Source organism: Urocitellus parryii, unplaced genomic scaffold (genome assembly GCF_045843805.1).
Source record: "Urocitellus parryii isolate mUroPar1 unplaced genomic scaffold, mUroPar1.hap1 Scaffold_287, whole genome shotgun sequence".
NCBI lineage: Eukaryota > Metazoa > Chordata > Mammalia > Rodentia > Sciuridae > Urocitellus > Urocitellus parryii.
This window is the reverse complement of record NW_027552697.1, coordinates 111,384-183,472: the sequence shown is the minus strand read 5'-3', so window position 1 is coordinate 183,472 and position 72,089 is coordinate 111,384. Positions and strand designations below refer to the sequence as shown.

The 72,089-nt window shown below is 41.1% G+C and overlaps 1 pseudogene; it reads left to right on the top strand.

Annotated features, from left to right (window-relative positions):
• Positions 1–25,178: 25,178 nt before the first annotated feature.
• On the top strand, positions 25,179–25,808 carry LOC144251913 (Golgi apparatus membrane protein TVP23 homolog B-like; annotated as a pseudogene).
• The last annotated feature ends 46,281 nt before the right edge of the window (positions 25,809–72,089 follow it).

Here is a 72,089-nt window from a genome sequence, read left to right as displayed (position 1 = left end):
TATATATATATATATATATATTAGCTTTAGATAAAATATTATGGATATTATATTAGTGCTGAAAGCCATAGGGAAGCTATTACTTTAGGATGCTAAAGCATGAATATTTCCATAGTATTAAAGGACATATACCAGATATTATATTAGTGATAGATGTTATAGTGTGGACATCATTTGGTTTTAGAGACCACAAGGCAGCAGTTATAATAATGTTAGTGTCTATAGCTTCTATATGATATCAGTTTTTAAGGCCAGAGGGAAGATATTTTATCAATTTTAGGTATTACATTAATGTAAAAGGGCAAAAGGCAACTATTGTTTTAGTTTGAGATTCTATAGGATGGATATTATGTAAGTAATAAAAGATATAGGGAAGCTAAATAATGAGTTTTAGAGGACTTAGTAGGGGCATCATATTAATATTAAAGGCCACAGAGAAACTATTACATCAGTTTTAGATGCTAAAATATGGATCTCATATTAGTATTAAAGACCTCAGGATAGCTATATCATTTTTGATGCTATAATGTGAAAAATCATGTTAATATTAAAAGATACACTATAGCTATTATATCAATTTTAGATGCTGGTATGGATATTATATGAATATAAAAGGCTACAATGCAGGTGTCCTTTTAGCTTTAGATGCTACAGGGTTGATATTATATTAGTTACAAAAGACATACGGAAGCTATTAACCAAGTTTTAGAGGACTCAGTAAGGGATATCCTATTGATATTAAATACCACAGGGCAGCTATTATAATAGTTTTAGATACTGTAATATGGACTTACATTAATATAATAATCAAGGCCAAAGGAGAGATATTTTATGATTTTAAGATGGCATAGTATAGGGCTGGGGTTGTGGCTCAGAGGTAGAACAATTGCCTATCATGCATGAGGCACTGGGTTTTATCCTCAACACCACGTAAAAATAAAATAAAATATATGTATATGTATATATATGTATATATACATATACATATGTATATGTATATATATATGCCAAAGCCAATGTACATATGTATATTATATACATATGTATATTATATATATAATAGCCAAAGCACACAGCTATTATTTTTATTTCAAATAGTGTATTATGAATATTAGTATCAAAGTCTACATGGAAACTACATGTTTTAGATGCTATAGTATAGATATTACATTGTTATTAAAGACCACAGGAGAGTCATATATAAATAAAATATATATATATAAATATATATATTTATATGGATGTCTTTAGATAAGGGGAATTAGTCATATTTTATTAATTTTATTTAGATGCTATAGTACAAATATCATTTTACTATTCAATGTCACAGGGCAGCTATTACAATAATTTTAGAATGTATAATATGGAGATCATATTAGCATTAAAGGTCATAGGGCAGAAATTTTATTAGTTTTAGAAGCTATAATATGAAAGATAGTAAGGATATTATATTATTATTAAAGGCCACAGGGTAGCTATTATATTAGTGGTGGACTGTATAGAATAGAGATCATGTTAGTATTAAAGGCCATAGGACAGCACTTATATTAGTTTTATAATCTATAATAGGATAATATATTAATTATAATCACCACAGGTGTTATGATTTGGATGTGAGGTGTCACCCAAAGTTCATGTGTGAGACAATGCAAGAAGGTTCAGAGAAGAAATTATGGGGCTTTAAGAGCCTTAACTCAATCAGTAAATTAATCTCCTGATTGGATTAATTGAGTGGTGACTGGAGGCAAGTGGGGTGTGACTGGAGGAGAGGGGGCATTTGGGGTAAGCCTTTGACATATATATTTGTATCCAGCAAGTGGAGATCTATCGAGCTAGTGAGCTAGCTAGATATCTCCTTCCTGATCATCATGAGAGCTGCTTCCCTCTACAGCACACTTTTACCATGATGTCCTGTTTTACCTTGACCTCCAAGGAATGGAACCAGCAATAGATTGAGATCTGAAACCATAAGCCCTCAAATCACCTTCCTTCCTCTATAACTTTGCTGGTTGGGTCTTTTAGTCAGAGCAGTGAAGAATCTGAAGAAAATAAATTAGTACCAAGAAGAGGAGTCACTGCTGTGACTAACCTCACCATATGGTTCAAAAACTTTTGGAGCTCTTTTGAAATTGGTGCAAGAAATTTTGAGACGCTCAACAGTGCAAGCTGAAAATGGTTTAAACTGTTGTAAGCAGAACTTAGTGGCCAATTCTTGTGGGAGCTCAGAAGACCAGAATGCCAATGGGACCAAGAACAGTGAAGACAGGGCTTGAGAGGGCTCAGAGGAGGATACTATTGGTAAGTGGACTAGATGCCATTGATGTTATGTTCTGGCTGAGAAGTTGTCTGCCTTTTGCTTATGTCCTGAGACTTTCTGTGAGGCTGATTTTAAAAGTGATACCCATCTTAACCTGGCAGAAGAAATGTCTAGGCAGCACAGAATTCAGGAAGTGGCATGGGTATTGTTGGTGGCTTTTAGCCAAGTTTATTTTGACATTCAGAAGCAGAAAGCAGAACAAATTTGAAAAACATGAACTTGAAAGATGGGAATAAAACTGGGACCAAGGAAGTTGCAGTTTTTAAAGACTTTACCATTACTAATGTAATGCTAAAGACTGCCCAGAGACAATAAAAAAGATGGCTTGAGGGCATCTGAAGAGCTAGCAAGACCACACCCAACTCAGGCCCAAGTGAGTAAAAGTGAAAATTCTCTTGGAGATTAATGGGGAATCTTTCTTCTTTTTTTTTAAAGAGAGAGAGAGAATTGCAATGTTTTTTAAAAATTTTTCGGCAGACACAACATCTTTGTTTGTATGTGGTGCTGAGGATCGAACAGGGGCCACAGGCCAGGTGAGCGCGCTACTGCTTGAGCCACATCCTCAGCCCTGGGGCATCCTTCTTGCACAAGGGGGCCTAGAAAGTTTTTTCAACATGCTTCCACCAGCACTCTGAGGCTGTTGCATCCAAGGTTCCTGAAGGCTTTACCACTTATTGCTTGAATGGCAATAGACATTGGCACCAACCACGTGGTGCTGGTTCTGCAGGAATGCAGGATGCTTGAATTAGGGGATCATAGAAATTTCCACCAAGATTTCAAAGGAAGGCCTGGGAGACAAGGCAAAGTGCAGCAGGGTTGGAGTCCATGCAGGCAGCCCCTGAGAGGGCAAAGTGTGGAGGGGTGAGACCCCCAAGATTAAGAAATGCCAGTAATGTGGGATACCATCCTAAAAAAGCTGCAGGAATCATGCAGAGACAAGCCAACAGAAAGCCACTTGGCTACAAACCACAAGGCCACAGGGGCAGATCTACACAAGCCCTTTGGAGAGAACATCATGATGCTATGAGCTCCAGATGCCAGTCACAGAACTACAGAACTTGTTTTCCCAGCTGGATTTCAGTCTTTGTTCTTATCCCTTTTTTCTATGCCCCTATTTTTCTGAATGAAAAATAGGGGCATAGAAAAAAGGGAAGATATAAAATTAGCTTTAGATGTAATACTATGGATATTCCTGTAACATAAAAAGTGACAGAAAAGCTATTGTATAAATTGTAGAAAGTATAGTATAGACATTATAATAATATTAAAGGCTAGAGGACATCAAATCTATTAGTAACAGATTTTACACTGTGGGCTTCAGATTAGTCTTTAGCACCACTGCATAGCTATTTTATTAGTTTTATGTGCTACATGTGGAAAATATGTTAGTATTAAGGCAATAAGACAACTATTATATTGGTATTACATGCTTCACTATGGATATCAAATTAATAATAAGGCCACAAATCAGCTACTACATTCATTTTAGATGCTATGTATGGATATTATATTAGAGTTAAAAGCCACAGTGCAGCTATGATATCTGGTTTTGATACTGTGCTAAGAATATAGTAACAAGACACAAGGCAGTATTACATTAGTTGTATATGCTCTAGTATGGATATTATATTACTATTAAAGGCCATTGGACAAATATTATGTCAGGTTTAGATGATACAGTATGCATATAATTTTTTGATGCTATAATACCTATCTATGATACTAATATCCTATTAGCTTTAAAAGCCACAGTAGAGATATTATATTAATTTTAGACACTAAATAAAAATGTTACATGAATATTAATATATTAGTATCAGATGCTACACTACGAATAGTACAAATAAAAAATGTGCAGCTATCATTTAGTTTTAGATATTCTAGCAGGATATCAAAGTAATATTAAAGGACACAGGATTAACTATTATATTAGCTTTAGATACTATGTAATAAATATTATATTAGTATTACTTGCCACAGGTCAAGTATTATATTCATTTCAGATGCCATGGTATTAATATCAAATTCATGCCAAGGCCTCAGTGCAGCTATTGCATTAGTTGTATATTTTATTTTATGGGCAACATATTAGCATGAAAGCAACATTGAGGCAATTACATTGGTTCTGGAGGCCACACTGTGGATATCATATTAATGTTAAAGGCCATAGAAAATGTATTTGGATATTGTTAATAATAAAGGAAGGAGGTCTGTGATTTAATTAGTTTTAGTTGCTATAGTATCTACATCATATTAACATGAAAGTTCACAGAGCAGCTATAATGTCAGTATTAGACACTCTACTAAAGATGCTATATTAGTGTTAAAAGCCACAGGGCACTAGTATATCAATTTTAATGCTATTGTATAGATATCATGTTGATATTAAAGATCATAGGGCACCTATCATATTAGTATTAGATACTATAGTATATATATATATATTATATTAAAATTAAAGGTCACAGGACACTTGTTACATTAGCTTTAAAATCCATAAAAACTATGATCTTAGTTGTGGATACTATGGTATGAATATTATGTTAGTACTAAAGGCCATGAGACAGCCATTATATTAGATTATAGGCCAATTTGGAAAGCAGTATGGAGATTCCTGGGAAAGCTGGGAATGCAACCACCATTTGACCCTGCTATTGCCCTTCTCGGACTATTCCCTGAAAACCTTAAAAGAGCATGCTACAGGGATACTGCCACATCGATATTCATAGCAGCACAATTCACAATAGACTGTGGAACCAACCCAGATGCCCTTCAATAGATGAATGGATAAAAAAATGTGGCATGTATACACCATGGAATATTGCGCAGCACTTAAAAATGACAAAATCATGGAATTTGCAGGGAAATGGATGGCACTAGAGCACATTATAGTGAAGCTAGCCAATCCCTAAAAAACAAATACCAAATGTCTTCTTTGATATAATGAGAGCAATGATGAACAGAGCAGGGAAGAAGAGCAGGAAGAAAATATTAACATTAAACAGAGACATGAGATGGGAGGGAAAGGGAGAGAAAAGGGAAATTGCATGGAAATGAAGGGAGACCCTCATTGCTAAACAAAATTACATATAAGAGGTTGAGAGGGGAATGGGAAAATAAACAAGGAGAGAAATGAATTACAATAGATGGGGTAGAGAGAGAAGATGTGAGGGAAGGGGAGGGGGGATAGTAGGGGATAGGAAAAGTATCAGAATACAACAATTACTAATAGGGCATTATGTAAAATTGTGGATGTGTAACCGACATGATTCTGCAATCTGCATTTGGGGTAAAAATTGGGAGTTCATAACCCACTTCAATCTAATGTATGAAATATGATATGTCAAGAGCTTTGTAATGTTGTGAACAACCAATAAAAAATAAATAAATAAATAAATAAATTTGAAAAACAAATTAGATTCTAGGCTACAGTGTATGTATTATATTAATATTAAAGGCCACATGGCTGCTACTATGTTAGTTTTGTAGGCCAAATAATGCATATTATATTAATATTAAATGCTACAGAGCAGTTGTTATTTTAGTTTTATGGCAAAAGTATGGATATCATATTCATATTAGGGTTAGATGGCAACAGGCCATTTTTATATTGGTTTTAGAAGCTGTAATATGGATATCATATTAATATTAAAGACCAAAGAACACACAATATATTAGCTATAGAAGCCATAATATAGATAACATAATAGTCTTTAAGGCTACAGGGCAGATATTTTATTAGTTCCAGCTGCCACAGTATTGATACTGTATTAGTATTGAAGGCAACTGAACAGCCATTATATTCATGTTATTGCCACACTATCTATATTATATTAGTATAAAAGGTCATAGCACAGCACTTACATCAGTTTTATATGCTACAATATGAATATCATGTTAGTATTAAATGCCACAGGGCAGCTATTATATTAAATTTTGATGCTATAATTATAGATGTATTGGTAATGAAGGCCACAGAGCACCTATTATATCAGTTTTAGATGCTAAGTTTAGATACTGGATTAGTATTAAAAGGAGACAAGGCAGGTATTATTTCAGTTTTAGAGGCCACCATATGGATATCATGTTAATATTAAACCCACAGCAAATCTATCAGTTTTTGATGTTCTTATATGGATACCATATCAGCATTAAATGACACAGTCAGCTATCACATGAGTTTTATATGCTATAATATGAATATCATATGAGTACTAAAGGCCATAAGGCAACTGTTCTTTCAGTTTTAGATGCAATAGTATTAATATCTTATTATTATAGGACACAGGGCAGCTATTATAATAGTTTTTTTATGCTACATTAGTATTAAAGGTCACATAGCAGATATTACATAAGATTTAATTGCTATTTTATGGATGCCATATTAGTACTAAGAGCACAGGAAAGGGAGTATATTAGTTTTAAGATACTGTAGTAGGAATGCTACATTGATATTGAAGGCCAGAAGAGATCTATTATATTTGTGTATAGATATAATATTCATATAGAAGTCCACAGGCAAGTTATTCTATTGTTATAAGAAGTCACAATATGTATGTATGTATATTAATATATTAATAATATTAAAGGCTACAAGAAAGCTATCTTATTGGTTTAAGATATTATATTATAGAGGCTGGGTTTGCAGCTCAGTGGTAGAACACTTACCTAGCACATGTGCAGCACTGGGTTTGATCCTCAGCACCACATAAAAATAAATAAATAAAACAAAGGTCTTGTGTTCATCTACAACTAAGAAAAATATTTTAAAATTTAAAAGATGTTATAGTAGGGATTTGCGTTAATAATAAGGGCCACAGGGCAGATATTATATTAGTATCAATTGTAGTAGTATGGACATTACATAAATATAAATCGTCACAGGCAGGTATTATATTCATATTTGATGGTTTACTATGCATATTACATTAGTATGCAAAACCAATGGGCAATTATTTTATCAGTTTGAGACACTATAGTATGATCAGTTATACTAATATTAAAGGCCCCAGGGTAGATATTATATTAGGTACAGATACAGTTGTATGGAATATATATAGTATATATAATATATATATAGTATATATATTATATTTATAATATAATTGCATTAATATTAATGGCCACCAGGCAGGTTTTATATGAATTTTATATGCTATAGTATTTCTGGATAGTATAGTATTATTTTAGTTAGGTTTTTCACTATTGTATCTCAAAGTTCTGACAAGAACATTTTTAGAGAATGAAAATTTTATTTGGCACTCACAGTTTCCAAGGTTTCAGCCCATAAAAGGCCAACTCCATTGTTGTGGAGGAGGAAAGCCACTCAGAATTTGGCAAACAGGAAGCAGATACAGAACTCTGCTCATCAGGAACAAATACACCTCAAAAGAATGCCCCCAGTAAACCACCTCCCCTAGCCACACACTACCTTACTACAGTTTCCACCCACTTAAACCCTCAGTGGATTAATGGAATGATTGGGTTAAGGCTCTCATAACCCAAACATTTCATGTCTAAACTTTCTTGCATTTTCTTACACATGACATTTTGAATGACATCTCATATCTAAACCATAATATTCTGCTCTCAGCCCTCAAAAGTTCATGCTCATCTCACAATGCAAAATACATTGATTCCATTGCCAAGAGTCTAGATGTTCTTCAGTTTCAGAATTCCCCAAAACTCCAATTCCAAAGTCTCTTCTGAGATTCAAAACGAAATCACAGTGTGAAAACCCCTGTAAAAATCAACACACACACACACACACACACACACACACACATTCAATATATAATGGCACAGAGTAAACATTTCCATTCTACAAGGGAGAAATAGGGGCATAGAGAGAAGGGATGGGACAAAAGCAAGACCAAAATCCAGCTGGGCAAACAAAACCTGTATTTTCACATCTAGCATCTGAGGCATATGGCATTGTGATATTCAATCCTAAGTGCCTGGTTAGCTCCACTCCTATGGTTTTGTTAGTAGCAGTCTATGAAACTCAGCTTTTCCTTCTCTGTTTCTTTCATGACTTTCCATTCCTCTCAGCCTTCTTTTTCTCCTCAGCAGCCTGTGTTAAATCTGGCTAGGCTAGAATATGTGCTCATGTAATCCATAAGCCTCAGAGTCTGGAATCACTGGTACCACAGGCCTCCACGCCTGTTTATAATTTTGGAAGTTCTGGATTATCTTCTAATTTGTTTCTCCAGATTCCAAAAAGAATTTATCTTCATATATTTTATGTGTAGCCTCTTGTAGTTAACTTCTTAGCCAGAAGAAACATTTTTTATGTTACTCATTTCCTATAAGGGTTTCTCTTTTACTTGATATTGTTTCTTTGGTTGTCCTTCACTTACTTCTCCTTTATTTTCTCTTCTATTCTCTCTATTTCCTTAAGTTTATCCACACCAATTTGTGTCTTCATACATGTACTTTGGATAATAATGGGGTACCAACCATATTGAAACACTTTACTGTAAAATGTTTTTTACAAGTTAATAGTATCTCAAATCAATTGGTGTTTTATTCCTTCTCCCATCCATTCACTTTCCATATTTCTCTACCCTGATGCCTTTCTTCATGCAATAAAAATCAAACCTTAACTCTTAACACTAACCTTAAACCTCTATCCCATGCCATAAACCCTAACTTAACCCTATGCCTAACCATATTGCTAATCCTAACCCCAAGCCAACCATTAACCTTAATCTTCTAACTCTAACCCCTAAGTCTAACCCTAAACCTTAAGTCTAATTCTCACCATAAACCTCTAACCATTTTCCTAACCTAGCCCCAACCCTTTTCCCAACATCAAACCCCTAATCCAAGCCCTAACCCAACCCCTAATCCCAATCTTAATATAAACTCTAACACTACCTACCTGAATATGGCAGAGTTGTCACTTGAACTTATGGAAGCAGCAAGTGCCCAGGTGGCTTACAACATCTAACATGGACACAAATGAGACATTCCATGACCCTCTTCTTTGAATCATTTGCTGTAGTGGCTCACAGCTGCCAGAAAACTATTTAGTACTATCAATTCACCATAAAGCATATCTTTCAAACATATTTTAAATAATATATTTGAGCAAGCATATGACCACACACACAGGGAAAGGTAAGTGGTAAAGGGCATCCTGCCAGCACCTTCAACAACATAGAGTCCTAAAACTCTATCTTTTTCTTTTTTGGATGCTTCATTAAGTACCCATGATTCATTAAATCATTGATCATTTGTTACCAGTTTAGCCTTCAGTTCCTCTGTTCTCCTTGTATATGTGGGAAGGCTCAAGTTCAAACTCTGTAATGATGTTTGTTTTTTTTTTTCCCCACTGAACATGGTCATCCTGTGTTGCCCAGGAGCCCTAGACCATTAATCACCTAACTGGTATCAGACAGACACATTGCTTCATAGATTGAAGAATGAGGAGCTAAGAGACAGGAAACTGAAGCAGAGACCAAGAATATATTTCTTGGCACAACAAACCACAAAGTAGCTTCAAATTGACAAAGAACTTGAATATACACTTTTTACTAGTAAACATCAAAGATGATTAACAGGATATTGTATTAGTGTCATTATAGACATGCAAGTTAAAACTGCAGTGAAATTTCCTCACTTTTACTAATAAAGCCATAATAAAAATATTTAAAAATAACAAGTGATTTGGGGCAACCTTGTGAACATTTCATAAAAATATTCCAAGAAAAAAGGCAATCCAAAAGGTAAGCTCTACTATTCCTTCTCTGTTTCTTCCATGAATTTTCAATCCTCTATTTTTATCCATGGAGTTCTTGTTGTGTCCCCCAAGCTAGCCTCCTACACATATACTCCAGAGGTCCTCAGCAACAGCTCCTGCAACCACTGGGGCAACATGCCATTATACAATTTAATTTCTAATTGCGGAAGGTCTGATTTTCTTCTAAGATGAGCTCTACTTTTCCTACTGATTTTCTTCCAAGATAAGCTCTACTTTTGGGTAAGGATGAAGAGAAATCAGCACTCCTTTATATACCTGTAACAATAAATAATGTGAAGCTTGTGTGTGGAATAGTTTGCTATTTTCTCAAAAAGTAAAAATAGAATTATCATACTACTCAACAACTCCATTTCTATGTATTTAACCCCAAAGAACTGAAAGGAGGTATTAAAAGAAAAGCACATGTGTATACTTTCCATCTGTTAAAGTCATAAGAGTGAGGGACAGGCTCAAAAGGAGTTTTAGGAAAAGAATTTTATGTATGAGTAAAAAAAAAGAGTGCTTTTGTTCCCCAGTTGGGCAGGTAGTGAAAGTGAGGATTGATTGTCATGGAGGAGCTTGCTGACGTCCTGATTTGCAGGTTATGTGATGGTCACCTGAGAGTATCCATCCCTACATTGAGTAAAATACATTGCTGTGTTTTACATGGACATACAAACCTGGCATAGCAATGACTAGTGGGGAATGTGAGTGAAAGGATACAGAGCATTTTGCACCACCAATACAGGGTTCCTGTAAGTTTAGCACTATGAGAAAGTCAACTGCTTATTAAAAACCACCATGTCAATACTATGCCAGAAAAACAGACATCAGACTTTATTAGGGAAGTTGACCCTTATAAATCCAGCTCAGCCAAATCTCAGAAATACCATTGCAAGAAAATTTTTCATTAGAAGCCACTGTGTGTGTGTGTGTGTGTGTGTGTGTTACATTAATATTATAGGCTAAATTTTGGATGTTATATTAGTATAAGAAGGTCACTTAGCGATTATTATAGTGATATAAAACCAATGTGTTCATAGTAGATTAGCATTAAAGACCACAGTCTGGATATCGCTGTGAAGGCAGTAAGGGTCTATGGTAAGTAAATATATTACTATTAGAGGCCATCTATTTACACTGTAAGCATACTTTGGGAAACAATGTGAATATCACATAAGTATTAAAGAGCACAATGTGTATACTGTAATAATATCAATGACAAAAGGTCATGTATGCTTGTAATCCCAGAAGCTCATAAGGCTGAGGCAGGAGGATGGCAAGTTCAACGCCAGCCTCAGCAACTAAGTGAGGCCTTAAGCAACTTAGAGACACCCTGTCTCAAAAATTAATAAATAAATAAAAAGGGCTGGCATGTAGCTTAATGGTTAAGTGCCCCTGGATTCAATATCTAGTACAAAAAAAGAACAAAAGATCAACTATTATATTAGGACTACATGCCTCTGTGAGGACATTGTATGTGTCATGAGTGGCAGAGGATTCAATGAGGATATTATCTGCATTACAGGCCTTAGTGAGGATATTATATAGGCCAGAAGTTTCAGTTTAGATATTATATTAGTGGTAGAGTCCTGAATAAAATATTATATTAGTGTAGCAGGTCTCGTTGAAGATACTATATTAGTATCACAGGTCTCAGTAATAACACTATATGTGCTAGAGATTTTAGTGAGGATATTATATGTTTTGGAGGCTTCAGTGTGAATATTATGTGTTTCAAATACCTGACTAGGGACAATATTTGAGTATTTGAAGCCACTGTGAGAATTCTATATTTGTCAGAGACCCCAGTGAGATTATTATTGAGTATCAGAGGCCCCACTGTAGAATATGATAATTATTAAAGGCAAATTGAGGATATTTGTTAGAGTACTCATTGAGAATATTATATGAATGTCAGAGGTCTGAGTGAGTATATTATATATGTCATAAGCTGCAGTGAGAATGTATATACACCTTTATATAAATTATATATTTATATAATGCATGCAAATATATATTTATGCAAATATATTATATATGTGTGTATATGTGTGTGTGTGTGTGTGTGTGTGTGTTTGTGTGTGTGTGTATGTGTGTGTGTGTGTGTGTGTGTGTGTGTTCTGGGGATTGAACCAAGGAGTACTTTACCACTGAGATACATCCTCAGCTCTTTTTATATTTTTATTTTGAGACAGAGCTTCACCAAATTTTTGAGGCTGAATTCAAACTTGCAATCTTCCTTACTCATGCTCCCGATTCATTGGGATTACAAGTCTATACCAGTGTATTCAAGTTATTGAGAATATTATTGAGTGTCAAAGTCTTCAATAGGTCATTTTGAGTTAGATGACTCAATGAGTATATTATGTCACTCAGAGGACTCAATTAAGGTATTATTTTTGCCAGAGGCCTCAGTGAGATTGTTATATGAATATCCAGCAAACTCAATGAGGATAATATATGTTATGTCAAGATCATTGTATTGCCATGAGAAACTAATAAAAAATATATGTGTTATAGTCTTAACTGATGATATTATATGAGTATCAGAGATTTCAGGGAGAATATTATGTGTGTCAAGAGAACTTGGTGACGTGGATGTGTAACTGATGTGATTCTGCAATCTGTATACGGGGTAAAAATCAAATGTATGAAATATGATATGTCACAAGCTTTGTAATGTTTTGAACAACCAATAATAAAAAAAAGAAAAAAAAATAAAAAGAGAACTTGGTGAGGTTATTATATATTTCAGAGGCCTAAATGAGACTATTACATGAATGTCAAAGGATTTTGTGTGGATATATATGTATCATCCACCTTATTAAGAATATTACATTTGGGGCTGGGGTTGTGGTTCAGCAGTAGAGCACTTGCCTAGCACATGTGAGGCCCTGGGTTCAATCCTCAACACCACATAAAAATACACAAAAAATAAAGGTACAATACCTTTGTGTCCAACTACAACTAAAAAATAAAAAATTAAAGAATATTACATAAGTGTCAGATAACTCAGTGAGCATATTATATATATTAGAGTCATCACTGATCATATTACGTTTGTCAGAATCTCAGTGGTGATATTATATGAGTGTCAGAGGCCTCAATGAAGCCAATATGTATTTTAGTCCATTTAGTTAACATATTATATCTGTAAGAGGACTCACTGAGGATATTATATGTCCCCTTATATGTGTCAGAGGACTAAGTGATGATATAATTTTAAAGATATCAGCATGGATATCAAATGTGTCAGATAACTCAGTGTGAAAATTTCAGAGGCATCAGTAAGAATATTATGTGTAAAAAAGAATATTATATGTGTGCCACAGGTCTTTTCAGAGCCTCAGTGAGTATAGTGTATCTGGTAAAGGCTAAAATGAAGATACTATATTAGTGTCACAGGACTGGGTGTGGATGTTACATGAGATATAGAACTGAGAGAGGATGTTATATGTGTTAGAGAACTCAGTGAGCACATTTTATGTGTCAGAAACCTCAGTGAGAAGATTGTATTCTTTAGAGGTTTTAATGTGGATAGTGCATTAAACAGAGGCCTCAGTGAGATCATTATATGTGTTAGAGGCCTCATGTGAACATGATATTTGTTATAAACCTCAGTGAAGATATCATATTAGTGCCACAGGCATCAGAGAGGATATTATATAGGTAAGGGCCTTAAATTGCATATTGTATGTCAGAGCACTGAGTGAGGACATTATAGATGACAGAGGCCTCATTACATGAGTGTCAGAGGAATCAGTGAAAATATTATATGAGTGTTACAGACCTCAATGAGTATATTCTGTAAAATGCCTCAGTGAGGCATTACATCTTTTACATAGATGGAGCTTCACTGAGGACATTATATGAATATCAGAGAACTCAATTAGAATTTTATATAAATGTGAAAGCCCTGACTAAGAATATTATGTATATCAGAAGTTTCAGTCCTCACTGAAGCCCTTATTGTTTGTTAGAGACTTCAGTAAGCATAATAAATGTGTTAGAGTCTACAGGAGGATATCATGTGTCAGAATCCAGAGAAAAGCTATTACTTGAGTGTGAGTAGTATATGTATTAGAGCCATCAATCACACTGTTATATGACTATGAACATCCTTATATGAGAAAAATATCTGACTGCAAGAGGCCTTGTTGAAGGCATTGCATGTGTTTGAGATCTCAGTATGTTCAATCTATGGCTCAAAGGTCTCAGGAAAGAAATCCTATGTGTCAGAGGCCTCACAGAGGATAAAACAGGAATGCCAGGCTACTGAGCAAGAACATTAATTGTGTTAGAGTCCTCAGGGGAGAAGGTATACTAATGTCACATACTTCATTGAGGGTATTACTGTGTTGAAGGCCTTGGAATTTGTGCTGCTTGGGTGAAAGTCCCAAGTGGACCTACAGTCTGTGTCAGAGACCTCAAGGATACACTTAAAAGTGTCAGAGGACCTCAGGGATTTAGAGGCCTCAGGGAGTATATTATATATGTCAGAGTATTCAGAAAGATATAACATGAGCCCAAAATCTCATTGAGGCTATTAACTGAGTCAGAGGACTCAACACTGGTACTTCATTGTTGTTAGAGGTCTCAGCAGAGGATAGATTGCTTTTTAGAGGGGTAAGAGAAAAATATGTTTTCCTGAGGCCACTATGAGGATACCATGAGTCAGAGGCTTCAGTGTGGGTAGAACATATAAGAACCTGAGTGAAGATTTCATAAACCTCAGGGGGATTATGATGGAGTATCTCAGAACTCAGTGAATAAAATCTATTAGTATCAGCAGCCACATGAGGAAATTTTATGCATTGAAATCTTCTATGAGTCTATTATATGGGTTTCAGAACTCTCCGAGAAAATATCACAATTCTAAATGCTGTGAGTGAGGATATTTTAGAGCTTCTTTAGGAAGTTGCTTACAGGTGTCTGTATAATCAATGAAATAAAATATGAATATTAGAGGCCGCAGTGTGTATAGGATGCAAATGTCAGAGGAGGACCTATTATGAATATCCTATCAGGGATAAGACCACCAGGAGGGTTCTATTTGAGTAGTCACCATCAGAACAAGGATATTTCATGGGTCATAGTCATTAGTGTGCCAATGGTAAGAGTAAGAGGCCTTTGCAAATACAGTATATGCCTTCGATACTTGATGTTTAAAGTTAATTCCAGAGTGAGGCTATTAGTTGAGTTTCAGCAAGTTTCAGCAAGAATCACATATGTGACCCAGAAATCAATAATAAAATATTATCCAGCTACAGGCCTCATTGAGGATGTGTCAGGGGCTTCATTGAGATTAATCAATGATTGCCACAGGACTCAGCTAGGGTATTGTCTCTGAGTTCTCAGTGAGTTGAATACATATGTCCAAGAACTCAATGTATATAATATGTTTCAGATCCCTCAATCACACTATTACATGACTATGAATATCCTCAGTGAGGAAAATATCTTACTGCAAGAGGCTTAGCTGGAGGCTTTGAATGTGTTTGAGATCTTAGAATGTTTAATCTATGCCTCAAAGATCTCAGGGAGGAAATCTGTATAAGAAGTCTCACATAGGATGTGACAGGAGTGCCAGCCTACTCAGTGAGAACATTATGAGTGTTAGAGTTATCAAGGAAGAGGCTACATCAGTGTCACACCCCTCACTGGGGATATAATTGTGTCAAAGGCCTGAGCATTTGTACTGCTTGGGTGAGAGTCCTGCATGGAGAGTGTCTGTGTCATAGACCTCAAGGAGACACTTAAAATGTCAGAGGAGTCTGTGTTGACAGAAAGATACTGTCTGAGCCCTCCATGATTTTTAAATATGACTAGACAATTAGAATCTCTGCCAGTGATGCTCTTAGTTGTGCCTGAGCTCTCATGGAGATATTAACTGAGGGACAGACAGAAGGTTGAGGGAGAATATTATCTACATACAGCAAGCCTCTGTGAATATGTGATGTAAGTGTCAGAGGCAACTGGGAGGAGAGGACATGAGTGTCAGAACCCTGAGTGAGTTTATTATACATGTGACAGAAAAGTTTATGGACTCAGTGAGATGATCAAGGAATTTCAGAGCCCTCAATAATTACACAATATTGAGTGTCAGAGGAGGAATCATTGAGGATATTTCCTGAGTGTCAGGGACCTCCATGAGAATGTTCCATGAGTGCTGCAGGCCTGAGTGAGGACATATATGTGCTGTAATAGGAAGAGACCTGTGTTAGCCTTCATATGGACATTTAGTCTCAGAGTCCAGAGGGAGGCTATCACCTGAGTGTCTGAATCCTCATTGAGACTGATACATTTTTCAGAACATGTACTGAAGATATTTGGTCAAAGTCAGAGGCATTAATAAGGATGTGATAGGTGTCAAAGTCTTCATTGAGATTATTTTGCTATTACTATAGGTCTCAACCAGGGTATTTTCTCTTAAGAGGCCCCAGAGAGTTGAGTATACGTGTTAGAGACTAGGGGTAGAGAATGTAGGTATCATAGCCTCACTCACTCTGTTATGTGACTATGAAGGTCCTTAGTGAAGAAAATTTTCTGACTAGGAGAGGTGTTATTGAGAATAGTTTTCTCAGTAAGTATATTTTAGAGATGAAATTTCTAGTGAGTAAGTTTTTTTAAAATTTTTTTTTAGTTATACAGGACACACTAACTCTATTTTGTTTATTTATTTTTATATGATGCTGAGGATCAAACCCAGGGTCTCACACGTGTAAGGCGATTGCTCTATCACTGAGCCACAACCCCAGCCCTCCACTGAAGAACTTCTATGTGTCAGATGTCTCATTGAGAATAATGGTGGGAGTGCCAAGGTACCCAGTGAGGACACTGTAAGAGATGGAGTTTTCAGGGTTGAAAGAACATCAGTGTGAAAGGACTCAGTGAGATTATGAAATGAGTATCAGAGGCCTTAATGATTACATATTACATGGAAGAGGATTTACTGAGAAGACGATTTTTCTCAGACTGGTCAGTGAGGAAAATATGGGCTCAAATGACTCAGTCCCTCCTCTACAAAGGTTGGAGCCCTCTGTGGGGATTTCATATGTGTCAGAGACCTCAATGAGACACATGCATGTGTCAGAGGACTCATTGTACATACTATGTAACCTTTGGAGGTCTCAGTTATATTTTGAATATCTATCAGAGCATTAATCTGTGCAGACATCAGGTACCCCAGGGCACTTGGTAAGATAGTACTTAAGTGTTAGAGGTCTAATGGAGGTCATTATCTGAGCTTGAGAAGCCTAAGGTGGATATTATATTCATTTCATTGTCCTGCATGAGGATGATATCCACTACAGAGTCCTCAGGCAGTATGTTACCAGTGTGAGTGGACTCAGTGCTATATGATGTGAATGTCAGAGGCCTCAGGGAGGAATCATGGGAGTTTCAGAAAGGATACATTGAGGATATGATATGAGTATCAGATACCTGCTTCACACTATTATAAAAGTGTCCAAGGCCACAATCATTATATCTTATGTGTCAGAAACTTCAGTGATAACACTGTATTTGACATAGGCCTCTGTGAGAATATTGTAGGTGGCTGAGTCCTCTCATGGATATTAAGTGTCAGAGTCTAGAGCCAGGGTGTTACCAGACTGCCTGAGGCCTCAGTAACAATGTGAACATGACCAAGGTTACAGTTTAGATATATTATTGATGTCAGAGGCCTCTGTGATGATGTGATATGTGTCCAAGGCTTCAGTGAGAATGTGATGTGTTTGTCACAGGCCTCACATTGGATATTATACTTCATAGAGGCTGCAGTAAATTTACTATACCTGTCAGAGGCCTCAGGTTTCTCCTATGGAAAGAGACCTCCATAAGTATATGATGACTGTCAAAAAGATTCTAAGTGGAAGAGACTTCTGTTAGTCAATTACATGTGTCAGATATCTCCAATACTACATCATTAATATTAGTGGCCTCAGTAAGCCTCTAATAGGTCCTGTAGGTTGCAATGTAGATACTGTATGTGTCAAGTCCTCAGGGAGTTAGAGGCCTAAAAAAGTATATTATATCTCCCAGAGGTTTAAGGTAGGATATTAAATGCTCCTGACTCTTCAGTGAGGCTTTTAACTGAGTCAGTGGATTCAGCATTGATACTTCATAGCTGTCAGAGGCCTCAGTGAGGACACTATTAGGGTCACAGACCTCATTGAGTCAGAAGTCTTAGTGACAATGGAGGATATGTCAGAGGTCTGAGAATATCACATGCATCTGAATCTTCAGAGATAATATTTTGTGTGTCAGAGGCCTCAGCAAGTATGTGGGCTACAGGCCTCAGTGTTGATATTACATGAGCATCAGAAGCCTGAGGGAGGAGGCATTGAATGTGCCCTGAGGGAGGACATTCAAAATGTGTCTGAGGCCTAGCTGAGGATAGTTTGCTTGTTGAAGGGCTAAGGGAAAATACTGTTTGTCAGAGGCCCCAGGGCAGATACCAGGTGTTAGAGGCCTTACTGTGGGTAGAAGGTATGAGTAACCTGAATGAAGATTTCATTTATTTCAGAAGCCTCAGTGAGACTACAGTGTTATTATCACAGGACTCAGTGAATATACTAGGTTAGTGTCAGAGGACAAGAAAGGACTTTATATACATCAGAATCCTCTAGGAGTTTATTATATGGATTTCAAAGACCTCAGGAAAGATATCATGTGATTCTTGGAGCTGTGAGTGGGGACATTTTAAGTTTCAGAGTCCTCAGGAAGTTGATTAGGGGTGAATGTACCTTCAGTGTGATTGTATATGAATGTCAGATGCCTCAGTGAGTATGGGATATGAATGTCAGAGGAGGCATGGAGGATATCCTATCAGGGTAAGAGACACACAGGAGAATTCTATATAAATAGCATAGCCCAAATGAGGATATTGCAGGGGTCAGAGTCCAGTGTAACTATGGTAAGAGTAGGAGGCCTCTGTAATCCTATCATATACCCTAGAATCTTCATGTGGATATTTACTGTCAGAGTCCAGAGCAAGGCTATGAACTGATAGTCAGAAGCCTCAGTGAAAAATCATACATGTGATCCAGGACTCTGTGAAAACATTATGTCCAAGTCAGAGTCCTCTGTGGAGTTATTGTCTGTGTCAGAGACTTCAAGTGGATACTTAAAAGTGTCAGAAGGATCTGTGTTGATAGGATGGTACTTTCAGAGTCTTCAGTGATTTTTTAATATTTTAGACAATAGGGGTCTTTGTCAGTGAGGCTATTAGGTGTGCCTGAGCTCACTGATGGCCAAGAGGATTGAGGATATTTCTTGAGTCCCACAAGTCTCTATGAATAAGTTGTGCAACTGTCAGAGGAAAAAGGAAGGAGAGGATATGACTGATAGAGATCAGAGTGAAGATATTGTACACTTAAGAATCCTCAATAAATAGAATAGGAGTGTTTATGGACTCAGTGAGATAATCAAGAAATGCCAGATAATCAAGAAATCCTCAGTGAGTATCCAATGTGTCAGAGAATGACTCACGAAGGATATTACATGAGTGTCAGAGACCTCCATAAGAATGTTTCTTAAGTGCCATAGGCCTGAGTCAGGTCATATATGTGCTGTAATAAGAAAAGGACTCTGTTAGCATATTATATGTGAAAGTTCTTTGAGGATCAAAAGCCTGAGTGAGAATAATACATTTGTTAGGGGATATACTGAAGATATTCTGTCAAGGTCAGAGGCCCCAGTGAGGATATGATATGTGTCAGACTTCACTGAGTTTATTTTGTTATCACCACAGGCCTCAATTAGGATTGTTAAATATTTGTGTCAGAGGCCTCAGGGTAGATAGTATAAGTGTCAGAATCCTCATTTACTATTTTATATGCCTGTGAGGTGAAGAAAACTTCTGAATATTAGAGGACTTCCTGAGGATTTTGTCCTCAGTGAATATATTTTAGGGCTCAGAGTTCTCAGTGAGGAAATTCTATGTGTCAGAGGCCTCCTTGAGAATAATGATGGCAGTGCCATGGTACCCAGTGAGGACATTGTATGTGATGAAGTTTTCAGGGTAGAGAGAATATCAGTGTGGAAGGCCTCAGTGAGATTATGAAATGAACACCACAGGCCTTTGTGATGATCTAATATGTGTAAGAGGCCTCACTGAGAATAGAATCTCTCTTAGAGGTCAGTGAGGATAATACGGGGTCAGATGACTCATTCCATACTGTACATAGGATGGAATCCTCAGTGGGAATTTTATATGTGTCAGAGACCTCAAAGAGACATATATGTCTCTGAGGACTCATTGTACCTCATGTTACCTACAGAGGCCTCAGTACTTTTGGATGACTCTAGAGGGTCTAAATCTGTGTGGACTTCTGGTGCCCCAGAGCACTCAGTGTGATATTCCTTGAGTGTCAGAAGCCTTGATTAGGATATTTCTGAATGACAGAAGCCTCAGGGTGGATATTATATTGATCTCACTGTCCTGTATGAGGATGATATCCATTTCAGAGTCCTCAGTAAGAATGTCATTAGTGTTTTGAGACTCAAATGAGATAGGATGTGATGGCATTAGAGCAGATTATGCTAAGTGAAGCTAGTCAATCTTTAAAAAACAAATTCCAAATGACTCCTTTGATATAAGGAGAGTAAACAAGGATAGGGTAGGGACGAAGAGCTTGAGAAGAAGATTTACATTAAACAGGGATGAGAGGTGGGAGGGAAAGGGAGTGAGAAGGGAAAGTGCATGGAAATGGAAGGCGATCCTCAGGGTTATAAAAAATGTCATATAAGAGGAAAGGAAGGGTAAGACAAGATAATACAAATGGAAGAAATGATTTACAGTAGAAGGGGTAGAGAGAGAAAAGGGGAGGGGAGGGGAGGGGAGGGGAGGGGGGATAGTAGAGAATAGGACAATCAGCAGAATACATCAGACACTAGAAAGGCAATATGTCAATCAATGGAAGGGAAACTGATGTGATACAGCAATTTGTATACGGGGTAAAAGCGGGAGTTCATAATCCATGTGAATCAACCATGTAATATGATGTATTAAGAACTATGTAATGTTATGAACGACCAATAAAAAAAAAAAAATGAGATAGGATGTGAATGTCAGAGGCCTCAGGGAGGATTCATGCTGGCGTTAGAGGAAGACTCACTGAGGATGTGATATGAGTGTCAGAAACCATTCTGAGGCTATTATAAAAATATCCAAGGCCTGAGTGTGGTTATTTTAGGTGTCAGAGGCTTCATATGGATATTATGTATCAGAGTCCAGTGCCAGGGTATTACCAGAGTTTCTGAGACTTCACAAACCCATCCCCTTGAATGGGATCAAGGTCACAGTACAGATATCCTGTTCATGGCAGTAGCCTCAATGACAATATGTGGAAGATTCCTCAGTGACAATATAGAGTGTTTGTCACAGGCTTCACCTTTGACATTATATTTTGGGAGTTGGCAGTAAACTTACTATACTTGTCAGAGGCCTCAGTTTTCTCCTATAGAAAGGGACCTCTGTAAGTACATGATGGCAGTGCCAGAGGCATCAAGAAGACATTCTAAGTGCAAGAGACCTCTGTTATCCAATTGTACATCTCAGATGTCTCCAATACTTTATTGTTATTATTAGAGACCTCAGTATGACTCTTATAGATACTGTAGGTGTCAATGTAGATATTAAATATTTCAAAGACCTCAGGAAGTTAGAGGCCTCGGGGAGTATATTATACCTCTCAGATGTTTCAGGGAATATTTTAAATGCACCAGCCACCTCAGCAAAGCTATTCCTGAGTCAGATGTCTCAGTACCAGTACTTCTTTATTGTCAACAGCCTCAGTGAGGATACTATTAGGGTCACATGCCTCAGTGAGAATATTAAATGCATTTGAATCCTTAGTGACAATGGGACTTGTGTCAAAGGACTTATGATATCATATGTTTTAGAGTCTCCTCTGAGAATATTATAGTTGTCAAAAGAGTTAGTCAGTAATATATGTCAGAGCCCTCAGTGAAGACAGTGCCTTTTTAAATAGTTTCATGTGTTTAGTTAGAGCTCTGAATAAAAATATTATTGTGTTTCAGAGGCCTTAATGTGGTTTTTCCTTATTTGTCATAGGCTCTAATGGATATTTTATGACTGACACAGGCCTCAGTAATGATATTGAGCATGTTAGAAACCTCTGTGAGGACATTATATGTCAGAGTCTTCATTGATTATATGTGTAGAGGACTCATTGAAAATATTATAGGTGTCAAAGAACTTAGTTTTTATGTGAGTTTTAGAGAACTTATTGAGAATATTTTTGTGACATAGGCTTCCACAAGGATTTCATATATGTGTCAAATGCCTCAGTGAAGATATCATATTTTTTCTAGTTCTCTGTGAGGATATCTTATGAGTTTGAAGGTTTGACATGTTATTTTCTAGGGGTCTCAATGTGTATGTGATATCAGCCAGTGGTATCATTAATGATATTTATTGATAACAAACTCATATTATTTCAGTGCGTACTATATATGTTAGAGTCTTCATAAGAATATTATATTGTACTTAAAGCCTCAGTGAAATGTTTTATAAGTGTAAAAGGCCTAATTGAGGGTATTATACTATTCTTTCCTGTTAAAAGAAAACAGGAAACAATAGAAAGAACTCCCAGTGGAAAGAATGGTCAAAGCTATTCCCAAAGGCTTCAAGCAGGAATGAAGTAAGCAACAAAGTACTATAGAGTTGGATAACAAACAAAATCTTGGAGTAAATATCCAGATGCTCATTTATTTACAAGTAAATGACTAAACAGATAAACAAAAGAGGCTAAATAAAAACCTCTTATGCAGAATTTCAAGTAATTGAGGTGGACATTTGGTCCTCAAGGAGTTAGGCCTAACTTCCCACTCCTTAAGAGGGGGCTCTGCATAGTGACTTACTCCAAAACAATATATATAATGTGTACATGTAGAGAAACAACTTCACAGTGAGAAATCTGGCAAACACTACATCAGTCAGGTGAGCACCTTGAGGATATAAAATGAAGAATAGCACTTCATCTGTAATCTGCTTTCCCCAATCCATAACCTGTCTACATATGAGAAAAACATCAACTGAAAATCTAAAAAGTACCTGATAGGTACTCCTCAACTGTCAGGTCCTCCTCAAACATCAAGGGCATCAGAGAAAGGAAGGTCAGAGAAACTGTCGCTATGAAGAAAAGCCTATGGAGACAGGATGACTGTCTTGCAGAATCTTAGATGGGGTCCTGGAACTGAAAGAGGCTGTACTGAGAATTCAAAGGAAACACAGACATTAGTTAATAAGAGCATATCAGTATCTGTTTATCATGAAAAATCATGTATGAAGTTAACACATCTGAGATAGCTTACGTAAGTAATAAGAGAAAAAAACTGGGTAGAAGTTACATAGTAGATCTCTGCATTTTCTTTGCAATTTCTGTGTAAACATAAAACTACTCTAAAATAAAATCTTAAGACATGGCTATATTTTTCAAACACCTGCTCATTTAATTACTCAGAATGTCAATTACTAATAATTGACATTCTTAACTAGTTCTGCATTTTGATAAGAGCATTTATAACAAAAATGTGTCAAACTAAGATAATGTAAGATAAATACTTATTTTATATGTTTTATGTTAAAGTAATAATATGTTTAAACTTATTTATCATTATTTATTTTGCTATTTCTAGGTTCTGGATTTTCTCTCTAAAAATTTCAAAACTTTAGAGAAAAAATCTACATTTTAGAGACACTATTTCAAGTCATGGTTGAACTTTTTCAAAAGTGTCATGATAAAAAATATGTTACAAGAGCAGATTGATTCATTGTGAATGAATCATTGATCCCAAGGGAGTCTTATCTTTCGTTTGTTTCTATGTATACCCTTCAACAGTAATAGCATCAAATATTTGCCACTAGGAAAAGTATTTAAACGAAAAATGTAAACAGAATTTGTGACAATAACTTATGATGCTTTCTAAAAAAAGAAAAATTTAAAAGAATATCAAAGTCAGTTTCCTCCATGACGTTATTCAGAAGTGGTAAAACTAGAGAAACATCAATGGAAGCATGGTTTATGAGTGATCTTAGATATTCTCGTGTTTTACGGGGAAATTATATTTATAAATCATAAAAATATTGGATGCCCAAACTCTTTAATGTTTTCAAATGTAGTTGAATTTCTATGTAAGTTTCTCATTGATATAGCTAGTCATAAAGCTAGTAAAAACAAAGAATCTATGGGGCTGGGATGTAGCTCAGTGGTGGCATACCTTATCCAGAATTCAGGAGGCCCTGGGTTTGATCCCTAGCACCACAATTTTTTTTTTAAATCAGTGCCTTATTTGTGTAATCAAATAGAAAGTGAACCATCACCACTCTTAGGAAAATGTTAAGCCTGAAAAACAGTTAAGAATCAAAATACTCTTACAATAGAAATAGCCTATTGTGACCAGATGTGTCATATCATAAAGTACATTCACATTATACTATCAAAATATCAGAATCAAAATACTCTTACAACAGAAATAGCCTATTGTGAGCAGATATGTCACATCATAAAGTATATTCACATTAAATATCCTCTCAGAACAATAAAAAAGACTTTGATGACCATTTAGAAGGAGAAAATGGCTATAATATAGATTAGAAAATTATTAAGAAATTAGAAACATGAGGTGAGGGTCTGTGGGCATGGAGAGCGGGTGGCCTAGGCTTGGCAGGTGGAAGGGTCCCTCCTGCAGGGTTTGTGGAGTCAGCCGGGTACACAGGGGTGGTTGTGTGGTGTCCCCTCTGGCTGTCCAACTTGAGGAAGAGCTGAGTGGGTGGGAAGGATGGAGGACCAAGGGTAGTTGTCGCGGAGGTGATCTGGGTGCTCCGAGGCCCTCATAGGGAAGGCCTCGGGAAGCTTGGAGGTGTGGAGAGGAGAAGCCCATCCTCAACCAATGCCCAGCACTGGGCGGATCCGATGTTGGGCTGTAGAAATGCTCTGTGTGGTGGGTGGGGTGCGGGTGGTCTTTTTCCTCGGCCCATCTTGCAGTCATGCACGCAAGGAAGTGAAAGGGGTGCGGCCTCCGGGCACCTCTTCAGCTCCCTTGTGAGCTGCCCTGTAGGGGTACCCTACAATCATGTAGGAATAGGAGACGCTGGCAGAGCCTTGCAGTCAGAACAGCAATGATGACACTGAAGATGTTTCATTGTTTGATGCAGAAGAAGAGACAACTAATAGTCCAAGAAAATCTAAAATCCGACACCCAGTGGCATGATTTTTCCATTTGTTCTTCTGAGTCTCTGCCATTATAGTCTATCTTCTCTCTGAATTGCTCAGCAGCAGCTTTATTGCTTGTATGGTGACAATTATCTTGTTGTCACGTGACTTTTGGGCAGTGAAGAATGCCACAGGTAGAGACTGATGGTAGGCCTTGGGTGGTGGAATCATATTGATGAGGATGGAAAGAGTCATTGGGTGTTTGAGTCCAGGAAGGCATCTCCTCAGGAGAATAAAACTGTTTCAAAAGTTGAATCAAGAATCTTTTGGTTAGGACTAATTGCCTGTACAGTGCTGTGAGTGATATTTGCCTTTAGTGCTTTCTTCTCCCTCAGAGTAAAATGGTTGGCATGGTTATCATGGGTGTGGTGCTACAGGGTGCCAACCTGTATGGTTACATTAGGTGCAAGTGGGCAGCCGGAAGAATTTAACTAGCATGGCTACCTGGTATCTTGAAATGCAGTTTTTAAGACAAAACACCAGAAATGAACAGACTTCTTGAATAGAGAGAAAATTATATTTTCTGTGATATTGGGGAATGGCTGAAGAGATTCTTGATTATGAATTGTTTAGAGCTCAGTCCAGTATAAAAAGGAGCATTGATTTTTGTTTGTTTGTTTTGTTTTCACTTGCAAAGTTACTATAAAAACTGTTTTTTTTTAAACAAAGTTTTAATTTTCTTTTTCTAGTAGTTGAGGCTGGGAAGTATGATATCATTAAGAACATTGTCAGAATTTATTTTATGGTGTACATATGTATGCATATAGTAATGTATCCGTATATCCCAAATTAGTGTGTTAGTTTACATATGTTACAGAGATATTTGCATTTTGATCCATAGAATATAGGATGTTCTTAATATATCTCAAAGGTATGTGTGTTTACATACTATTTCTGTAGGTTATTTTCAGAAATAAGTTGATTCCATGATTAAGAGTAAACACTTGGCTTGTGTATGAGTTAAAAAGTTAGAAAAAAATGTTAATTTTAAATATCTACTTCATGTTGAAATTGCTTATGTTAGACATGCACAAGTGAAAACAAATTCAGGCTGGTAGTGTTAACTAGTTTCTAAAATTTTCTTTTATTCTTATACTTAAGGCCTAACTAATAAATGGAATCTTTATAGTTTATGTTTAAGGGATACCCAGGGATTGCTGCTGTTTTATTTATTTCATAGAAAGGATAGTCATATTTTATTTTGGAACTTCCTGTAAACTCTTCAGTGATCTCTGGACTAATAAAATCTTTTAGTTCTAAATGAATATTATTCTTATGTCATAGTAAAAATAATCATTTAAATACTTGGCATAATAAATGCCTAAAGACATTTGATGAATCTATTTTTTCTTGCTATAATGGGAATATTGTAAATCATACATTTGTATTAATAATTTTTCTTAAACAAGGCAATATATTTAACTGTAAACTAAACCAATCTACAAATTATTGTAGGCAGTTGTAAATTCTGTTGAGATACTGGAAACTTTGTTGGAGTCTTTTAATCAGCAGATTATATTGTGAATGTATTTGTACATTGTTAAAATATGTTTAAAGATGTTTTGTTTTAGTTGAATAAATGTGTATCGGAGTAAAAAACAAGAAATTAGAAACATGATAATGCATAAAAATTCTCTAGGCCATACTAGGCACTTTGAACTGTAATCACAGCTATTTTGGAGACTGAAGCAGGAGGATCACAAAGTTTGAAGCCAGCCTCAATACCTCAGGAACTTAGCAAAATCCCGTCTCAATATAATATTTTAAAAAGGCTGAAATTCATTGTTTGCCTAACATAGTCAAGGTTATCAGCTTAATTCTCATCACCATAAATAAATTTAAAGAATAACTCCAAACCAAGCATAAAATATGAGATAACTGGGGCATTTATAGAAGAGGGTGGAAACTATTATGTTGAACACCCCAAAAGGATTCAACTATATTTAATTATTTTTCAGCTCATGATATCAACATGTCTAATCTCCACTTATATTACTTCATTAAAATATGGTAAAAAGTGTATGTACTTTTTTAATGATTTCAAAATATGAGTTATACTCAACTCTATTCTAAAAACTACCTTTGAAGCACATAGAGCACCAGCATTTATATAAAATGAAATCAGGCCATTTCCTACACAAAGTAATATATAGTAAGTACTAATATATACACACATTATTTCAAAAGAAATTAAAATTGATGAAATCAAAAGGTCACTGGTATGCTTTTGAATGATATTTTGAATATATGAGAAACACTTAATAGAGTTCTCCAAAAAGAACTTCTGACAATATATAAAGCATTCTTATTAGAAGGTCAAATCCCTTGCTTGCAAGTAGTAAGAGAAACTAACTACATGATGAATGTAAGACTTTAATAATAAGATATTCAAATATGCTTTCTAAATTTGAAAAAGTAGAAAATGTCTGTTTAAAAAAGTATATTTTTGGTAAATGTATCTGTTTTTTTTTAAAGAATCTATTGACTTTTATCTTACACACTGTAATTATTTCAGTGGTTTTAAGCTGGAATATCATGTAATATCAATAGGTGGAATTTTAAAATATCACCATCCTCTTTCTTTCTATAAAATTGATTAGCAAATTTTCTTAGAATAATTTCAACCCAATTTGCAAAAGATCTGTGTGTGTGTGTGTGTGTGTGTGTGTGTGTGTAAATACATAATATTTTAAACAATTCTCCTGACCCTTGGGTCCTGTGAAAGACATATTGTCTGTGTGTGGTGCTGAAATGGAACCCAGGGACTCTCACATGTTAAGCAAGTTCTCTGCCACCAAGTTACACACACTGTCCCAAAGATATTAATAAGAAAAAGATAATTAAAACTTTTTGAGATAATGAGAACTGTCAAACAAGATAATTCAATCAAAACAAGGTAAACTAAAAAGTATATTTAAAAATATTGTTGATAAAAATAGCAGAAGTTCAAAGTTAGAGAAGAAATTAAAAATCAAACTGCAGAAACCTACTACATAAAATTGGAAACCTAGAGGGAATGGGTAATTTCCTAGTTAAAAAAACACATTAATAAAAGATTAAAATAAGAAAACTATGAATGATCAATCAGCTTAAAAAGTTTAAAATGATGCTTACAGATCTCCCATTGGGACAAAAACCAGGAACATAGGGGTCCACGGTTGAGTGTTAACTGACTTTTAACAAATTCTGGATTTACTTAAAATGTTCATGATCTAGGAGGAAAGAATGAAATCATTACTTAAAATAAATACTTCAATTAATTAAAATTAATTTCCTCAATTAACTTTGTAGTATAATACCAAAGCATTATATAGTCAAGATATTTCAGCAGATGTAGAATGTCAACACAGTATACCATTACAAATGCACTGCCAAATAAACTGACTTGCTCAATCAAAGACAAAATGTATTCTTAATCAAAATTTTGATTAATTTAGTTCCATAAAATCCATGAACTATTTTTTCACAAATTCTGGCTTATTAGAAATAACATATTTAAACTTAAATAACCTTGTGGGTTTCATACATCGACTTTTCCATTTTTTAATATTTTTCCTGCTTTAACACAGTAAAAATAAGCAGTTAGAACAATTCCTCCTCCCTCTGTGCCAGAAATCATCCAAGTAGCTGTGTTTTTTTTAAAGATAGATAGAGAGAGAGAGAGAGAGAGAGAGAGAGAGAGAGAGAGAGAAAGAGAGAGAGAGAGAAGAGAATTTTTTAATATTTATTTTTAGTTCTCGGCAGACACAACATCCCTGTTGGTATGTGGTGCAGGGGATCGAACCCAGGCCGCACGCACTCCAGGCGAGCGCGCCATCAGTTGAGCCACATCCCCAGCCCCAAGTAGCTGTGTTTTGATGACAAGTAATCAGAGCCTCTTGAAGGGATGTTTCCCCAAAGTAAACCTTGCTGAAATAATGAAGGAGAGCAAGGCTCCCTCCTCAGCTCTCAAATGGGCGCAGGGAGTGAATCTGCCCCCTCTTCACACTTCCCTTTTCCTCACCTGCCACCTATTTATCCAGAAGTTTCTGGAAGATCTCTCTGAGGCTGCTCTAGGCATGCCTATAGACATGACCCACAGAATCCTCAAGCCAGGATCTCTCTATGGCTAGTCTGAGAAGAGCATCCCTGTAGATATGACTCAGTGTCCCCAAGTGAGGCATCCCTCTGAGGTTGCTCTGAGGAGAAGGGAGCTTGGGATGACCCTACACACATGACCCACAGTGTCTCCAAGTCAGTTATCTGCCTGAGGATGGTCTGAAAAGAATGGAGCTCTAGGTGTCCCTATAGCCTTGACCCACAGCTGGTCTTAGAACAGAGTTATAGCCTTGATCCACAGTGTCCCCAAGCTGTGAGTCTCACTGAGGCTAAAGAGAAGGGACCCTAAAGTCCCTATAGACACAACACAAAGTGTCCCCAAGCTGGGAGTACTCCTGAGTCTGCTCTAAGAGAAAGCTCCAAGTCCGCATACACATGAACCACATTGTCTCCAAGGTAGGAGTATGCTTGAGTCTGCTGAGAAGGCAACTCTCCTCCCATACATATGACCCACCAGGGTACCCAAGTTAGGAGTTACCTCCTCAGACCAGAGGTGCTCAGAGAACCTAGGGTGCCAAGCTGGTGGAGTATTGCTTCAGACAGGAGGCACATGGAGCACCCAGGGTCCCTGAGCTGGGAGACTCCAGGTACATGGCATACCCAGGTTCCCTGAGCTGGGATTATCTCCTCAGATCCCAGGCACACTGAGGACCCAGCGTATCCAAGCTGGGAATATCTCCTCAGATCCAAGGTGCACGGAGGACCCAGGGTCCCTGGGCTGGGAGGACCTTCTCAGACACCAGGCACACCAAGGACCCAGGGTCCCAGAGCTAGGAGTACCTCCTCAGACCCAAGGCACACAGAGGACTCAGCGTCTCTGAGCTGGGAGTATCTCCTCAGACCCCAGGCACACGAAGGACCCAGGTTCCCCGAGCTGGGGGATCTCCTCAGACCTGACGCACACCCAGGACCCAGGGTCCCCGAGCTGGGAGGAACTCCTCAGACCCCATGCACACGAAGAACCCAGGGTCTCTGAGCTGGGAGGACCTCCTCAGACCTGACACACTGAGGACCCAGGGTCCCCGCGCTGTGACGACCTCCTCAGACTTGATGCAGACGGAGGACCCAGTGTCCCTGAGCTGGGAGTATCTCCTCAGACCCCAGGCACACAAAATACCCAGGGTCCCCAAGCTGGGAGGACCTCCTCAGACCCAAGGAACACAGAGGACTCAGGCTCCCGGAGTTGGGAGGGCCTCCTCAGACATGAGGCACACGGAGGACCCAGGGTCCCTGAGCTGGGAGGACCTAGCGTCCCGACCTGGGAGTATCTCCTCAGACCCGAGGCACACACGGAGGACCCAGGGTCCCAGACCTGGGAGTATCACCCGAGACCTGACACACATGGAGGACCCAGCGGCCTCGAGCTAGGAGGACATCCTCAGAGCCGAATCAGGTCTGAGGAGGAGCTCAGCATCCCCACACACATGACCCATAGTACCCTCAAGCTGTGTGTATCCTGGAGGCCGGTCTGTCACTCCCTGGTGGTTGACCCAGCATGCTGGCAATTTTTCCTGAGACAAGAGCTCTAGTCCTCACCCTGAAGAAGGAAGGACAAAGATGGACCGTGAGCCACTGTTCCCTGCTGACCCCGCCCAGTGTGAGACTCTGCTCATACACAGGGGCACCATTCCCTGATGGCCACGCCCAGTGCAGGCCTCTGCTCATGGGCAGAGACACCACTCCTGATGACCACGCCCAGAGCCAGACTCTGCTCATGGGCACAGGCATCACTCCCTGATGGCCACGCCTAGTGCAGGCTTCAGCTAACCTGCAGTGGTAGTAGGATGGCTAGTCTTATTTCTCTCAGCGCCTTTCTGTAGCCTCAGCTATTACTGAATAGGATCTATTCCCACTTCTTTAACTAAGTCTGGCTGTGTTTATTTGTGCCATCACCAGAAGTGGAATCTCAGGAGAAGAGAAACGGGAGGCCAAGACACTGAGACCCGGGGTCCCTGGACTCAACCAGGCCACACACTGCTGTAGCCAGGGTCCAGGCAGGCAGAGGCACAGACATGAGCACCTGCAGGGAGACCCTGGACACTTCACTCTTGTGCCCAAGGGCAGAAGACCAAAAGCAGGTCAACACAGAGGCCTCTGCGAAGTGTAGACATGTGACTGAGTGAGTGATGTAGCCAAGGACTGCCGAATTTTAACATCATGGGTTTTAAGAAAAGCAGTGAAATCCCAGCCCATGTTGACTGCTTTCAAGGTTGTGAGACCCTAAGCTCACACGACCCCCCAGCAGCCTCTGGGAGCTGCAGGGTGCACCCCTTGCCCTGGGGCATTCTAGATTGAATTATCTTTCCTTGTTTCCCAGCTCTCACCATGAATGCCTCTGGGAGTTGCAATTATTCCCAGAGATTCTTGACAGTCTAATTTGGTGTTCTGCCCACACAGCCCTCACCAGGCAGGATCATCAGAGCTGTGTGCCACATGCTATCCCAAGTGCCCTGGTGGACCCTGGCAGTGGAGACTGGTGTTCTTCCCATGTAGCCCTCACTCCAGAAGCCTATGGGGAACTTCAAGTAGCAGAATTACCCTCATATCCCATGCAGCCTTCACTACAGAGGAATCTGGGTGCTTCAGAACCCCCAGGATCATGGACATTGTAGCCTGGTGCTGGGTTGGTGCAGCCCACACTATAGTTGCTTTTCACAGCTCTGAGGCCCCAGGAATTCTGTGTATTGTAGTCCACTTTGCTCAAGCATTCATGACCTCAGAGGTCTAGAGCTGCAGGCTATTGATTATTCTGGGCAGTGCAGACCATCCTACCTAAGTAAACCTCACCATCAAGGCTCCCAGTATTGGCACACCACAAGCCTGCCTGGACACCCCTGAGGAGTCTGGGTGGTGCAATACAAATCTTGCCCATGCAGTCCTCAAGAGGTAGATGTCTGGGAGCTGCAGGCCCTGGGGAATTCTGGTAGTGTATTCTTGCCTTCAGCCCACACAGCTCTCACTGTGGAGGCCTCTGAGTGGCAGGCCACACAGGCACTGGACATCACCAAGAATTCTGAGTAGTGTAGTTCAGTTCTCTACCCTGAAGCCCTCACCACAGAGTATTTTGGGGTCTGCAATTTCCTGAGGATTCTGGGTAATGCAAGTCAGTGTTTTGCCTGCATGCCTCCTGTGAGGGCCAGGATAAATGCAAGCCACATGCTTACCTTGGTAATGCAGAACTCACTGTGGAGGGTTCTTGGACTTTAGGCTTCACAGTCATCAGGGTATCCCCAGGAATTATGGGTAGTGTAATCTGACCTTTAGCATGAACAGCCTTTGCTGTGGAGGCCTCTAGGAGTTGCAGGCCACATGCTCACCCAGGCAACATGTTCCTAAATGATTCTGGGTAGTATAGTTAAGTTCTGTTTTCTACAATTCTCATCACAGAGGATCCTGGGAGATGCTGGAACTAAGATTTGTGGGTAACATAGTCCTGTATTTTGCCCATTCACCACAGAGGGTTCTGGGAGCTATAGCCCCTGAGGATTGTAGGTAATGTAGGCTAATGATTTGATCACCACAGAGGAAGGTACAGCTCATGAGGATTCTGGATAATGTAGTCTAGTGTTTGCCTGCACAGCCCTACTGGGAGGACCACAAGAACTGCAGACCCATGCTTTCCCTGGTACCCTGGAGAGTCTAGGTACTAATGCTCTCATCACAGAAACTTCTGTGAGTTATAGGCAGTGAGGACATACCCTGCATTGAACCTGGTGTTCTGCCTTTGCAGCCCTCAACCCAGAAGCTCCTGGGCACAGCAGACACCCAAGGGATATGAGAAGCACAGTTTGTCATTCTGCCCACACAGACCTCACTGCAGAGGTCTCTGTAAGCTGCAGGTCCTTTAGGGCTCTGGTCATGCAATCTGTCATTTGGTCCATGCTGCCCTCAATGCAGAGGGCTGTAGGAACTGCAGGTCCTGAAGGATTCTGGGTAGCACAGGCCATCATAACCTTTGCATCTCTTGCCCCAGAGCCTCCTGGGAGCTGCTGGCCACATTCTCACTAGCCACTCCTGAGGACTCTGGGCAGTGTCGTAACCAATAAGTGTTCTCTTTCCTACATTGTATCTGACATAAAAGGGCCACACTGCCATTTAAAAACCTGGCTTATATCTGTTTTAACTATGTCTGTTTCTGATTATTAACAGTGTTTCCTAAATGTTTAAGAGATTGAAAGCTATCCTTTCACTTTTGCTAGTCCTGATAACAAGCAAACCCATGATTATAATTTTTATACACTATGGATTCTAAATTTTACTTTAAAAGTTAAACAGTTAATTGTGACATTAACCATTACTAGCTTTTTCATATTTTGGATATATTCATGTTCTTACAGAATACAAGCCTTTTAAAATGTAAGACTTGGTAGAGCCCTTTACCAAGATGATGTTCTCTAAAACTGTCTGTAGCAATAGTCTCTTTCAGGTTTATATAGAAATAACAAATTTGATTGATATTTATTTATGATATTTAATGTTTTATAACTGGATAAGGGTAACCTGTTATCAATAAGTTATATATAAAATTTTGTGTTACTCTTTATACTGGAATGGGAATTTAAATGTATTTTTGGAAAGTAATAAGCAGAGCCTGGTTTGTTTAAAGGCTGAAAATGTGGAATATGATTTTGCCGTTTTTCCCACAAAAAAGAAGTTAAGAGCTCTCTTAGCCTTTATATTTTATTCATGTTTCAGATGAAATGTTGTTTGTTTGTTTGTTTTATAAAGAAAAGAAGTTTATTTGGCTCAAGGTTCTTGTCCAAGATTAAAGGGCTGAATCTAGTGATGGCCTTTTTGCCGGCAGAATACTGAGATGGCTCAGTACATCATATAGTGAGGGAAGGGACTGGGATTCTCCAGATAGCTGGTTTCTATAGCAGCCTCACTCTCAAGATAGCCCATAAGTCCATTAATCTGCTCATAGTATAGATGGATCAACCCTTCTCAAGTTAACCAATAAACTCATTAATCTGTTCAGGATATGAATGGATCAACCGTGCACAAGGACAAAGCTCTAAAATGGATCAACTCTGCACAAAGACAAAGCTCTCATATGGATCAACCCTACACAAGGATGAAGCTCTGATTGCTTTGATCACCTCTTAAAGACCCCACCTACTTTTCTTTCTTTTTTTTTTTATTGGTTGTTCAAAACATTACAAAGCTCATGACATATTATCTTTCATACATTTGATTCTAGTGGGTTATGAACTCTCATTTTTACCCCAAATACAAGTTGCTGAATCACATGGGTTACACATCCACATTTTTACATAATGCCATATTAGTGACTGTTGTATTCTGCTACCTTTCTTTTTTTTAACTGGGGATTTTACCCAGGGATATTTTACACAGAGCTACATCCACAGTTCTTTTTAATTTTTTTTTTATTTTGAGAAAAGATCTTGCTACATTGATGAGGTTGGCCTCAAACTTGAGCTCTTCTCCCTCAGCCTCTAGAGTCATTGGGATTTCAGGTGTGTACTACACTGCCTTGTGGTTCTACCTCATATATTTATTTATTTTATTTGTTCAAATTAGTTATATGTGGCATATTGACATATTGTACACAAATGAAGCACACTTTCTCTTTCTTCTGGTTTTACATGGTGCAGAGTCACTCCAGTTGTATAATCATAGACGTACATAGGGTAATTATGTATGACTCATTCTACTGTCCTTTCCATCCCTGCAGTCATAACCTTCCTTCACAGTCCTCTACACAAACCAAAGTTTCTTCATTCTTCCCTACCTCCCCACCCCACTATGAATCAGTATATGCTTATCAGAGATAATGTTCATCTTTTCTTTTGGAGGAATTGGCTCATTTCCCTTAGCATGATATTCTCTAGTTCCATCCATTTATCTGAAAATGCCATAATTTCATTCTTCTTTATGGCTGAATAATTTTCCATTATTTAAATGTATCACTTCTCTTTATCCATTCATTGGTTGAAGGGCATCTAGGTTGGTTTCATTGTTTAGCTATTGTGAATTGAGCTGCAATAAACACTGATGTGGCCACATCACTGTGGTATGCTGATTTTAAGTCCTTAAGGAATAAAATGGGGAATGGGATAGCTGGGTCAAATGGTGGTTCCATTCTGAGTTTTCTGAGGAATCTCCATACTGCTTTCCATAGTGGTTGCCTCAATTTTCAGTTCCACCAGCAATGTATGAGTGTGTCCTTTCCCCTACATCTCTGCCAACACTTATTATTGCTTGTATTCTTGATAATTGCCATCTGATTGAGATGAAATCTTATAGTAGTTTTGATTTACATTTCTTTTTCATTTGTTTGTTAATGGATTATATTTCTTCTTCTGTGAAGTGTCTTTTCAGTTCCTTAGCCAATTTATTGATTGGATTATTTGTTTTTAGGGTGTTAAGTTTTTGAGTTCTTTATATATGTCCTGGAGATTAGTGCTCTATCTGAGGTGCATGTAGTAAAGACTTCCTCCCATTCTGTAGGCTCTCTCATTACATTATTGATTGTTTCCTTTACTGAGAAGAAGTGTTTTCGTTTGAATCCATGCCATTTATTGATTCTTGATTTTACTGCTTGCACTTTGGGAGTCTTCTTAAGGAAGTCAGGTCCTAAGCCACCATCATGAAAATTTGGGCCTACTTTTTCTTCTATTAGGTGAAAGGTATCTATTCTAGTGTGTAAGTCTTTGATCCACTTTGAGTTGATTTTTGTGCAGGGTGAAATATAGAGGCTTAATTTCATTTAGCTATGTATGGATTTCCAGTTTTCCCAGCACCATTTATTGAAGAGTCTATCTTTTCTCCAATGTATGTTTTTGTCTAGTATGAAATAACCATATTTATGTGGTTTTTATCTCTGTGTCTTCTATTTTGTACCATTGGTCTACATGTCTATTTTTGTACCAATACCATGCCATTTTTGTGACTGTTGTTCTGTAGTATAGTTTAAGGTCTGGTATTGTGATGCCTTCTGCTTCACTCTTCTTGCTAAGGATTCCTTTTGCTATTCTGGATCTCTCATTTTTCCAAATGAATTTTATGATTGCTTTTTCTAATCCTATGAGGAATGCCATTGGGATTTTAATACGAATTGCATTGAATATGTATAACAGTTTTGGTAGTTTGGCCATTAGGACTATATTAATTCTGCCTATCCAAAATCATGGGAGATCTTTCCAACTTTTGAGGTTTTCTTCAATTTCTTTCTTTAGTATTCTATAGTTTTCATTATAGAGGTCCTTCACCTCTTTTTTTAGGTCAATTCCCAAGTACTTTATTTATTTGTTTGTTTATTTGTTTATTTATTGAGGCTACTGTGAGTGGAGTGTTTTTCCTAATTTCTCTTGCAGTGTATTCATAACTTAGTATGGAAATGCACTTGATTTATGGGTATTGATTTTTATATCCTGCTACTTTCCTGAATTCATTTATTAGGTCTAAAAGTTTTTCTGGTGGAATTTTTGGATCTTCTAAATATAGAATTATGTCATTGGCAAGAAGTGATAGTTTGTGTTCTCCTTTTCCTATGAATAATTCTTTAATTTCTTTTGTCTGTCTGATTACTCTAGCTAGAGTTTCAAGGGCTATGTTGAATAGAAGTGATGAAAGAAGGCATCTTTGGCTTGTTCCAGTTTTTAGAGGAAATGCTTTCAATTTTTCTCCATTTAGAATGGTGTTGGCCTTGGGCTTAACATAGATAGCTTTTACAATGTTGAGGTATACTCTGTTTTTCTAGTGTTTTGAGAATGATCTTCATGTTGCTGTATTTTTCCAAATGCTTTCTTTGTACCTATTGTGACAATCATATGATTATGCTTCCCTAGAGTCAAAACCCTTACAAGAAGGACTCTTGAGGGGCTGGGGTTGTGGCTCAGAGGTAGAGCGCTTGCCTGGCATGTGCAAGGCCCTGGGTTCGATCCTCAATACCACATAAAAATAAATAAACAAATAAAGATATTGTGTACAACTAAAAAAAGGGGGGGCTCTTTATTTATAACAACAAGCTTCAATATCTGTCCACACAGTGACCAAGCAACAGCAGCAGTCACCCTCACTAAGTCAGAGTCCACAAAGGTACTGAGCTGCACATCTCAACATCAGTTTAATAGGCAACTTAAAGAACATGTGCCCTCCATGGTTACCTAGTCCTGGATCTTCTCCAGTTCAAATTCAGAACTTTCCCTTACTCAAGAGTGAGCCTTGCACCTCTCTCTGACCACCACGCCTTGCCAGGACAGTCCAACCACACGATGCTTTGCTCCTGGAGGGATGGCAAAGATGACCACCACTCTGAGGTAGAGGCTACCTTTTGGCCACATGTGACTCTCCAGCCTACTCCCTGCAGAAGTCAAATAGATGGTGTCCTAACTCAAGCAAGGTTCTACCCAGCAACCTCCCACTTCCTGGAGGTAGAGCATGGCATTCTTGAGAAAGATGCTCATACATCAAGTATGTGGAAGTCCAGCTTCATGGGCAGCCCTGAGTAGGACACAGCTCTGCAGCAAGTTCAGGCTGTTCCAGAAAGCAGTCCACCCATCCCAACTTGACAGACTCTGGGCTGGAGATGTCTGTGGTAGGAAAACATGCTGTATGTGTGGCTCATGTCACCTCCAACAGCGTATGCCCTTAGGATTTAGGCACATAGACAAGCTGTTGGCACAAAGAAAATACATCATTTTATAAGCTGCTCAGGCAGTCTACTGGGCCATGCTAGAGAGGTCACGCCCGACTTCAGGCATCAGCCTAGTAGCCATGTCCATGATGGGCTGCAGCTTTGTAACATTCTGGTTCACAGGAGGGATGAACCTGCTGGCAATCTCTTGTAAGTTGCAAGTGGTCCACTGGCAGCTGGGCATAATATGGAACAAGACACATGTAGGCTGCTTGAGGGCACAGATGGCCAAGGTGCCCTCTGCCGCTCCATTAGCTCATCTTCTAGTCACCCCATGGCCACTCTGGGAACAGGAGTAACCTTATATTTCCCACTGGTAGAAGAGAATGAAAGATGACCTTGGGTCCTGGATAATGTAGTATATTGGGTATGGCCTCATGTGTGTGTTTGTATGTGTGTGTGTGTGTGTGTGTGTGTGTGTGTGTGTGTTGTACCAGAAGCATTTGAATGTGGCTTAATTTGGAAATGGGTCTTTGTAGAGACAATGAAGTTAAGGATCTCAAGATGAGCTCATCTTGGATGCCCCTGGTAGGGCTATGTCCAAGTGCCAGGCTCTGCAGGCTGAGCAATATCCTGTAGCTGTGTAGCTTCCAGGTGAGGAGGCCAAGCCCTCCATGTGTACACTTGGTTCATAAGTAGAGGAAACTTTCTGATCAATGAGCTTACTGTCAGTGTAAGTTGTTATTCTTCATTCATTAATGGAAATTGCAGGCTTATATTCATTTAATAGGGATGCTGTAAAAACATTACACAAACCGGATGGTTTGAGCAACAGAAATGCATTGTCTCAAGTTCTTGGAGTTCAGAGATCAGGTTGTTGGTGGGACCTGCTCATCTGAGGACCATGACAAATTCCCTCCTGTCTGCAATGGTATGCTGGCCATCTTTGGAGCTCCTGGGCAGTGGAAGTATCACCCAAGCATGACCTCAGTGCAATGTGCTCTCCATGCATGCACAAACTCCCTTTTCTAATGAGGATACTGGCATATTGTATCAGGACTGCCCTATTGCACTTTGACTTTGTCTTAATGAATTGCACCAGCAAGAGCCTATTTCCAGATGGAATCAATAAGCCACATTCAGAGAGGGGCTAATACTTAAACATGCAGGTTTGGGGGAGGGGACAATTGCACCCTGAATGGGACACAGGAGCAGAAACATGCCAGCACAATTTCCCACTGCTTGTGAGCAGTGGTTGCAGGTGGCCCCTCTTTGTGTTGTAGACATTCAAGGGATGCTTAGACTCCTGCCTTTCAGCTTATCACTACTGAAAGCCACTCTGGAGGATCTGGGACCTGGATAAAATCACGTGCACAGCACGTTGTGTGCACATTGTGTGCTCAAAGGGATAAATGTGATTGACTTGTTGTAATCATTTCTACTTTATTGCTGTTTGTTCTGGCCAACAGTGTCACCTAAATTAAGTCTACTCTTTATATAATATTTCATTATGCAAAGTCAGAGATCCAGATGGATCTTTCACTGGGCCCTTGTGGCTTTTCCTCATCTTCCTTTTGGGTCAGCTCTCCTGTCCATCTGCCTGTCCCTAATCAGCCATTCTGCTGTGTTTGCTGTATTGTTGGATTTTTACCTGCTCATATGTATTCAGTTTACTAAGAATAAATTTGTTTGATACCCTTTTAAAACCCTCTTAAGAAGTGACTCTCTAGCTCATTAGCCTAAGATGGCTTTTAGTTCCCTACCAATTCAGAAATTCTGGATTTTAGTGGCTCCACTTCAGTTTTTGGAGGAGACAAGAGGGACCTGCTCAGTGTCATGAGGGCAGAGCCGGACTGGGAGCAAGTGTCTCTGTCACCCTCCACCAGGACTCCTTGTATGCCCTCAATAACATTGTATCTTTGGACTAACCAATTCAAACAATGCTGGGCTGGTAGAGTGCTTGCCTCACATGCACAGGGCCCTGGGTTTAATCCTCAGCACCACCCCCCAAAAAACCCCAAAAACACAAACAAAAAAAAAACAAAGAATGTCTTTGTTCTCAAATTGTAGGCTCTCTATTCACCTCACTTATTGTTTCTTTTGCTGAGAAAAAGCATTTTAGCTTGAATCCATCCTATTTATTGATTCTTGATATTCATTCTTATGCTATAGGAATCTTATATAGGAAGTCAGAGCCTAATCTGACATGATGGAGATGTGTGCCTACTTTTCCTTCTCCTGCTCTTGCTGATGCCAACCCTGTTCTAGTCACACATGGGAATCATGTTCATAATGCTGAAATTCTCAGATGACTATGCTAGTGGGGCTCTCTCTCCAGATCCCCCTGCTGATATCTGCTCAACTCAGGGGCCAGCTGGATAGTTGGGGTGGATTCTACTTTGCTCTTTGTACTCAAAAGCACATCAGCTTTCAAGATGCACAGGCCAGAGCTGTGTAAGAAGCATAGATTGGAATGAGATGCCTGCATCAGAAATCAATTGGAGCCCAAATTTAATGTCTAAGAAGAATGTTTAAGAACTTGAGATTGTTTAAAGCATGGCACATGATGTCTCCATCTTCTCTGGTGCTTCCATGATGTCTGAGTCCTCTGCAGCACTCCCAGAACTTCCATGTCCTCCCATGAGGTCCCATGACATCTGTGTCCTGTGTAGCATTCCCAGGATGTCCACATCCTCTGTGGCACTCCTATAAGGTACCATGGTATCCATATTTTGGAAACCAGCTTCTCATGAAATTTGAAATATTAGCCAGTAATGTTGAATTCAGCTCAGCAAACTATCTTTCATTGTTTGTTCAATGAGAGGCTGAGTCATCCCTTGAAATGCTGGCAGACCTGCTATCCTGGTCAGCTGTGCAATTGTGACACATTTGCAGATGGCCACAGAGTACCAAAACACTTGCTCACGTCTGCATAATAAGTTGTTGCCCAACTTCTGGCCCCATTGCAAGATAAACTATCATTTTCAAATGCCCTTCAGTACAACAGTTGGAGCCTCAGCTGTGGCCAGGTGTCTTGTTTCAAACCAACATAGTGTTTGTGAAAATGTTGTAATTTTGAAATATCTTGGTAATTTCTTATTTGGCCCATTGGTGAACTACTTAGGGGTATGTTCTTTAATTTTTGTGCAGTGTGACTTTCCAAATTTTCTTTCTGTGAGTGATATATTTTATTCTATTGTAGTCAGAGAATATGCTTAGTTTGATTTCAATTCATTTAGACTTAAGATTAGTTTCATGGCCTAATTTATGATGTTCTCCTGACGTGGAGGGAAGCAGACTCTGCTGTTATTGGAGAAGCATTCTGTAAATGTCTGTTGGGTCTTGCTGGTTACATGGTTTTTCAGTCTTTTCTGTTTCCTGTTGGTCTTCTGTCTCCTTGTTCTGTGTTATCCTCAATGGGGTGCTGTTTCCTGATGGTCTTCTGTCTCATTGTTCTATGAATTATCCACGGTGGAGTACTCAAATTACTGCTTTGTTAAGCCACTCGCTTTTCCCTTGAGATCTGGGTTTTGCTTTGTGTGCTTGGGGTTCTGTTGTCACTGCATGTACTGTTATATCCCATTGGTACAAGGCTGGGGACACCAGTAAAATGGTACATGATTTTTGTCTTCACTTTCTGGCACAGAGATCCTAAGACCCTGGGACTTTCCTGAGTGAGGAGGGGGTTGGGTGGCCACTGGTTCTGTTGAAGTGATCTTTCTCAGCAAGCTATTAGCTAGCTTCTGGATTCAGACTGGTCACCAAAAAGACTAACCCTTGATTGGAAGGTTGGGACCTTTAGCTCCACTTCCCTCCAGGGAGCTCCTGCCAGGCTAGAGATAGCATTAATCGATCATGACCAATTGGTGAAGGTGTTCCTGCTCTTGATTGCTGTCTGAGAAGATCACAGTGTGGGGGATGCTGTGGCAGGACCACACCATCTGGATGCCAGAGCCATGGGGATGCAATTGCATGACCACACCATCTGGAAGCTGGAACTAATCCTAAGTCTAAATGGATTGAAATCAAACTAAGTATATTCTCTGACTATAATAGAATGAAATATATCACTCACAGAAAGAAAATTTGGAAAGTCACACATGCCCCTAAGTTGTTCACCAATGGGCCAAATAAGAAATTACCAGGACATTTCAAAATTACATCATTTTCACACACACCATGTTGGTTCGAACCAAGACACCTGGCCACTTGTTTATAATACTCATGATATGGAAAAATGGCATATGTTAATCAATAATAAAAGTATGTATTGCCTGAGAATTCAGGAAAATTCCCAGAATGAAACTAAGCATACAATTAAGACATGCCCAAAGGTATGTTTCAATATCTCTCAGGATACAAAGAATAGTGTTATTCCTCAAGAAATTCACAGGAAAAAGATTGCAAATCGAGGTTCCTGAGAAAAGCTTAAAATTTATGTCAAACCCCCATTCTAAAGTCAAAACCTGTGCAACATATGTTCCCCCCACCTACAGACCCTCCTTTGCCTTACACAAGAATTCATGATGAGAATGGAAAACACATAGTTTGTATAAATGACAAATGGTTTTAGAAGCAAAGCCTACCCTTTAGTTAAAGATTACAAAGACATAAGAATTGGTGTGCTTTGACCAAGGATCAAGGAAACTCTTTTAAAAAAGCAGTTAAATAGATCATATGAAAAAAAGAAAATTACCTTGGAAATTAAAAATAAAATAATGTAAAATTAATATAGTTATATTTTAGAGGCACTTAGTAGGCTTTTTAAGTAATAGACTTTCACTATTTTAAGTGTGTTTTACAGGGATTTTAGTTTAGAAGTAAGAAAGCTTACCAATAATCATAGGTATGCTTTATTTATTTATTTATTTATTTTTGAGAGAGAGAGAGAGAGAGAGAGAGAGAGAGAGAGAGAGAGAGAGAGAGAGAATTTTAATATTTATTTTTTAGTTCTTGGCAGACACAACATCTTTGTTTGTATGTGGTGCTGAGGATCCAACCCGGGCCACATGCATGCCAGGCGAGCATGCTACCGTTTGAGCCACATCCCCAGCACAAGACTTTCACTATTTTAAGGGTGTTTTACAGGGATTTTAGTTTAGAAGTAAGAAAGCTTACCAATAATCATAGATATGCTTTAAAGTTAAAGGTTGATGAAATAATTATAGGTATGCTTAGAAGTTAGTAGTTAATAATAGGTCAAGAGTTATGTAGTCTAGCTGTGTATCCTAGCACCAACTTATTGAGGTGAAATATGTAAAAGCTTAATCATGATTGCCTAAAGTTATAGAAATATATTTTTAACAATGTACTCAATATCTTAGGTAATCAGCATGTCAGAAAAGATTATAACTCTTGAAAATCATGTAAACAAAAGAAGTTTCAGGCTTTGAGGATATCCATTAACTACTTGAAAAAAAACCACACACTTGTTAAAAAAAAGGTATAAAAATAAAGGCTCCTCTAGAGGCAGCAGTTTTTTTCAGGAGGCTGCTGGTAACTTACAATCTGTAGGCCCGACTCTTCTTCTTTCGCAGACGCACTCCTCCTTCAGGACTCCTGGATCCATTGCTGGGGCTAGACCCCAGCAACCAATGATGTGACGAATCTTGCCTATGGAATGAAGCCACAATAAGCAGGGGCTATGGAAGAATGAAAGAAGTTCACTGGATTCGACAAAGCAGAATGAAGGGAAGCAGTGGTGGGTGAAGAAATAGGAAAGACAGTGGAATGAGTCCGACATTACTTCCCTATGTGCACATGTGAATATACTACCTGTGTAACTCCAAATCATGTACAACCACAAGAATGGGAAGTTATACTCCTTATGTGTATAATATGTCAAAACACATTCTACTGTCATGTACAACTAATAAGAACAAATAGAAAAAAAATAAAGACAAAAACCTAAATGATGGGGTTCAAGAGCCTCCAGGCTAGCAGGCAGGCAGATATCACCTGTATGGGGCTTATAGGCTGTGAGCCTCCCTCTTCTACTTTGCCCCAGGCATTTCTTTTATTCAGCTGTTCTTGAGTTGCATCTTTCATAATAAACAGGCAGGTAAAAGCTTTCACCTTCTTGAGTTCTGTGAGTCGTGTTAGCACATCCAGTCATTTCCATGAGGTGACGGCCTGAGAGGACAAAGGAAGGAGAAAGGCCATGTGTGGCACTTTTAGAATATACTTTGGCATAATCTTCATGCAGGACTAACTGTGCAATTTTTGTAGCCCTGTGCAAAATGAACCTGCAGAATCTCTTATTTAAAAACTCCCGAAAGCTTAAAACAGCACCGGCAGACCATTAAACCAAGCTCACGGCCCATCTGAGTGGACCAGGCTACGTATCCATGACACCAGCCAGGGCCCAGGGTAGGTTTGTCTTTGTAATCCTATGGACTCAGCTAAGGTGGTCTGTGGAGTAGCTGACAGCTGTGGACAGAAGAGGCTGATGTGAACTTGCTGTAGATTCTAACTGAAAGTAACCCTTGATCTGATAGGTTTTCCACACTGAAGTTAGTCTCTGTTGAGGCAGGGCAGGATGGCTGGGAAGAGATAAGAGTTTTGTCATCAGTAGAGCTGGCAGGGAAGACCTCAAAGCTCCATCAGAACTAGACAATTCCTGGAGAAGACACAAACACTCTAAGTCTCAATATGCATAGTATGTTGACAGGATGCTCTTGGAGAGCTTGTACTGGCTCTGCTAACATCAGCTTCTCTTAGAATTAAAGCCACAGATATCTCTATACGGGCTGAATCCAGTGTGGTTTTGATTTTAACAGGAGTCCTAGCTTAATAGAGAAAGTTATGGCCTGGAAAATATGAGCGACTTTGAGCAATCGCTGGAGGCCATGCATCTCTGCCTTGTCTCATGTTTTCACCCGAAGGGGTGAGCTACAGCTCTGGCGTGGGCCCTTGTGAACCTGTGGCAGCTACTTCTTGGGGCCTCAGTTTCTCAAAGCAAGAGAGTCAAACCAGCTGACTCCAGGCACTCCTCAGCATCAAGGGTCAGAAATCATGGTGCCTCCCTGGCTGACACATACCTTCTTACATGACATCTCATTCTGCAGTTGCCAAACCCAGACTTCACTTCCTGCTGCTTCCCCTTGGCTGTCCCGTCTGCAGGAGTTTCTCTGACATGACAGAGACAGGCTTCCTGTTAGCTTCAGGTTGAAGCATCCTAGGTGTAGGCTGTCACATATTCCAGGTGGGGGGGACAAGCAGAGGTGTCTTGCCTTTGCTGACCCATGTGTGTGCAGTCGTGACCTCTGTGGACACAGGTCCTCCTCCAGAAGTGAGTGTGAGTGTGTGTCAAGGGAAAGCCTCTGAAGACAGGAGAACTCACTCTGACTTAAATAAATCCTCAGTGTCATCTCCCTCCTGTCACCAAAAAGGAAACAAAATAGACCAGCTCTACACAGTGGCAGATGGATGGCAGAGCCTTTGGAATCTGACAGGACAATCCCAGAGGGAGGGTGGAAAGGCCTAATGCCCATGACAAGGCTGCAGGGCAAGCATTTGATGCCACACTGGACCTGGCAGAAGGAGCTGTGGGTACCACCGCCATGTTCAGCTGGCCCTTGCTAGCCACGCTTGACTCTGTGGCACGAGCTATAGCTATGTTAACTTGGTTAGCAGCCTGAACTTAGACTTAAGTGTAGTAAAGTTTGTGAACTTATAAATGGGAAATGATAATAACAATGACATCTAAGTGGCAGGTGGATTGGAGGTTGTCATAATAAAATACATGTGAAAGTTCCTGGAACTTAGTGATTACCAAAAAAATGGACTAAATTCTTCACCACCATTGAAATTTTCAAAAACTGAAAATTCTTGGTGAAAGCAATTTTGCTTTAATTGAAGAGGGCATATTACAAAGATTGCTTCTGTAGTACAAAGTCTTAAAAATCAGAATTTGGCATTAGATCAACAAAGAAGCAATGAGAACAGGATACAGAATCATGCTGGTTTGATGTCAGACTCCAAGTGCCAAGGCAGAGGCCTGTTGACTGAAGCCCAAACACTGTCTTTAACTTCAAAGCAGGAAACAGTGGTTAAACTGTTGAAATTGCAAAAAAGACAGAGCACTGGTTGTCCTCATAGGAAAGCAGAAGTGAAGACTGAGGAAGGGGCAGGCTGTTACCTACCCAGGGCCAGCCTCATAGGAATAACTTATCCAGGGCCAGCCTCATAGGAGTAACCTAACCAGGGCTAGCCTTATAAGAGTGACCTACCTGGGGCCAGCCTCCTATGTGTGACTTACTAGCCTTGGGTGACAGTGGGCAGGTCATTGATTGCTTCAAGTTTTGTTTTCTTATCTGCTAAATGAGGAGATGTGCCTGCCTCCTTCAGAAGCTCCTGCTGTGGTTTGCTGTTAACATGTGCTGTATGACTGAACAGATTGTATATACATCCACACATGTGCACTCACAATTCACAGCTTGTTAAAGAGTGGAAAGACTAATGATTCTGTCCTAGATGTCTGGCTCTTGGGTGGAAAGTAGAGGTTCTCTACACTGCAGCCCAAACCATTAACCTGAAACACAAGCCTGTCTGTGGTCTTCCTGCCCAACCTCACAAGGCTCCTCTCTCCCCATCAATGCTTCAGCCTCTGGGTGAGCCCTGTGAGGGTCCTTTGAATGGTCCTGCCTCATATTTTAGTCTAACCTTCATGGCATAGCAAAGTTGTACCCGGGTAACACCAAGGGACCCAGAGGCCTTGGCTACTTCTCCCTGTCCTGATCCTTCCTCCCCTTCTGGTCTTCAGTTCTGCTCCTGCCTAGGGCACTTTTCATCTTCTGCAGTGTTGGAGACCATTGGAAGCTACTGTGGCCACATTGGAAGATACTGACTGCTGAGGAATTCCCACCCACAGTTCCTTTATTGTGCAGAGGCCTGGAAAATGGGTGTGGCTGAAGAATGGAAGCGAACCCTCATGCACAACTGAATGTTCCTTGCCATAACACTGATGGTGAGAGCTTCAGATGCATTTGCTATCAAGATGATCTTATAAAATATGAGGTTAAGTTTTGCATTTTAAAAACTTTATGCCTAAACATTTGAGGTCAAATATTTGTGTCTAACTTGTGGACTCAGGCAGTCCATTTAGAAACCCATCCATAAGCAGGCTTTTCCAGGTGTCATGCAGACTGCTGTCACATGGCTAGTAAGACTTACAGCATAAAGGCCCATTGGGCTGTGAAGGGCTGAGCTCAACTCTCCACTGTGAGGCAGCAGAACCACGCACAGTCTTCTGCAGGTTCTATTTCTCCCACTGCCCAGCTCTTCCCACACCCTTCCTCTGCCTCTTCTTCCCTACCCATGTGTCCTCTATCCAGTCATCAGCCTTGTCGTGCTGCACTTGTTCTGCCAGAGCATTCAGAGGCATGCACCCTCTGCAAAAGTCTGTGGAGCTCCTGACCATGGTAATCCTTGTGCAGCCTCCTTTTCTCTCTCAGGGAGGGGACATTGGAGAGCAAAAATGTTTATCTCAGTCCCAGATATTTTAGAGTTTATCAGAGGCAAGTTCCAGGCACACCCATAATCACCCTGCCCTTGCCTCTCTCTCTGGGGACCATGGAAAGGCCCAGGCCTCTCCTCCTGACCACCCTGCCCCTTGCCTCTTTCCCTGGAGACCCTGGGTGGGGAGTCCCAGGCCTCCAGAGTTCTCCTCAGTACCCTCCCAGAACAAGGGAGGGGAGCCAGCTGGCTGCCAAAGGCCTGTTCTCCCAGGTGTTGACTGTGCTACACGTGTGAGTGCTGGATCCAACTTGACTCGGCCTGGATCATTCCTTGCAGGACCGGTGTCACACAATGCTGGAGATTTAAACAGCTGTGGTCCTTGGAGGGATAGTTTTTTTTTTTTTTTTTTTTTTTTTTTTTTTTTTTTTTGATAATGTACCTTACTAACTAGAAAAGCTCTAGAAAAAGGGCTGTGTACAGCTATGCTGAAGTGCATCCCCTTTCATAATATGATGCTTTCTCTAAAAGAAATGTACTAGTTTCTGACAGCCAAAGTCACTGTGCAATAGCAAATTTTAAAATGCATCAAACCTGTGGCCTTTCCCACTCCCAGCTGCAGGGCACAAGTGCAGACAGTGGGTTAGTCGGGAACTGCTTAGGGCCAACACATTTCTTGAACTTTCATGTTGCATCTTAGAGTTTTCTGTAAAATTCCCATTCCCACAACAGACATCTGTGATTAAAATTAAAGTGTTTTAAAACTAGAAAGAGTGACACCCTATTAATCCAGGAGTTTCCTGTACTCCCCAATTACCAATGCTTACCCCAAAGTCAGAAAATCCAATGTGAGACAATCCCCAGCTAGGTCTCTGTGGGCCTTGGGAGTAGACCCCTGATCCCATGCTTTGCTCTCCGTACAGCCCAAGGGTCATGACCTGGTGTCAGGACAGGGCCAGCTGCACAATGCAAGGTGGGTTTATCCACAAGTAGCCCACACTGAGGGTTACCATGTGTGCCAAAGGGCAGGCAGTGCACCTGAAGAACCAGGTTCAGATCCCACCACTGCAGCATCCGGACTGGGTCATTAGCACTCTAAATCTCAGACACAGGTTAAATAGGTAACAATGTGTCATCATATTCAAAACAATGCCTAGCATGTGGAAAATGATCAACAGACATCAGCTTTAAATATGGTTAATTTTTTTCAGATTTATTTTCATGTAAAATTAAAAAATACATAAAGATCATTGAAAATGTTTATTGCCTTTTAAAATAAAAATATTTTTAAGATCAGAAAGTATTTGAATATTACCTACTAGGTCTAAAAACCTGAAACAAAATTCTAATTAACATTTTCAGAGAAGCACTACTAATAGTCCTTCCCTCTGCAGGATTAAAGAAGGGTTGCAGGTGGGAAAGTCATTGCAAATGCATACAGAGTCATGCAGAGGTGGTGGGAAAACCAAAGCACCTTCTTTTGCCTCTAGAAAAGTGTGAAATTACTCCTATATACTTGTCTAGGTATCCAATGATGGAAGAATAGCATACAATTCAAGGAAAGCTTGAAACCTAAGCACTTAGTAGGAATAAAAAAGGGCAGTGAATTCTGAGCACTGGACAAAGAACACCAGGGAGAGCCCCCAGTTGCTGCAGGGGAGTTGCATGAACATAATGGGTCCCTAGAGCGTTCTGGCTCCAAGCTGGAGTCAGGTTCAGGGCTGCAATTTTCAACCCACCATTTTCCTTGCACTAGGAATTGTGTCTCCCTGTGGCCGAAGGCACCACAGGTCTTCTCCAGGGACTGCAAGGAGACTGATGGCATCTCTCCCACCTCTAGAGTGCGATCCAGTCTTCAGATCCTTGAGTTTCCTCTGCCCCTTCTGTGCCTCATGGCTGCAGCTTGCATCAGACTCCACTCTTGTTAAGTGGATGCTGTGAGACTGAGGAGAATCATTTTGGAATGTCCTTTTTTCCCCAAGAACTGTAGTTTAGAGACTATCAGTTCAGAATGAAGGAACAGTATGTGGACTGGATACACCTTTCTTGGTTGGATGGATATGGCTGGGCTTAAGAGAGGACTCAGCACTCACTAGACTCTCCCACATGATGTGGTCAGAAAAGCCACACAGGTCACTCTGTGACGCAATTTTAAGAGCCACCAGCACATGCCCATATGGGAAATGAATCAGACTGGAGTGTGCTTGGCTTCTGACCAGAGGTCAACTTCCAGCAGCTTTCCCTGCGTCATGCAAATGTGGTCTAAAGGGTGCAAATCAAAGAAAATAATTAATTTATGTGATTCTTTCATGGTCACACACTAGGCACACATTCGAGGAATTGTAAATATTAATATTCAGGATTCCATAAATAGTCAGGGCATGATAAAGAGATCTTCATATAGTACCCATGGAGTTCTCTGAAAAGCTGTGCTGCTTCTCTTAGCAAAGCTCCCTCTCCATAAAGGGCACAAGAGAGGAGAGTGGAGGTAGGCAAGGGAGACAAGGTGGGTCTTCTGGAAGCCCCAGTTGATGTCCCCCTGGTCCACAGTCCACAGTGGTGTGACCTGTGCCAGATGGCTGGCTGTCCCTCCTGCAGCATCTATTAGCTATGGATTCACACTGATTTCATTCCTGATATTCTATTTCCAGTATTCATGGAGTTATGGAGCAGGCAGCCCTGGAAGTCCTTCAGATTTCCCTGTGTACTCCTTGATGCCAAGATTAAACATAGTTTCATCTCCTTGGAGGCTAAAGTGATCCTCTGAGGAGATGCATGCTAGCATTTGAATTCTAGATCTAATTGGTATGGAAGTGGATTGAGATATTAACAACTCCTAATTGCACTTTTAAATGTTAATGTTAACATTTATGTCTAAGGAGAAAATCATATCAAATTCTCAAGGGTCACCCAGTTAAGAAAATCAGGCTTAGCAAGAAACTAAGCACAACTGCAGAGTTGGAGAACTCAGGTTTATCTACCCCAGCAGACCTAGATGAGCTAGTGCTCTGAAGTTATGAGCCCTGTGCTGAGGTTACATGGAGGCTTTTTAGGAAATATGACATCTTTCCTTAACAATGACAGCAGTGGTGAGTTTGAGTTCTTGGCCTACAGACCATGTTCTGACCAAAGACCATGCACAGGGAATTTATGATAAGTAGTTCACAGGTGAAGAACAAAGACAGAAAAGCTTCTGAGAGTGTTATAGCAAAGTGGCCACCACAGGCAGCAATAACTCAAGGTAACTCAAGATTGCCTCCCTAAGAGCTAATTTTAAGAACTTAGCCTATGAGTTTATAGTTCAGACAGCAGTTAATTGGCCTAGCAATTAAGTGATGTAGCTACATTTCTACAGGGTTCAGAAAGTTACAGAGTATAAGAAGAAACTACTCTTTTACAGGCATCTGTTGAATCTCTGGCCTTGAAAGCCTGGCACAGGGGTGTTTACATTTCAGGAGGAAATTCTCAGGCTCCTAGAGACAATTGTTTACAATCCTATATGTAGAGATCCATGGTTAATTAGGCTGACTGCAGAAGAGGGAGTTAACCCTTTCCCGGCATTGGTTCTTTATCATAATATTCTTATAACTCCATTTTAAATCAGGTCTGGTCTTCCATCACAACCTTACTTCTGATTTCTCGGGGTGTCTACCTAGGTACATGTATACTCTCTACCTAGATATCTTGGAACATAGAAGGAATTTTGTGTTATATTTTTTGAGTTGACAGATAACATTGTACACTTGGATCATGCAGAACATGATGTTGTGATTTGTAAAGGTTGAATCTAGCTAGCTAATATATTATCAGAGTTGCCAATTTTGTGGTAAGGACAACTGACATTCACTCTCACACATTCGAGAATGCAAGGTGTCCTCATTGGCTGCAGTCCTGGCCTGTACAATGGTTTCTTGAAGTTCACTCCTCCCCTCTGATGTAATTAGTTATCCTTGGACCAAATTTCTCCAACCCTCTGCCCCTAGCCACCCTGGCCTCGGGTACCACCATTCAGCTGTCTGGTTCTATGGAATTGTAGCACACAATGGAGAAAGATGCTCTCTTTTAGTGAAATTGGATAGTCACGTGAGTATGGAAAAGTTTATTCTGGATCAGGGTATCAGAGGTTCAGTCCATGGTCAGCTGACTCCACAGCTCTGGGCCCAAAATGAGGCAGAGCATCAGAGCAGAAGGGTGTGGCAGAGGAAAGCATCTCAGGATTTAACAACCAGAAAGCAGAGAGAGCCCTGTTCACTAGGGACAAAATATACCTCAAGGGCAGGCTCTCAGTGACCCACCTCTTTCAGCCACACCCCAGCTACCTACAATCACCACCCCATTAATCCACATCATGGGTGAATGCAATGATTAGGTCACAGTTCTCATAATCTAATCATTTCACTTCTGAATATTCTTGCATTTTTTCATGCATGAATTTTTGTGGGACACCTTATATCTAAATCATAACACATTTATACCTATCATTATGTATGTGAATCATCTATCAATTCTCTATCCCTCTATTATCTAAACCTATCACCTATCATCTGTCTATCCATCATCTATATCTATCATCCATTCATCATTCCTCTGTCTCTCACATGCATGTCTATCATCTATATTCATTTATATCAATCTCCCTATATACTTATCAGCCTATCTTCTGTATCTATCTTTCATCTGTTTATCTATCATCCATTCATCATTTATATCTATAATCCATTCATCATCCATGTATACCTCATGTATATCTATTAACTACATTGATCCATCTACCTGCCTAACAATATCTATCTACCATCTTTTTATGTATCATCTATCAATCATCTATGTCTTTCAACTATCTATCATTTCTTTCTGTGTATATTGTTGCATTAATTCACTTGCAGGTCAGCATGGGAAAAGAAAGAAGAAGAAGAAGCAGAGCAAGTGAAGCAGCAGCAGAAAAAAAAATGTTCTTTATTGTGTACAAGCAATCTTTTCATAGTATTGTGAACAAAGAAGGCAGCCTTCCAACATCAATAAATGAGGTCTTTCAGCTAATTAAACATAGCATACAGAAGTTTTACTTTCTAATCAGAAGTGACCCACTTCTCATGGCTAATCTATTCTCGGCTCAGAGTATGTTGAGCTCTGCTCTTTGTTAAGAACAGATAATAAAATTTTTCTCAGCATCCTCCTAGCCCACTTGGCAGAACATCCCGTTTGCAGGCAAGTCCTCCCAAGGACAGCAGACACCTTGTTTTCAAGCATGTCCGCTGTTACCTTATCTAAACCTTGAAGGAGCCTCTCCTTTGCAAGTAGGCCCTCCCAAGGGCAGACACCTCATTTTCAAGCATGTCCGCTGTTACCTATCTATACCTTGACAGAATAACTCGTTTGCAGGCAGACTCCATCAAGAACAGAAATAGTAACACAGTTACATCTGATTCACTACATCTCCCTCCTTTTGTTTTTGTAAATGAGCCTTAGCAGAAGCGATAAGAGAGGTTTCATGTTTCAGTTGCCTTTGCTTTTTCCAGCATTGGATGACTATATAGAAAACAAAACACAAAACAAAAATTATTACAGTGTTACCTAAAGAAGTTGACAACAAGGTAGAGAAATGACTTAAAGGATTTAAATTAGCAATACTTGAATTTTTGTAAAATGTCAGATCCTGTTAGTTCAGGTAATGTCTTACTAAAGGTGTCCATAATAGTTTTTTCCAAATTCATAATTTGGATATTGAATGTCTTGAGGCAAAGCAACACTAGCTATCACAGCAGTGGCAGTTACAGAAGCAACTGCAAGGAATGAAGCTATAACTATTCCTATTAATCGTAGAGAGCAATATAACAAAACTTGAACGGCATTGTACAAATGAGTAACAGACAATGAATCAGAGCAAGGATGAGTCAAATTAACAGGCACCCCCAATTCTGTGCGAGCTTTAACAATAACTAAAGAATAATTATTAATTTCTATTAATTCCCAATAAGTTCTATTTACACATTGAGTAAGATAACACTCTATACATGATATTGTTCCCCAAGTTACATTCCATTCCCAGTTTCCAATCATAAGAGAATAAAGGAATTTAACACATGCAGAAGCAAAATAAGTCAGATTATGATGTCGATGTACTTCAAAAGGAGAGGAACGGGATACATCTAACGTGAAATTTCCAGTCCATACAGTAAGTTTCCCAGATACTGCCCATAATTTCCATATATCCCCTTGAATATTGGAAAACCTTATATCCTGTAACATTGGAGAGACCAAAGCACAATGTTGCGTTTTTATTGTCTCATTACCCCAAGCATTTATTGTCCCATTATGTCGATGCCATCTTAAAGTACGATTTGTCCAACTTTTTATAAATTCAGAATGATCAGGACTCCACCCAACTATAGTGATATTTTGATATTTGACTACTGTTTTAGGGTAATGATCATGAGATTTTTCCCACTTTAAATGAGTTAAAAATGTTTCAAAATATTTAGCTGAACATAAAGGAAGATGAGTTCTGACAAAACATTCTTCAGATGATAGCCATGATTGATTAACATACATACCAGAGGTATTAAATCCTCGGGAAGTATCATGACAGTAAAAAAGGCAGTAGGATAACTATGATAATTAACTCCCCAACTATTATAAGAAAGAGAGTTGCTATGTGCTATAAGAGGCAAACAGAAAGAACAAGCCCCTATACACAATGGGACTCCTTCAACAGCTACAGTTATATTAGAAATATTATACAGATTTTTATGGAATGGGATATTTTTAATTCCCCCACATACATGAGGGGGAAAATTAGTATTATTAGTACACACACGAACTTCAGGTTCTCCCCAGGAAACACTGCGCACCAAAGGAGGGTTAGGAACATAGGCCCAATAAGCAAAAGAATGAGCAGAAACTATACTTACCTGGCAATTAATAACTGTAAGGATAGCTAATAAAAGATTAACAGGATTTAAAGGCTGATTTGCCTTTTGAAGGGTTTTTTCAGCTTCTTGAGTCAACTTTTTCATCTGTCCCCATGTTGGGGGTCCTCTGTTCTCATTGCCATCATAGAAGTTCTCTGCATTGTCAGCTCCTGAAATTGTCTGACAAATGGGTCACTCATTCTGCAATTTGATAAGTCTTGAAGGTACTTTGAAAGGTGTTTTACCTGTATAAATAAGAGCAAACTCCCTTCCCAAGTGGTGCAACAACCTAGAAAACCATTCTTAATTTTCATCCCTGTACCACATAGGTATTTCCAATTTTAGAAATAATGGATGAGATTTAAATGTAGAGAGATGTTGCTGGGCTTCAGGAAACTCGGAAGCTGACCAGACATTTAAAAAATTTAAAGTTAGTAAAGCTTTATGAAGTATATTTTGAGGTGTTTAAACCATAGCCATATCCCCCCTTTTTATTTTAGTATATATTCTCTTAACATACGATTTGTCCTTTCTATAATAGCTTCACCCTGACTATTACAAGGTATGCCAAATTTATGAATAATGTCATACTTTTGTAAAAATGAGGTATATGCAGGTGCATTGACAGTTTTAAGTTCTTAAGGAATTCCCATGATAGCAAAACAAGATAATAAATGAGAAATGATTGCATCAGACTTTTTTTAAAAAAGATAAACTGTGGCCCAAAGAAAATGAGTATTAGTGTCAATAGTATGATGTCCATATCTTAGTTGTCCAAATGACTGAATTATAACAACATCCATTTGTTAAAGGGCATTAGGATGGAGTCCCGTTGGATTAACACCAGGAGGACAGTAAGGAATATTAAAAGGAGCACATGATGAACAGTTATTTTGTATTTTTTATAAAGTCCTTTAGTGTTTGTATGATGTAAAACATGTTCTAGATGAGCCTTTTGTAAGGGAAATAATAGTTAATCAATATTTTGATTTTTTCTAGTTAATGGTCCTGGCAGTGTAGAATGTGCTCTAATATGAGTAAAATATACTGAAAATTGGCCTACTTTATTTGTTGTTATTTTTACATGTAGATAGGACATAGAGTCTTATCTTAGATAAGTAGGGCTCTTTATAAATTTAAGTAAAGTGTTGTAGTTTTAAAGTTTATTATTATTTTTAAAAATAATATATTATAAATTTTATATAAATAATTGTTTTAAGTTTATTTGAGTAAAAACTAACAAAATATAACACATCTAAAACATGAAATAAAGAAAGGGTGAAAGCTTTTAGCATTTTTTAGAAAAATAGAAAAATTTCTTGTGTTTTATAATATTAACCTTTATGTAGATGAGGCTCTCATTAACTTAAAAAATACATTTAAATTGTACCTCAGTGTAAAAAGTAACATAAAACTTTATATATCTTATTGATAATAGGCTAAGTTATAGAACACTAAAGGATATAAATAAATCTCCAATATGTTATTTTTATAAACCTAAAATTACCATGCAACCTTTTGGAGAACACCAGCTTGATATAATTTTTTTAAAAGCTATTATCTTAATGACTTATATACCTGGAAAATATGAACACATTTAATATACAAAGAAGAGTAATAATACCAAAATTACTATTGATGTTTTTATATCAATTAAGTTTAGCTCTTAAAGAAATAACATAATAGAATATTGCAAAATAACAGTTTTTATTTAACCATATTTGTATAATCCTTAATTTTTTCAAGATTATTTGTTCAAAAATTTACATATATAGCCAATGTACACAGACCTTCTTTATCACTTACTTAAAACTATATAACTAACATACATAGACCTTCCTCATCACTTGTTAAATTCTTTTATTTACTCACTTCCAGAAACACATTTTTTTTTATTAAATCCATACCTAGAACCTTTTAACTTTTTCTTTTAACCCCTTCTTTATTTACACTTTGAAATCATCCTTGTAAATTTTTGAATTTAGGCAAATTATTCCATTTAATAAGAGATATTTTGTTATTTGTAGTACACAATTAATCACATTTGTTTACCATATTATGAAAATATAGTGTCTAAATATTAGGGATGATAAAAAAACCCTTTATTTATTTATTTATTTATTTATTTATTTATTTATATTATTTACCAACTTAAATAATTTTTTTTTTGTTTACCCTGTCCCCTACTTTTGGGATCTCTTCTGCCACACCCAAGTTTGTGAGCTCCTCAGAATTTCCAATTCCAGATATGTATTCACAGATTTTTTTCCTCTTCTCCTCTCATTGTGTCTTATTTGGGGTGATAGTAATGTCAAGGCATTGTGGTGGATGACAGTGGAAGATTTTTATATGGCATGTGTTTGCATATATATTAGACTTATTTTACATTTTGCCATTTGAAATATTGAATCTCTGACAATAACCATAACCTACTAGACTCTGACTACTTATCCTAACAATGATAAAAATACTCCAAAAGGAATAGAAGTAGAGGCATTTGATAGGAGACAAGATGTATACTTGGACTCACCTTTTGCTTCATCAGAGATACATATTATAACACCTAAGTTGATCTTGCCATACAGGTATGTAAAGAATCCTACAGGTGCTGAGAAGCTCAAAGGTAGATGCAGAAATGATCCCTGGAGCCAATATAGGCAGCGAGGTAGGACCTGTGAAGTCTAAAATCATCTTCCATAGCCAACAACCCAGTCAGGATGAAGGAATGTGGCTGAATCAGCCTCTCTCTTCTCAATGCAGGGAAGATGGACGCATTCAGGCTTGTGTGGGTTGCTGATCCCGGGCTCCTAGGGTATATAGACCTTTATGTCTTGTGAAAATGTCACAGGAAGGTGGGGCAGCCTCCATCTCATGGGACCCTTGGAAACAACTGTTAGGACAAAGTGGTTGCCAAGGCAGTGACCTCATTCACTTCCCTGAAGGAAGTGACCTCACCTCACTTCCTTGGTGATGGAACTCTCTGAACTTGGGATCCAGGAGGCGAGGCACCCGGAGGCAGTTCCAGTCCCAGTGGGCTCACTTGTTTGTCTGTACCAAGTCCAGAGTCATTCTTTCTTGGCACCTAGTGATGTGTGGATAGACAAATGCCTTGAGTGGTCTGAACAGGGGCCTTTCCTGAGAAAGAAGTGTTGGCTCATTGCTGGCTCCTGACAACTACACACAGATGGCCAAGGAGACCAGAGCTGAGACAGGACAGGCCACTGCCGGGGAACATATTTTTACCCACCAGTCAGAGGACAGAGTGGATAGATGCAGACCAAATACAGGGGTGGTTTGTGTGTCTTAGTGGGTGTGTGTTTCAATTTGTCGTTTTGTCTCATGTTCTGAGAACATGAAGGAAAATCGTTTTGTTGTTGTTATTATTGTTGGTTTGAATGGAATGTTAACTAGTGAGCCTTTCTATGTCAGTAGATCTTACTGGGTTTTTGGTTAAAAAGAGTAGAGAGAAGAATGCAGCCGTGAATGTGTCCTGTCTAGTGGAAATTTTTGCAGGACTCCTCCTGGCCAATTTATGAATGGACTGCTGCTTGCCTTGCAGATGGGCAACACCTACCATGATCCTAAGTTCCTGTATTCTTCCTGAATTTTGGCCACTCTCTGAGGGGCTTGTGGTTTTGTTGCCAAGATGTGTACCACCTTCAAGCTCTGTGATATGGCAATGGACTGGATTGCTGAAAGGAATGCCAAGCATCTCAGAAAACTCAAAAGAAGCATGACTGGTAAGGATCTCCCTGGAGAAACCCTGCTTGGATAGATAGCCACCCAAGTTGCAGGATTAAGAGCTGTCAGTGCCACAGTGTTCAATTAAAAAAAAAGTCTTTCCCCAGGCTTCTTTCTTACCTATTGTTCTGTTCCCCTGAATGTCAGGGAGGTCTTTGACTTAGGGCACTCCTTTGGGAATCCTCAAGAAAACAGTTTCAAATGGAAATGAAGAGGCCTGATCTGTGCCTTTAGGTAAAGTGCTTTGTAAAAGATGTGTCTGAATCAGACTCTTGGCCCTGTGTGTGACTGTGAATTACATTCTCAGCACCCCAGGAAACTCAAGAAAAATTCCATGTGTCCATCCAAATCTAAAAGGATGAAAAAGAAGTGTAATATTGGATGAAGTCTCTTCCCTTCCTCTGGTCAGGCTCCTGACCCCGATGAAGTAAGAACAGGGATTCTCTGGGTCAAATGAGTTATTGCAAGCCCTCCAGTAACTAGCACACAGGTGTTTGGGTTTTTTTTCATGAGTCCAGTACACTTAAAGAATCTACCCCTTGCAGGCAGGAGGCCTCTAATTTGAGAAGCAGAACAGCATTAACTACAGGCCCATTTTATCTATCCTGTTTCTCAGGAAGGGTGTCCAGGCCACCATGACTTTTGGCATATGATGGGCATGAGAGCTTACTTTGCACACCATCTTAGACTGCTCCCCCTAGGGAAACCCCCAGCCAGAATGTTATGATGAGTGTCTGTTGGAAGAAGATGAGGGCCATGTGGGTGTGTTTTTGTTAGAATTGTGGTCCTCTGGGAGGTGGTTGGAAAACCACCAGCTTGAACTCTGGTATGATGCCATTAGAGACTGAGTACTGGAACTGATCCCAGAGAACTATTGTCATGAATTGTGTTGGGATTTGAGAAGGCCAGGCATTAGAGGAGCCTTTGGAATCTAGGCCCAGGGTGTGTTACTCCACAGCACTGGGAATCTCAGCCAGGATTTCACATGATTTTGCTGTGAAAGCCTTTTCAGCTCTAGTTGAGAGCCAAAACTCAGATGAACCTCATGTTTTCGACCGCAATGGGCCTGGATTCCTGTGACCTTTCGCTACTCCTTGGGATGCCTTGCCTGCATGCCATCTCCAGAGCTTTCACTGAAAGGAGATTCCTCAACACTTAAAGGCTCCTGAATGAATCCAAACCCACAGTGCCAACTTCTTCATTCTTGATTTTTGGCTAGGCCAATACCATGAAGTTTTTGAGAATCCCATGACCAGAAATCCCTGGAGAACATTTAGGTCTCTTGTTGCTCATCATGACTGAACCAGCGAGTTCCGTTTTTGACTGAGTGGAATTCACGACCATTGTGAAGAACAGTGATGCCAGTGAGTTGGAGCCAGCAGGAAACTGGGCCTGGAGCAATGCAGTGCAGGTGTGTGATAAAACATCTGTGGTGGGCCCCTGTGGTTCTGTCCTTGGCTTCCGAATGACATGTGACTGAAAAGGAGCAGCCAGCAGAACCTGAAATATAAAGGCATGTTGTTGTGGGGAGAAGATTTTGTGTGATGCTCACAATCAAGTTGCTATGCTCAAGGGGGAACGATATATGGGGTAGGAGCCCAGTTTGTGTTTTTTCCTTCAGACCCTGACTCACCCCACGTGACAGAGCTGCCTCCAGCACAGTGTCCTGGTTGACCTTATATATTTAAAAAAAAAAAAACACGAATTTTCCAGGGAAGCTGCAAGAAATGCCATTAAAACTGGAGGGTGAGCCAAAGAATTCACAATCCACCCAGGGAGACATTCATACCCCAATGGACACAGTTACCTACAAAGAGAGGATTCAGCTCTGCTGCTTCCTGTTCCTATTGGAAAACATGAAACCATGTCCTCCTGTTCACATAGACTCAGACCAAGCTTTCATGGTCTCACTACAAAGGAAGCCAAAGCACAAAGCTATATTTCTAGTGCACAAATGTCAGAGGCAGAGAGTCAAGACGTCATTAGGCCAGCAAAGCTCCCATGTTTGTGGAATGTTTACTCTGTCCCCTACTTTTGGGATCTCTTCTGCCACACCCAAGTTTGTGAGCTCCTCAGAATTTCCAATTCCAGATATGTATTCACAGATTTTTTTCCTCTTCTCCTCTCATTGTGTCTTATTTGGGGTGATAGAAATGTCAAGGCATTGTGGTGGAGGACAGTGGAAGATGTTTATGTGGCACATGTTCGCATATATATTAGACTCATTTTCCGTTTTGCCATTTGAAATATTGAATCTCTGACACTAAACCATAACCTACTAGACTCTGACTACTTATCATAACATCGATAAAAATAATCCTAAAGGAATTGAAGTAGAGGCATTTGATGGGAGGCATGGTGTATACTTGGACTTGCCTTTTGCTTCATCAGAGATACATATTATAAAACCTGTCACACATTTTTCTCCTTTTACTTCTCCATGAATTTTCAAAATTAACCAACATGTAACTTCCTGGCTCCCTGTCTCTGTTGCCTGGGTCACAATGTATATTTTTATACACATATATATATAATCCTACTGCCATCACAGGTATATTCTTGAGAGTACTCTGACTTTGGAAAATACAAATTTCATGAACAGATCACTGCCCCCCAATACACTGAGGTAACTGAAAATTCAAACTGTGGTGAGCTTTATACTTCAACAAGTTTATACATGAAACAATGTAGAGGACAATGAATATTTTGGGTACATATGTGAAGGATATATATCCCCTTATGAATTTCAATTGACATACGTACTGTTACATTTTAATGTATTTTATGTATATATTGTATGGATGTGCAAACATGAATTATATGTGTCATATACTTATACTACCTTGATTCTTTTATGTCCATCTGTGTCTCTCCTACTCCCAGAAAGGGGCTGGGGCTGGGCTTCGAGGACCCAGTGAAGATGGCACCTAAGTGACTGTCCAGTCTTGGACACTCAAAAGCACATCCTCCTGTGCAGGAGAAATAATAAGAAGGGGAGAGTGGAGGAGATTCTGAATTAAAGTGTGGTGAGCAGAGGTGCCCTGGAGGGTGTCCACGCCTGCCCATTGAGTCCCTTCAACTCCAGCCTCTCCCAGCTCTGGCACCTCTGCTGGGAAGGTCAAGTACTGCAAGGGGGTTGCAGGCCCTCTCCAGCCAGGACACTGGGCTTTCCCTGGTAAGCACAGCCCAGCTCCCCTGAGGTCAATGACTGCTGGGCTGAGGTTTGTTACTTACCCTGCTTCTCCAGGCCTGGTGGGAAGCTGCCCCTCCTCCTCTGAGGGAGGACTTGTCCTCCCCATGGTCCATGCACCCCAGACCAGCTGCAGTCTGTCTCCTGAACCAACCTTCTTTACTCTGGGAGCCAACACTTTCAGCTTTCTCTGAACATCCGCTCATGGAGTTGCCACCTGCCTTTCCTGTGGCCCTGCCTCAGTTACTGCTGTTCAACTGCTGAGCTCCTTCTCTCCTGGGACCTGCTGCAGCACCCTGGGATCCCCTCAGCTGCCTTCTCCATTCCTGCTACCTCATTTTCAAGTCCAAATTATTTTCTAGGAAAGACTTAGTTCCCTGTTCTCTGTGTTTGCATTTTACATAGGAGCTTTCCATATGATTAACTGACCATGTTCTCATCAACTGCTTCACACTAAAACATGGTGATTGAAACCTATAGAAGAAGGCCCTGGGAATTCCAAATTGTGTGCAGACCCTTACTTTACTTTGCATGTGCAAGGAGAATCCACAGCCTCCATGGATTAGTGCAACTGTGCAAAGGTAAAATGAAGTCTAAGTACCAGTTTCAGATTTCTAATGCAATAGTGTCCAACCCTAGGTGCAGTAGTCCCTGATGCCACAGATTTGGAATTTGAAGTTTACATTCTGGCTCAGTGTGGTGAGGACAATGCAATAGTGACTCCCCTAGTTCACATATGAATGATGGGTGAACTTGCTGATGCTCTTGGCACATACACCCTGGGGAGGCTTGAGTCCCCGAGTGTGAACAGCAAGCTGAGCTCACCCACTCCTCTCTCAGCTTTCTTCCTGCCCTTCATGGGCAATTTAGTGTAGGAATTCCACATTTTTTCTATATTGGCAAGTTGGCACTTACATTAGATTCAGAGATGTTGGTATAGTGCCCTTTGTCCTTCCTCAGTGTTAGAAGGTGGAAAGATTCTAAGAGGGTAAGTATGTGAGTAAAGGTGATTCTCTGGTATTTTAGTGTTGGCCATGAGCTCAGGGTGAATGAATCACAAATTTGATGTTACACAAAGAGGCAGAGAAATCAGCTGATCTGAGCCTGAGGGTGCTCTGGGAACTGGTCACTGACCCTAACTGTGCATGTGGCCCTGGTGACATCTGGACTGACCAGATTATTGGATTCCTCCAGTGAAAATACAGAAGTGCCACCAAGGGTGTCTCTTGCAGTTGAGGCTGAAGTGTGCACAGCCAGGCTGCTCAGGGTGAGGGAGATGAGAAACCTTCCCTGGATGGAGCTGCTGGTCTCACACATGCCAGAAGGTGAGGCAAGTGTGAAGGCTGAGCCTGGGGGTTGAGCACCTTCTGGGGTCAGGAGAATGTGGCAGGATTTTCTCTAATTTCTTGCAAGTGCTGCATAGGAGGTGGTAGGAGATGGAGCAGGCTATGAGTTTACATGGAACTTACTAGTTTACAAAGACCCCTATGACCAAGGTGTCATTTCAGGGATGAACATGTGACCAGAGGCCAGCAGGAACCAGCCCTGTGTGTCCCTGGGAGCAGCAGGTTAGCAGCCAGTGACAAAATGTCTGCAGTGGCCTTGAGGATTGGAAGTCCCCACATAAGGGGGTTGGACTGCACAGTGTTGTGGGTGTTACACTCACACAAGAGGCAGAAACCATCTTTTCTCCCATCATTTTACCATTAAATACACACAGAAGTTTATGGATCTCTCTCAGAACTCATGTGTCCCCATCCTGCTGATGGACAGCTCAGTGGTTTTCTCTGAAGGACACTTTCCTGGTGCCTGGGTGGACAGCTCAGGACGTGTCCTCTCTTGCACACATCTGTAGATGCACTAGTCAGGTGGACAGGCCACATCAGAGAGTGGAGGGAGGGGAGTGTGCACAGAGCAGGCAGCTCTATCCTCCTGAGGTCCCTGACTCTCCTCTCTGCTGCATCATCCCAGGGCTTGTTCTGACCCCGACTCTCAGCAAGGTGAAGCACCTGAGCTGTGCTTGAGAAACCATTAGTACTCAGTGGTCCAGGATGTGATGGACAAGGGTCTCAGCTCTGCCACCTGGTTCCATCATTGGGAGGAGCAATCTAGACCTCCACCCCATGCTGACATCACCTCTCTTCACCACAGCAGGATACAAGGACTGGGCACGGCGGCTGGTCAGACGTTCCCTTACTCCAAAGAGCAGGGTCTTCTCCTAAGCCCACTGCTGAGGGGGACTCTCGGTTTTGTTGGCAGCATTTTGACAGCTCAGCTGTGCACCCCATCTTCCCTGGGGAAGGAGTGTCCCCAATATTCCCTCCACCCTCCCTCCTGAGGATGATGGAGAATGGGCACTGCTCCTGGGACCAAAGCAGGGCTAGCCCCTGGTTCTGCAGACACATATCCCACTGAGACATGTGGGGAGGATGGGGCTGGAATCTGACAGGCAGGTGGCTGTAACTGCTGAGGGTTCAGACAGCAGCATCTTGGGCCTGGGCTGCTCTACATTGCCACCCCCGTCCAGCACAGGCAGCTGAAGTGAAGTCACTGTGTGAATTTGGGGTGACACAAAGTACCACACAGACACAGAATACCTTTTATAAGCTTCATGATGGCTTTCTCCATCTCCCAGCCTCAGGCTCCCCATAAGGGGAACAAGAGAAGGTCAGAGAGGCTGACAGGAGAGAGGGGTCACGTTCAGAAGTGGGCTTTTATTTTGGGTGATGCTGTTTCTTAGAGTTTTCTATCTGAAAAAGGCAGAAAGGGTAGGATTACAAAGAAACAGGTGAGTGTGACTCAACCCCAGCAGGTGACACCTACTCCTGGAGCCACACCCTGGTATCCCAGATGGGAGAGCACCCATGTTACTGGACCTGGCACTACCCTGCCTGACTGAATGCAATAACTGTTCAGAACCTGGAGCATCAGCACTTAAGGAGGTTCATCCATAGCGGCTTCCCTCACTAATGGCTCTCCTCACCTTGGACCTACGCTGAGCTGATCCCTTGGAATCCAGGGAAACCTCTGCAGATGAAGAGGGAGCTGGACATAGAGAGGGAAGTCACATGTCAGTGCACAGCTCCTCTTGGGACAGCCACTCAGACAGTCTGTCTCCTCCTCTTCCCAAATGCTCTCCATCGCATGTTGCATCCAGTCTCCCTGCTGGTGCTGATGTGTCTTGGATTACAGGACATTAGAAGATGAGGAAGGCTGTACCTATGTCACACAACCAATATGACACTGTCACAAGTTCTTCAGAATCAGAAGGTCCATGTCACAGTAGCAGACAGTGGGAGAAAAAGCAGTGTGCTGGACTCAGAACTGAGAACTCATCACCCAGAGCCTGAGAGGATGTGGTGAGTGAGACTGGGCACCAGGAAGGGAGCAGGGTCCTGAGGAAGGTGCTAGGCTCAGGAGGGTGGGCTCCTCCTCTGACAGCCTTCCAGATCCCCTGAAACCACCTGCTCTCCTCTCACAGGTAAAGCTCCACTTGGGCTCAAGACAGGGACACATCTCAGGAGCACAGAGGACCTGGGCAGCCTGACCTCAGCCTCTCCAGATATCAGAAGAGCCTCACCCACATGCAAATTCCTCCTCCTGCTCTAAGTTCAAAGGCCCTCTGGGCTGTGGAAGCTCCCAGCTCTCTGCTCAGACAGGGCTGAGGTCTCTGGGAAGGCAGGTGTGGTTTAGAAGATGAGTCTGCTGGGTCTTGTCCTGTGCCTGGTCACAGCTCCCCAAGGTGAGTGTCCCCAGTGTCAGACCTGTGTCCATGGGGAGGTTGTGACTGCCAGTGACTGACAGGGTGTGACTCTCTTTGTCCCCAGGTGTTCTCTGCCAGGTTCAGCTGCAGGAGTCAGAACCTGGCCTGGTGAAGCCCTCACAGACTCTGTCCCTCACCTTTGCTGTCTCTGGATTCTCCATCACCAGTGGTTACTATTGGGACTGGATTCGTCAGTCCCCAGGGAAGGGGCTAGAGTGGATAGGATGCATATGGTATGATGGTAGCACTTACTACAGCCCATCCCTCAAGAGCCAAATGTCCATCTCCAGAGAAACATCCCAGAACCAGTTCTCCCTGCAGCTGAGCTCCCTGACCACTGAGGACACAGCCACCTATTACTGTGCCAGAGCCACAGTGAGGGGACCTCAGTGTGAGCCCAGACACAAACCTCCTGCAGGGTGCCCAGGGCCAGCAGGGGGCGCTCAGCACACAGGAGCTCAAGTGCCACCTTCAGAGCAGCAGAGGAGAGTGGATTGTTTCTCTCCAGGTGATCAGTGTCTCCCTGTATCCCATCATGGAGAATCTGGAGGTCTCTTCTGCCTCAGATTATCCCACGCTGTTCTCTTATGGAGTCAGGAGTGTCTCTCTCCACCTGTCTCAGGTCAGGCTGCACAGTACACGTGTGAGTCTGTGTGTCCATGTGTATATATGTGTGTATGTTATATGTGTGTGTGTATATGTGTGTGTGTGTGTCTATGAGACTGTATGGGTGAGACCACTGGAAGGCAGACTCTGCTACCTTGTCACATTGCTGTCCCTGAGCTCCAGACCTGCCACCTGCTCCAGAAGCCAGTCCCTGGGCAGCTGCAGAGGACTCACACGGGGAAGGCTCAGCAGGCTCTCAGACACCTCCACCCATCACAGCCATGACCCTGACCCTGCCAGGTGCTCTTTACACACTGACCTGGGCTCACCCTTCCCAGGGCAGGCAGCTGTCAGTTCACACCAAAGCTGCAGCCTCCTCTTCCAGACCAGAGCACGGGATCCCAGAGTCCTCAGCCCATGTGTGCATACTCACACACACACATACACACACACACTCACACTCTCTCTCTCACACACACACACTCTCTCTCACACTCACACACACACACACAGACACTCACACTACTCAGCCTACCACACAGTGTCCTTAGCTGTCATCATAGAAACGTCCTTTGACACAGTGGTTCTTCTGGTGACTGCACAGCTGCCTTCCACCCTTGGCCACATCTCCTCCTCATCTCTTCTTGGTGACCTCTCCTACCCTGGTTCATGGGTTGCCTGAGCCTTTCCCTGGGCAGGTGGCGTCCTGCATGTGGATGTGGTGTCCACGGGTCCTGCTGATGCTGGGCTCCACCCCAGGGACCATGGCAGGGTCTGGAGTCAGTCTGGGTGTCTGCAGGGCAGTGGGCCTCTCCTGGCTCTGGGTGGTAGAGAGCTCCCTGCTGCCTCCCACCTCACAGTCTCAGAGCCCAAATGCCAGTTCTGCCAGGATCAGGAACCCTATGCCCACCTTAAGCCTCATCTCAGTTCACCCCACAAAGTGACTTTGCTGTGACTCACTGACCTGGACACCCTCAGCTCACCTGGTCTCAGTGTGCACAGAGGGCACTAGGTCCACTCCTCACCCCTGTGTCCCTGGAGTGTGGGGTGAGTGACCTGAGTGTGCACCTAGAAATGAACAGGGTGTCCACAGCAGAAGCAGGACAAGGACCCGGCAATGCCACACACCTGTGGGAGCTGGAGCCCAGCTCTGCCCATCCTGAGGTCCTTGAAGATGACTTATAGTTTCAGAGGTCTCAGTACACAGTCAGCAGACTCCACAGCTCTGGTCCTAGGTGAGGGAGACCATCATGGTAGAAGGGTAACCAGCTCAGCATATGGTAACAAGGAAGCTTAGAGACAGATCTGGTCACCAGGGACACAATTATAACCCCAAAAAGAACACCCCAGTGACCTACCTAGACCAACACAGCCTTCCTACATTTGGTTGCCATCCAAGTGATCCACATCAGTGCATGAGTCCACTTATTAGGATCCAATGCTCATGATCTAATCTTTCCATCTCTACAAATTATTGCATTGCCACACACGATCTCTTGGGGACACTCCATTTCTAAACCTTAGTGTTCTTCCCCAGGCCCCCAATGTTCATGCCCATCTCACATTTCAAAATGCACTGAGACCACCTGCAAGAGTCAGCACTGTCCTAACAGTCCCAGGGTGACCCAAAGTCCAGGTATAGAATCTCTCCTGAGGCTCAAGGCAAACTCCTCACTGTGGGAGTAAAGTTCAAAACCAAGTTACAAGTGTCTGGTATATAAAGGTGCAGAGTCTACATCTCCAATTTGAAAGTTAGAAATGAGGCATAGAATAAAGTGTTGGGAGCAAAGTGAGACCAAAGTCCAGCTGGACAAGCAGGTCCTGTAGCTCCGTGTCCAGCACCTGGGGCACATGGCATCCTCTGCTTTACCCACAGGGCTGTGCTGCTCAGCTCCAGTGACCTTGCTGGGTGCAGCCTCATGGCTTCTCTCGGGGCTGGTCTCTGCTGGATTCATGCAGTTTCTTTGGCATAAATTCCAAGTTGCTGGCATCTCTTATGGGGGACTGTTCCCCTGGAGTTTCACCTTTCTCCTCACATCTTGATGCACCATCCTCTCAGGGGCAGACCACAGGGACTGTGACCCTCCAATCTCTGGCCTTCCCCACCTTCCTTGGAGTATTGTTGGAAGACCTGACCCAACCTCCAGAGTCCAGCAATCCTGCAGAACCTGCACCACATGTTTGGCTCCCAGGTCTGTCACCATCTCCAGCAGTGACCTGGCCTCCTGGGACCATGGCCACAGTGGACTCTGCCTGCCTGGGTGGCTGAGAATGGTGAAATGACTTTGTACTCCCCCTTCGCAAGCAGGGTGTTCCGTGGTCTCTTCTCACCTTGAGCCTGAGATGGGGGTGGTCCTACCAATTTCTGAGGTGCTGCAAAGCCATCTTTTATCTTGTTTCCAGGGAGAGTATTTAGCATTTGTCTAGTGTTGTCTTGAACAATCCCAGTTTCTTTAGCCTCAGTTACACTCACACATTTCTAACTGTACTGCAGGATTTCCACACCTTTCTGCTCTATTCCTCCTCCTCATTATCACACTAAATGGCTAAAACCAGGCAGCCTTATCTATGCCTCAGCCTGAAGGCTGTGCTGTCCTTATAGTCCCTCTGCTATTTTAACAAGTCCATCACCTTTAAACCCATCTTCAGAGAAAGAATCAGGACATGGAGGGAAAGTAGGCAATTCTATGACAGAATTATGGTCTCCTCAACTCCCACCATAAGCCCCTCCCCCTATCAAACTCACACACAGTGGTCTAACACTTTTCCAGTGTGTGTTTGTAACTCTTTCTATAATCTTCCACACACATCAAAGAGCTCCAAATGCTTCTGAACCACACAATCATGCAAAGTCACCTCTATGGATTCCTATTCCTATTTTAGTCAATATTTGCACTGCTGAGGTCAAAATACCTGTCAAGAACATGGTGTGGGACAAAAGGTTCAGTCCACCACCATCTGACTCCATTGGTCAGGACACAGTTAATGCAGAACATCATGTCAGAGGTGTTTGGAGAAGAAATCTTCTCAGGACAGTGTCATGATGAATCACACACACACACACACACACACACACACAGAGAGAGAGAGAGAGAGAGAGAGAGAGAGAGAGAGAGAAGCACTCCCCACATCAAAATAACACTCCACTCATCAAAAATAAACCACTAAATATATACACCTCCAGGGACCTGTATCCTACAGACACACCCTAACTGGCTACATTTACCAAACCCACTCACTCCCTATTAGTGCATTAATCCACTGATTTATCCCAACCTTCATAATCTGACCCTGTCACCTCTGCAAATTCTTCCAATGTCTCACACAAGAGGGTTGGAGCACCTCATATCTAAACTAAAGCTGATACCCAGCTTCCAACATGGCTCTTTGAAAGAAGAGTTAGGCAGGATCTTCAGAGAATGCTGGACCTATATCAGTAGATGCATGTGAGAGGGCACAGGCTAGAGTTCTCTGACCTGCCCAAATGATAGCTGTGGCGTGTCTTGGCAAGAGCAGAGCAGGTAACCTTGTGGGCTCCAGGATGAAGGTCAAAGAGACAATTTAAGTGTCCAAAAGAGAATCATGGCACTAAAAGTAGATGACAATATTGTTTTCCTAAGGTCCCTGCTATAGAGATCACACTCAGAGTTCCTGCTACAATCCCCAATGTGTGCCTTTCCAGACTGGAGGTCACATGTGCAGTGCACCTCCTCAGGGTCTCATGGTGAAGAGGGATGGATGGGCTCTGTGTGCCACCACCACTCTCAGGAGATCTCACCACAATCCAGGACTCTGTGTCACACGGTCACGGAGGGCAAGTCACAGAGGGACTCTCCACCAAGGGCAGAATCCACAGGACCAGCTGCTCCTGCAGGACCTTGTCTCTCCACAGGAAAAGGCAAGAACCAGGCCTGAGTGCTCTGCCAACATTGCTAGGAGTGGACCCAGGTGAGCAGGGTCTACACCCCACTGAATCACAGTGTGTGCAGCTTGTGAGCACCAACCCTCCCAGGGACGTTCTTGTCACCAACAGTCCAGAGCAAGGTCCATGGAGAAACGTGGAGCTCAGTCATAAGTCACCCAAAGTCTTCCAGCACCTGATGAGCTTTGCATCTAAGGAAATCTGCTCTGAATGACATAGATTGCAACATTCAGATGTTCCATCAAACTCTGGAACCCTAAAGCTGAACATGAGGTTATGGTGACTGCACATGTATTAGAATAATAATTCTGTAACTTAGGGTAAGATATAGGTGTGTATAGCCTGCATTTCTGTGATCCGTACACACACACACACACACACACACACACACACACACAGCCATTAGGCCTATGTCCTCTGGGAGGTGAGCCTGGTCACCAGTTCCCAAAGCCGTCTGTCATGTGTGGATGCATCCTGCTCCATGGAAAGTCCCACCACATATCACTCTGGAATGAGGACTCCCTGGGCCTGGTGACATGCACCCCAGGCAGGGCATGGACCTTCCTGAGGGCGCAGCCAGCAGTATCCCCCCAAGAGAAAGGTGTCTGCTCCTCCCTCCACGTCCTTGACACAAGCCTCCCCACAGCAGATGCACAATGAGGCCCCAGGTTGAACCGCAGACCTGCTCACTCACATTCAGTGTCTTCTATACCTGGAAGGGGTTTTCTAGGATGGGAATTTGCTCTAGAGAACCTGGTGACATCCTGTTTCTTCTTCCTTTTGCTGGAGGCTCCCAGATGTGAGATCTCAGGGATTCAAGGAGGAAGACTTGGGGCAGCTGCATCTGAGTTCAAGACTCACTCTGGTTCTCTGTTCCCAGTGTCCTCTCCCAGGTGCAGCCGCAGGAGTCAGGACCCAGGTGGTGAAGCTCTCAAAGACATTGTCCCTAACCTGGGTGTCTCTAGATTCTCCCTCACCAGTGGTTACTGCTGGAGGTTCATCCATCAGCCTCCTGCAGTGGTGCTGCCATGAATGGGGCTCACTGATGGTAATGGAAGCACAACATATAACCCCTCCCTGAAGAGTGGAGTCACCATGTCCAGAGACCCATGTAAGGACCACTTTTCCCTACAGTTGAGATCTGTGACCAGCAATTATGCAGCTGTGTATGACTGTGCAGGACCACAGTGAGGGTACTTCAGGGTAACCTCAGACACAAGCCTCCATGCATGGTAGCTAATAACAAACTTGGACATTAGGACCAGAAGGGAGCTCAGGACAAGCAGGTGATCAGAATCACTAGATGAAAATCAGGACCAATAAGGGAAGCTCAGACCAGGGGTGGAGCTCAGGACAAGCAGGTGCACTGGGGAACCATGAGGGACAGAAAGGGACCAAGGAGCAGATGCAGACAGGAAGCTGTGAGTGAGGGGCTTCCTGTAGGCCTGTGGGGTTTCCTCTCCTTCTCTACTTGTAGAACCTCAGAGACCCTGAAATGTACCTGCTGTAGAGGACCTGGGGAATGTCCAAGCACCTAGCATGGGGCAGACTCTGATAAATTTTCCTGCATTCATAAGTACATGTTTTCTTCATCTTATTCTTATGAATTTCTCTGAGAGGCAAACTCCCCTTGTACACAACTGAGAGTAGACTTCAGTCTGCACAACTCAAGGGCCTTTGAAGAATGGAAGCATCAGAGTCATTACCCTCATCTGAAGGTCAGTTTGCTGTGTTGTCATCAAGAGGGACAGCTGCATGCAGGACTCAGTGTCTCTGATTAAGAATGAGGGCTTCATGCTTGTTCTCATGGTCTGAGGATTTCCAATCCTTCTGCTGCACCACCAACAGTACTGGGGAGGCAGGAGCAGAGGTCCAGGTGCCTGAGCATGGCCTGTTGGTTAGCTCAGGACTCTGGCTCTGCTGGGTCTGCAGGGTGAGCATGCTGCCCACAGCCACCCTCTGGGTGAGGACAGACAAGTGCTCCTGTGTCAGCCATGGCCATGTGCCTCTTGTCTCAGCCCCTCCCTCTCCTGACCTTGCTCACCACCACAGCCCCTGTCCAGCTCTGCCCCTGTGAGGCTAGCTTCTTACATTGACAGGAGAATGAGGCCAGGAAGAGGCAGCACTGTAACCTAAATTGGGTTCCTCAGCTGTGCACCTTGTGGCAAGTGCCTGAGGCCATCAACACATGAAGAGAAGCTTTCCTTTGGCTCCTGACTTCCAATGCTCTAGTCCATGAAGAGAGGAGTCCACTGCATTCACACCTTTCCTGGGTGTGCCGGGGGCAATGCAGAGAGCCCATTGTGGGGACAGCCACTCACCTACTTTGAAGGACTCCAAAGGGAGGGAAGCAGAGATGGGGTCTGACAGTTCCCTTGCAGGGCCTCTCCACAGTGATTGACATAAACTCCATGATTCCCCATGTCCTAAGTAGTCCCCACTCCCCCACAGCCCAAGGGGCTGCAGAACAACTTTAGCACATGGAATTTTGCAGGAC